Raw genomic sequence first — 72,089 nt, 5'->3', positions numbered from 1 at the left:
AGATGGGCAAAGAGGCATCTCTCTCGATTCCCAGGATGATTCCGACATCATCGCTCCTGTAATACAGACTTCCGAGTCAAAGTCTAAGGAAATACATGACGCGACTTCCGAATAAGCAGGTTTGGATCGGCCTGGAGTAGGAGCATCCTTTCCCATGCAGCAACCAATCTCTCGGCCCACATGGCCCTTTTTTGCTTTGGCCGCCAGAGAGAGCGCCACCGACTTCCACGCCTTCCGACAAAAACTAAAGACTCACCTGTTTCGATTAACTGGCCTGGCACACTCATAGTTTTTACCTCCTGGCAGATATATTTTAATTGGAATTTCTGGGGAACCATTTTAAATTTAATTCTTTGGGGTGTTTTTAGGGGTCTTTTTAAAGATTATATTTTATATACTTTACTTGAATGTACAGTTCTTTTAACCTCCTCCATCTAAGCATTTAATTATTTATGTATTTAAATATCTAAGTATTGATTTATCTATGTATTCTTTTTATGTATTGACTGTACACCGCCCCGAGTCCCTTTTGGGAGAGGGGGCGGTCTATAAGTATGAATAAAAGTAAAGTAAAGTAAAGAGCAAAACCTTTATTTATTTATTTATTTCTTGGATTTCTAAACCGCCCCCTCTCCCAAAAAGGGACTCGGGGCGGTGTACAGTCAAATAAAATGCATAAAATACAATAATATAAAACAATTAAATAGTAAACATTTGGATGGAGGAGATAAGACTGTAGAAGAAATAAATATACTATAGAAACCCTAAAAAACATCCCCAATTAAAATACCCAAACCCAATTAAAATATATCCCCGGGAGACAAAACTAAGAGAGTGCCAGGCCAGCTGATTGAAACAGGTGAGTCTTTAATTTTTGACGGAAGGAACGGAGGTCGGTGGTAGTTCGAATATCGGGGGGGAGGTCATTCCAGAGGGTTGGGCCCATCACAGAGAAGGACCTACTCCTAGGTGTCTCCTGCTGGCATTGCCTAGCGGACGGCACCAGGAGGAGTCCCTCCCTGTGTGAGCGGATTGGTCGTAGGGATGTGTGTGGTAGGATGCGATCCTGCAGATAACTAGGTCCTATGCCATGGAGCGCTTTAAAGATGGTAATCAGTACCTTGAAACGCACCCGAAAGGCCACAGGTAGCCAGTGCAGCTCGCGCAGGAGAGGTGTTACGTGGGAGTATCGTGTACTCCCCATAATAACCCGCGCGGCTGCGTTCTGAACTAGCTGCAGTCTCCGGACGCATCCCAAGGGAAGCCCCATGTAGAGGGCATTGCAGTAGTCCAGGCGAGACGTCACCAGCGCATGAGTGACCGTGCGCAGGGCACTCCGGTCCAATTGGCGCACCAGGCGAACCTGGTGGAATGCCCCCCTTGCCACGGCTGCCACATGGTCCTCCATTGACAGCCGTGCATCAAGGAGGACGCCCAAATTGCGCGCCCGTTCCACAGGGGACAGTTGTTCGCCCCCTATGGCCAGCGATGGGGTCAGCTGGCTGAACCGAGGTGCCGGAAGCCACAGCCACTCAGTCTTGGAGGGGTTGAGTTTGAGTCTGTTGTCCCCCATCCAGACCCCGACGGCTTCCAAACACCGGGACATCACTTCGACAGCCTCGTTGGGGTGGTTTGGGGTTGAAATGTACAGCTGAGTGTCATCAGCGTACAGGTGGTACTCAACCCCAAAACCACGGATGATCTCACCCAGCGGCTTCACATATGCGTTGAACAGGAGAGGCGAGAGGACCGACCCCTGTGGCACCCCACAAGTGAGTGGCCTCAGGGACGACCTCTGCCCCCCTGTCAACACACATTGCTTCCGGTCGGAGAGGTAGGAGCCGAACCACCGCAAAACGGTGCCTCCGACTCCCATCCCCTCCAACCGGCGCAATAGGATACCATGGTCGATGGTATCAAAAGCCGCCAAGAGGTCTAATAGGACCAGGATAGAGGAACAACCCCTATCTCTGGCCCTCCAGAGATCATCGACCAACGAGACCAAGGCTGTCTCTGTGCTGTGCCCGGGTCGGAAGCCGGACTGGCGTGGGTCTAGATAGTCGGATTCGTCCAGGTGTCGTGGGAACTGCTGCGCCACCACATTCTCAACAACCTTCGCCAAAAAGGGGAGGTTGGAGACTGGACGGTAATTAGCTAGCTCCATTGGGTCGAGCGAAGGTCTCTTGAGCAAGGGTCTCACCACCGCCTCTTTCAAGGCGGTTGGTAAGTATCCCTCACCCAATGAGGCGTTCACCAGGCCCAGAAGCCAGCCTCGTGTCACCTCCCAGGCTGCCAGTACCAGCCAGGAGGGACACGGGTCCATTGAACATGTGGTGGGCTGCAGCCGTCCACGCAACCTGTCCAAATCCTCGGGGGCAACAGAGTCAAACTCCTCCCAGAATGGTCTCTCAAGACTCGCTGTTGACGGCTCGTCTGGTCCACTGACGGAGGTCCATCCGCTCCGGATCTGATCGATTTTGTCCTGAAGATATTCCCCAAACTCCTCTGCTCTTCCCTGTAAGGGTGTCTCCCGCGTCCCCTGCGATAAAAGGGAGCGGGTCACCCGAAACAGGGCGGCAGGGCGGTTATCCGCGGACGCAATAAGGGCGGCACAATGCCTACGCTTGGCCGCTCTTATTGCCACAAGGTAAGTCCGCAAATAGGCTCTTACCTGTGTTCGGTCAGATTCGGAACGTGAGGACCTCCACCTGCTCTCTAGACGTCTCTTGTGGCGCTTCATCACCCTTAGCTCCTCAGTAAACCAAGGAGCCCGGGTGGGTCGATGCCGCAGGAGAGGTCGCAAAGGCGCAACCCGGTCCAAGGCCCCAGTCGTCGCCCTATTCCAGGCAGTCACTAGGTCCTCGGAGCGGGAGCGGGACAGGGCTACAGGTATTGGCCCAAGCTCCGTCTGGAATCTGTCCGATTCCATCAGGTGCCTAGGGCGGTACCAGCTTGTGGAGTCTGGTTCCGCCTCCTCGCGGTGGGGGATAGCGCCAGGGAAGTCCAGCCAGAGGGATGAGTGATCTGACCATGACAGCTGCGTGATGACTAAATCCCCTATTCCCAGATCACTCGTCCACTGTTCAGATACAAAAATGAGGTCCAGTGTGTGGCCCCCTTCGTGAGTGGGGCCCTGAACTAATTGGGTCAGGTCCATGGCCGTCATGGAAGCCATGAACTCCCGAGCCACCTCGGAAGCTGCTCCCATTGACGGCAAGTTGAAGTCCCCCATGACCAAAAGTCTGGGAGTCTCAACTGCCGTCGTTGAGATTAGCTCGAGGAGCTCGGGCAGGGCTGCTGATGCATAGCGAGGAGCCAAGTATACAATCAGCAAGCCCCACTGCCTCCCTGGGCCCCAGTTCACACCAAGGGACTCACACCCGGGTATCTGAGGGACAGTGAATTCCCTCGGCTCTAAACATTCCCGAATAACCACCGCCACCCCACCACCCTTACCCAGGGCCCGGGGCTGATGGAATGCCCGGAAGCCTGGTGGGCACATTTCCACGAGGGGTAAACCACCCTCGTGGCCCAACCAGGTCTCCGTTATCCCTGCAAGGTCTAGCTCCCCCTCTGAGATCAACTCATTAATGAGGGGGGCCTTGTTGGTAACAGACCTTGCATTGCAAAGCATCAGCCGCAGGCCCTGGCTCTGTAGTTCCTGTCCACCTAGACTGCAGGGGTTGGTACAAGCGACCGGGCGTAACCAACAGCCACGGTCTCCCAACCAACCTTGGGATCTTATCCTGTCCTCGCATCCCCCCCTCCCCACGACCGTTGTAATAGGACAACCCTCTGCTTGAGTGACCTTTGTTTTCCCCCCCTCCACCGCACCCCCGTCCTTCCTGGACTCACCTGTTTGTCGGGCACTGGCTCTCCTCCCGGTCTGATTAGCCCTCCCCCCCACCCTGGAACCCCCTAAAAAAGATAAAAAACATTTTACTAAAAATCCCCTTAACTTCCGGTTCCTGCACCTCTCGGGGTCCACGAACCCGTCCTCGAGGCGGGCCCTTGAAAGAGCCAAGGGCCAAACCTGCGAGAGAGGGGCCTCCCGCAGGCGGAGCAAGTCTAACCTCGAATAGGTTATTGTCAAAATTCCAGTGGGGGTTAAGGTGCTGTAGATGGTAAAAATAAGTCAGTATGGGGGGGGGGGAAGGCATTAGTCCCATAAGTCAGTGTGTGGGGGGGTAAGAGGCATTGTCCGGATCATTCTTCAGTAGAGAGTGGGGGGGGGAGAGCAGATGTCCAGATGATAGGGTTAGACGGATATGGCGAAGATGGTAAAAAATGGTAGAGAAAATGGGTGATAGCCCCAGCTGGTAATTGGGGCTATTCCGGGGAAGCCAATTTTTGGCTGGGCCACAAGGAATATTGACTTTGTGGAACCCCTTCTCCAAGGTTGTTATTTTCCCCATAACAGCTTCATGGAGACAATCAAGGGCCCTGCTGATTAGCGCTCAGGCAAAGCCGCTGCGGCTATCACAGGAACCGGGAGCAGTCTGCCACCTGGCTCAGCTCTGCCCTGCGCCTTCCCTTCCCTCTGCGCTTGCTAGGAAAAAATGCCTCTAGTTTCAAGGGCCAAAAAGTGGGCCCTCTGAGGTGCCTGCTTGCTGGATCGGGGCAGCACTGTTGCTTTCCAGTAAGCAGAGAAGATAGATGCAGCAATTTTGATGTCGGGACTGTGTGGAAGAGACCTTTCTCCCTGTTCATTGTGATTCCTATGGAAGAATTGTGGAAATTTCAAGTGTGGAATTGATGAAAGAAGGGAACTCTTGTTAAAAAAAAAACACCTCATTTTTTTTCCTTTGAGCAATTAATCTGTTTCCCAAGACCCTGACCAAACACTGGAATGCATCAGAGGTTCCCTGAATCTATTTATTACTATTTATCTATTAATGTCCCTCTTTGATCAGCTCATTAAGAAAGCAGGCAGTTGCTGGAGAGAAGGGTAATAGGAAGCTTCTAGCCAACCATCACTAAGGGACAAAAGGAACGGTTAGTTCAAAAAATTATTTGGTCCATTTTGGTTGAGTTTATTTTTAAAACAAAAACACCAACAGAATTTAAAATCATTACTTTGGCTTTAGAAGGAGCTAATGAGAATCTGTGCTCTAGTCTAGAACTTCTTTGAAGCATGGGCATCATGCTGGCTCAGGAATTTTGGGAGTTGAAGTCCACAGGTCATAAAGTTGCCCATCTCTGCTCTGGATGCTGCCATCTCAGTGATTCTCCTCCTCTTGCTGTGGCTTTTGTACTGAGGCAGCAGCAGCAGCAGCCTGGCCAGCCTGCCTGATTCGCCTTGAAAAACCACACAAGACAGAGTCCAAGAGGAGTTGAAATGAAACGGATTTAGGAGACTATATTTATCCCATGAAACAGAATTATATAAATTGGAATTGTACTTCATAATTTACTTTGGCCACTTTTTCCCAGTCCTATTTATCTATTGCAAGTTCAAGGCCATAGGTCATTTAAAAGATTTATGGCACAACCCTATGTATTTTTCTTCCAAAGTAGTAACTAAATTTTCACTGGGGCTTATTCCCTGGCAGTTATGCATGGCATAGCATTTGCAGAGCAGTGGTGAATAAACTTCTGGAATTCCCTTTGACTAGAACCCATCCATCAAACAGAGCCTGGTAATACAATGGTTCAAATGCGTAAATATATATATTATGAATGTAAGGCAGGAATAGGGCATTTCTCTTGGACCAAAGGCTAACTCTGAGCAAGCATATTGAAGAGATTATAACATCTTACTGCAGGGGTCCTACCTCCAGTGTCCCACCAACACACACAAACTCTAGCTCGTGTGTAAACCAGCTCCTGATTTTTTCCTTGTCACAATCTATGCCCAATGACATTAAAATAGCTTCCATTAATAATAACGGGAGCTAATTTAAAGGTTTTTTGCAGAAAGGAAGATAGTGACACATCTCTGGATAAATACTATAGCCTTAATTAGATAACTTTACGTGAAAATCATATAAGGGAGGAGCTGGTTATAATAACTCATGCCCTTATCATTCTTTAGACTGGTGCAAACTGCTCACCTAAGATCATGGCATCCGGCCCTCTCAATTCCTGGGAAATAGTTGGGGAAGAAATGGAGGTATTTTTTAGATTAGGTAGACTTTATTTTCCTGAGCTCCAAGATCACTGCAGATGGGGGCTACAGCCAAGAAATTAAAAGAGGCTTGCTCCCGTGGAGGAAAGCTAGAGCAAATCAAGACAGCATACTAAAAAGCAGAGACATCATCCTGCAAAGAAAAGTATATATAGTCAAGGCTATGGTTTTCCTAGTTGCAATGTATGACTGTGAAAGTTGGACCAGAAGAAAGGGTGAATGCCAAAGAATTGAGACCTTTGAACTATAGTGCTGGAGAAGACTCCTGCAAGTCCCTTGGACTGCAAGGCGATCAAACCAATCAGTCCTAGAGGAGATCAACCCTGACTGCTCTTTAGGATTCTGAAGATGAAACTCAAATACTTTGGCCACCCAATGAGAAGGAAGGACTCACTGGAGAAGAGCCTAATGCTGGGAACAATTGAGGGCAAAAGAAGAAGGGGACGACAGAGATTGAGGTGGCTGGATGGAGTCACCGAAGTAGTAGGAGGAACGTTGTCTATGGGGTCGCAATGGGTCGGACATGACTTCGCAACTAACAACAACAATCTGTTCTACTTGTGCCCTTGAAGACCTGTTGAAAACTAGTCTAAAACATAGTGGCTTACTTGTTGCCTGGTGCTAGTGGTTATGATCAGGACTGACTGTGCAATTGGAAAGGCTGATTGGGATTTATAAGGTCATACTTATAATTTGGCATCAAAGAATCTGGAGGTTTGTGTTTCCAAATCAGAGTTATTCCAATGGAAAGGCGTGTGTGTGTGTGTGAGAGAGAGAGGGGGGGGAGGGAGGGAGGGAGGGAAGGAGGGAAGGAGGGAGAATAACATCAAAATAATAGAACAAATTATTAAAGATCCACTCATTTTTACTTGCCTATTTGCATGTGATGAAGCCAAAAAGGGCAGGCCTTGATCAGTGAATTATGTCCACCATTTTAATATTATCTCCTTGATTGGCCTTGGTCTAACCAGGAAAAAATGATGGTAGACAATGGTGTCTAAATTCTAGAGGATGAAGTGGCCAAGACCCACGGCATCAACCCAATGAAAAAGCCTCCCTCTAAAAGCTAAACTGGCATTCTTCGTTATTATTAAAAACAACTTTTGTGAATGTGGATGTTTTCTGATATTATTTTTATTTTTATATTAATTTTATTCCTAAAGATATTCTATTGTAACTTTATGTTGTTATAATCTGCCATGAGTCTTAGTGATTCAGTGGCATAAACATTCCATTCATTAATAGTAAGCATGATGCTATATTTTTTTTCATTTTTAAAAAATATTTTTTATTCTTAAAATTTGTAATAAGTTTTACAATTATTACCCCCCTTACCCTTCCCTCTTCCCTCAACCCTACCCCTCTTCCCTCCCTCCCCCCGACCTCCCAGAGCAAAATACAGGGTATAAACATTTAACAACCATACGCTAACATAAGCTAACTAATTTTAACATGTTACTATTCTTGTGCTTTAACTCCCCTTTTATTAAACTAGCTTTGAATAAATTGTAGCATTCCTTATGCCTTCCTCATAAGCTAACTGAATTTTTTTAGTCTGGTATTTGTTTTGAATATAGTCAATCCATCTTCTCCAGTCCAGCTTGTACTTCTCATCTGAGTGGTCCTTCAGATACGCTGAAAGCATGATGTACATAAACTAAATAGTTGACTTTTTGAAAATGTGTTTTGAAAATACAATTTTCAAAAAATAATCACAAAATTAACTTACCCAGCTCAGTTAAGAATCTGTTCACATAATATGCCTATCCAGATCAGATAAAGATCTAGCCAGCTTCAAATTTGCCTTTCAAAACAGGAGTACTACAGTAGGTGGTGTATTTAAATTAATCTCCTTATCCTGTGGGGTGGCTTGTGTATACAAAGGAGGCAAGCTAACACATCTCCCTCCAATTAGCAGTCGCTCCAATCCTGTTGGGTCACCAGGCATGTTTAAAGGAATGTTTTCCTAAAAGTGCCAAGGGAGAATAGCTGCCGTTTGCAAACAAAACTGAAATGCCAGGCAAGATGATGGCTCCAGTAGTGGGATTCAAGATTTTTTACTACCAGTTCTATGGGCGTAGCTTGGTGGGCGTGGCAGCGGAAGGTTACTGCAAAATCCCCATTCCTTCCCTATCAGCTGGGACTCAGGAGGCAGAGAATAGATGGGGGTGGGGCCAGTCAGAGGTGGTATTTACCGGTTCTCTGACCTACTCAAAATTTCCGCTAGTGGTTCTCCAGAACTGGTCAGAACCTGCTGAATACCACCTCTGGATTGCTCCCCATTTAACTAGGTAAGCCTATATATATATATATATATATATGTATGTATGTATGTATGTATGTGTATATATATATATATATATATATATATATATATATATATATATATATATATATATATATATATATATATATATATATATATATATATATATATATATATATATATGTTGTATTTGTACTGATAAATAAATAAAATAAATACAACACAAATATAAAAGGCAACATTAAAAATAAAAAATATGGTTTTCTGCCTGCATGGTCTTCTGTGATGAAGCCGAGGGACAGAAAGAGGGAGTGTGACCTTCCTCCCATATTTAGGCATACCAGGGGTTGTAACACAAATATATATATATATATATTTAATTTTTTTCCTAGCAAGCTAACAAGTAACTTTCTTTCTGTATAGTAGCTTTGGATCCAGCTTGCATTGTTACCATTCTGTAGTCAGTAGCATGTAAACTCTGACCATGAAGACAATAAACCTGATCTCTTCTATTTTTCCATTCCATCTCAGTACAAACTGTGTTTTGTAAACTAAGATATATATATATATATATATATATATATATATATATATATATATATATATATATATATATATATATATATATATATATATATATATATATATATATATATATATATATATATATATATATATATATATATATATATATATTATTAGATTATACACATGCAGCCAGTTCAGTCAAAATGATTTTAAAAACAGCTGTTATGAGGATGCCTCAGGCAAAGGAGGAGCAACCATCTTGTTTACGGCTGCTACCAGGAACAGCCAAATGTAGACAATCACTAGTGGTTATCCGGATGTTGGCACTCTGGACCTGGGAGTCCTTATCTTAGTTCCTGTTAATCCATGGTGACCTTATGAAGAGAGGTTTATCCATCCTGCTACACCCGTTTTCTGCTCTTGTTTCTACTGTGTGTGGGGGGGGGGTGTTGGGGGTGGGGGGGGGGAGTACAGGGTGTAAAGGAAAATAGACAAAGAGAGAAACCCAGTTTGGGGTGAAGGGGGTGGGGTGCTGCTTTAGGTGTTTGATTTTGTGCTGATAGAGTGTTATTCTTCTCTTCAGTTGAACAGAGGATGTTTATTTACCTAGGCTGTTTTGGATTAAAACTGACCCTCTCTAACCTAACAGCTGACTGGGTTTAACTGTTCACATGACACCATAACCTTGCCGGCCAGTGAGCCAATTAGGTGTGTCATGAGAACACAACTGCTGGGTTTCTACTCTTAAGTTAATGGAGACTTTGTGGGCTTACATTTTATCAGCCCTTCTCCAAAATGCATATGTGTATTCTTCGTTTAACTGCAAAGCTTACCTGAGGCTACATATTGTATTAAAAAAACCCACAACACCTGTCAAGATTTGTGGAAACCAACAATAGTGAGCTATGTGACATGCCCAGCCACGGGCAAGCTTCTATGTTTGCTTTGTGATGGCATATAGAACCCACATATTATTTATTTATTAAATTTATTGGCCACCCATCTTACCGCAGGGTAATTCTGGGTGGTTTACAATATTCATATACTACCAAGATGAAAATAGAGGTTATATAGCTGTTTCAGAATTCCTCAATTATTCTGGGAGCAGTAAGACCGTCGGATTTGGCATTCAATTCTTTTTGGCTCCCAACAGCACCTCCGGGGCAGATGGGCAACAGTAAGTGCATATTATTCTTAACAAGCAGCCACCTCTTGCTCAAGAAATTGGGTGGATCAACTTTGAGTCACTGAATTGTGAAACTGTTCACATCCTGTGGTTCTGGAATTGAATGGTTGAACCCAGCCTGGGAAATCATGTTATTTGTTGACATGCCAGCTCTCTTCTATCTTGACATTGCTAAATGACTAGGCTGTGCCTCCCCTTCCATTACAGAGCAGTTCTGTGGGGTGTGAGTGGATGGTCTGATCTCTCTGCTGAGTGTGTGCTGAGGACTACAACTCTGGTGACAGCCTGCATTTGATGGGATCTGGATGTTGGAATGACACAAGCCAGCTGGCTTGGCTTCCTAGGCCACAACATGTCTCCTGGTGACCCTCCCCTCCCTGTCCTGACCTGGAGGCTTTAACAGCTGGTCTGGAGTAAAAGAACTTAAAAGACACTGATTCCCAAACCTTTGTCACTCCAAAAGCATGAGGAAGCTGGAAGAATTGCCAAATGAGTAAGCATGCAATATATTTCTCTGGAAATATATTGCAGAAAAAACATTGCATGAGGTAGGATCTGAATGCTATATAGGTACAGGACATACCTTTCAGAAAGGATAATTATATGATTACACCCCAGCATCGTTAATGGAGAACACTCACCCTCCTGTTTTTTCCTCTTTAGAATATATCCACCTAAGTGGTAGCATCTAGTAACTTGGCTGATCTCAGAAAGCTAAGCCCTTAGGCTTAAGGAAATGGTTGGGACGCTATCAATAAACAGTATGTAGATTGGTGATAAGTAAAACACAAATGGCCCTGAGAGAAGGCAATAGCAAACTATTCCATACAGTTGTCAAGTAAACTTTAGGTCTGTGTCCCTGAACTCACCAAAAAATCAATCTCAATTTTTTTTTGTGGGGAGAGGATTGAAATAATATGTTCCCATAGATAGCTACAATACAACATTCTGTAAGGCCTAGTGTTGATTATTGGCCTAGAGCCGTGATGGCGAACCTATGGCATGCGTGCCACAGATGGCACCCAGAGCCCCCTCTGCAGCTGTTGCTCAAGCTCATCTCCCCGTCTATCGCCAGCCAGCTGGTTTTTGGGTCTCTACCATGCATGCGCAGGGGCGGAGCGTATATGGGACACACGCACACCTGTGGGGAGCTGCGGGAGTGCAGAGATGTGCGCCTCCCCCATGGCCCATTTTTAGTCCAAGGAGGCTGCAGGGAGGCCTGCTAGGCCCAAAACGGCGAGGGGAGGGGTTGCACACGTATGCGCAGGGGGCAGGGGGCATATCGCACATGCATTGCACTGACTTAGTGATGCCTGGTGTTAGTAGGCTGCCTTGCCTTGTGGTCACTCCTTTGGAAGTTGCTTTAATGCTTTTATTTAGGCACTGGAAGGAATAAAGGCAAGAGTGTCTTTAGGACCTTTGGATTAGCTTGCTTAAATCAAGGAGAAGTAAGTGGTTATCGATGCCTTGAACAGGATCGGGTTTCCTTAATTGAGATAGCAGGTTATATGTATTGGGTTCCTTCTTCTGTTAGGAGCAAATGAGCATGGTATGACTGCTGAGAGGAAAGTAAAGCCTAGCAGATCTTGGGAGAAGGGCCATGGGCATGGGAGGTTCCCTAGTAGAGGTGGTGGCAGACAGAGGGAAGGCAGGATGCAACTCACCTACTTCTACCTCTTGACTGTTTATGTCTGTGTTCTCATCTATTCTTTCCCAAGCCTCCCTGCAATCCCTTACAAACTGATGCAAATACAACAATGCACAGCAAAGCATTTAACCCTTAAATATATATAAGGTGACCTTTCTAATTGCAGGTAATCGTCATCGTTTACGTAATCCTCACAATGCAGGTCATCGTTTGACATGAATTTCTAATTCTCTCCCTCTCACCTGAGCCTGGAGAGAACCATTCAATCATAATGTAGTTCATTGGTTTTGAATTAAGGTGTTTCGTGCACACATATAAGACAGTGTAGTTGATAAAATAGTTTACGTTATAATATGTTGTACAAACCCAGCCATTTCTGATCTATTCAATAAATGTTGATTGTTGAACAAATGCTGGCTTAGCCTGAGAGGTGAAACAGTCTCTTCTTGCTGAAAATTACTCCCTTGGAAAAAAGATATTGGGGTTCTGTATTTTTGTCCCCTGGGAGCTGCAAGGAATAATTTTTAGAGGGGGAAAACAGCTTAAAATGAAAACCTTAAGAAGATTTTTTTAAATGACATCATTGTATAAAAAGAAACAAGAAGAAACCCATTAATTAAAGGAAAAGAGATGCAATTTATAATTCTTCTCAAGGTTTAAGTTCTTCAATGAATATAGAAAGCCCAACAGGCATTCACTGATTTTGGAGTCCTAGGTTCCCCATCGTGATTAAATACAATTCAATAGTGCAAACAGCATATGGGCTGGCTGCATGATCAAAGTCCTGAAATGCATTGCAAGCTGATTGCCATAGTAACTAATGCATGTTGGTTTAGGAAATGCATGAAAATTAGTGTTCTTTAGTTCAATCAATTATTTAAATAGGTTTCATTTCATGGTGATTAGTGATGTAAGATTGCTTTGATTTAGACGAATCCATTCTGTTTCATCTGCAGATTGAACTGCTTCATTCTTCATTAAGAGGATGTCTCTGTGGTGGAGCTCCTGAGCGTGTAAAAGTGCATTGGTTAAGACTTCCAGTTTCTTTGGTTTTCATATACAACAAAACCTAGCAAGTTGTGGTTTATTCAACAAACCATAGCTAAACATGATGTACAAACCTAGTAATAGCCGGATTCACTCATTATGTTAAAATATGTGATCTGTTTGTATATTTGTGGTTTAAGATCATTGCATTTTAGAAAATTCCTTTGACAAGGACACTATAAAATAAAAAATAAAAAAAAACAGTGTTTAGCATACTATATTGTTGGGAATTAACAGAACAAATGCCTTCATTCATGAGAGATATGGGCAGCTACGTAGTGCTTCGAACAGTTCGGCTTTATGAATCCTTCACAGCAGATGAGGCGTCCACTTATGAAAGCTTCGTATACCAATGCACTTGGGAAAGGGTCATTCTATGATACTGACCACCGGTCAACTCGGAGATGGATAGATATAAGGCAAAAGCATTCAGTAAATGTATGTTAGAATTCTTAATCAATGATTGCCATTTAAGATTGGGCAAGTATGAAGCAGCTTTCAATATAAATAAGGGCTATCACAACTTGAAGAAGAACTAGTCACCCACCTAGAAAATGTTAATAGGACCCTGATCAAAGAAAAACAGGTGAGAAAAAGAAAAGAGTTGGAGGATAATATCCACAAATTAAAGCCATGCTCTGAAACCTGTGTGAACTCGCGCCACAATTTATTGAACAAACAATGAAGCCATCAGGAATTACAAATACTTGAACATTGTGAGAGATTTAGCATGCGAGATGCCACCCCAAGAGAATTTATAGTAGCTTTAGAATCCATACTCAAGCGAGTAGAGATTGAAGAGCGAGAAAAACATGATGTTAGTTAGTTAGACAAAAAGACAAGTTCAAAAACTCAGAAGACTATCTCTATATACTGTCTGTCAGTCATCTATCTATCTATCTATCTATCTATCTATCTATCTATCATCTATCTATCTATCTATCTATCTATCATCTATCTATCTATCTATCTATCTATCTATCTATCTATCATCTATCTATCTATCATCTAGCTTTATCTATGGTTATCAGTTAAAACAAGTAAATTAAAGGATACTAATATTTACTTTGAGAAATAATACAGCTGTTTTATCTTCTAGCACTGAGGTTTTATTAATTTCATAAGTTGAGCTCAATGTTTCTCAACTTGGCAAATTTAAGATGCCTGGACTTGAATTCCCAAAATTACCCAGCCAACTGATTGAGAAACACTAGTCTAGCTGAGAAAAGGAAATAAGATTGGGAAATAAAATTATTGCTGGGGGCAGGGAGGATAATGAAAAAAAAAATCTTGGTAAATGCCTGGGGGAAAAGGTGAGAAGGGAAAAAGTTTTATCAGTTTTATTTTGTGGGGCACATTGCTTGAACTAAAATTATTTCTAATAGTATACCCTGCAGGTTCTTGGTTCTTTTATATGTAGAATATGGTAGTGTGTCAGATCCTAGTGTAAAGATCTAAGCAGAAGGAAATGTCTCTTTACACTGTGCTAGCCTGCAAAACATGGCCGATGTCTGTACAGTACACTGTGTATGTGATATTTGGTTATCCTGCAATTGTTATAAGAAGTTCTTCATGTGAACTATTTGCTTTTCAAAATTGGCTTTCACCCTTCCTTAATGGTTTCTTTAGAGTCTTAGATTGCAATTGAAGATTTTCCTCTAAGGAGCAGTTGTGTTCGATTCTTAAAATATTGTCTAAATAGCCAACTATAATTAATCCTTGTTGCCCTTAAATATCCTTGTTTCCCTAAACATTCTTAGATTTCATCCCTTAATCTGGTTCTCATCCTATTATTTATATGTATGTATATATTTATGTATATGTGTTTATATACATATAAATAAATATATAAATACATATAAATAATAGGATGAGAACCAGATTAATGGACGTGTGTGTGTGTAGACTCTACAACCATATAATATCTTCACATTTCAAATTTATTTTTTCCAATAGGAAAACTTTCATCAATATTATTTCATAATCCTGCCAAAGGCATTCTTAGGGATTGGTGGCAGATTTATACACTTCTTTGAAGTTGCAAATATATAAATCATCTATTTCAAAAGTGAAGTATGTAAAGCCCATAGCTGTTCTTTAGATTTTGCTATAATAGTTGTTTTCAAAAAAAATATTGAATAAATTATAGTGATTTTAAAAATGAATTGAAGACTGTTTATTTTTTCAGTTTTTTGCCACTGTTAGATGAAAAAAAATGTTGTTTGAGAATATTCATTTTCTATCGCAAAATCAAACTATTACAGCATTTTACAATCCATAAAAATGTTTCTTTGTGACAGCCACAATATTTCATTCAGGGAATAGTCAGAGTCCTCACTTATGGAGATTTATTATGTGAAATTGTATATATAGTAGAATGTCTATATCACAAATTTATGTGGCTAGGATTATTAGGCCCCTTAAAGTTTAGACCAAGGGAAAATTAGTTTTTTTAAAAATAATAGGAGTGTCTTTAGTAAAGCATTTTATAGAAACAAAACCTAACAAAATTTCAGGACTACACTTTTGGGCTATTCAACAAAGTATTAATGAAAATTTTAGGGAGAAATGAAGTCAATGTTGTTAATAATTAGCTCAATGTACACATCAGGACACCCAATATTTATTATTATTGGATCCTTAAAAGCTTTACTCCATCCACCTCCCTTTTTCCTCAAATCTTTTATCAAAAATATTTTTCTTTTACAACATTAACAAAATACATTCATTTTCTTCCTGACTTTATTATTTTGTTCAGCTAGATATTTCCAGTCAACTTCTCTTTAAGAAAAGAATAACATTTTTGTAGACTGAAGAGAAAAAAACCCTCCTTTGTTAATGCCAAAAGATAAAACAGCTGCATTCTCTCCACATATAGTTTTCTAGTGTCCTTTAGCTGAAATATTTTAGCTAGTAAGAAGATATAAAAACCTTTCCTTTTGTGGCTTCATTGTTTTTCCTGTATGTATGTGTGTATGTGTGTATGTGTGTATGTGTGTATGTGTGTATGTGTGTATGTGTGTATGTGTATGTGTGTGTATATATATATATATATATATATATATATATATATATATATATATATATAAAAAAAATCTGAATCCAGCTTTGTTAATAATAACAAAAAATAGTAAAATCGTAGATATTTTCAAAAACCTACAGTATATGGTATAATGTTTTTATGAGGGAATGTAAAGTATAAAAATAAGGAGGATAAGCACCTTTTAATTTTGTATTTAATCAGTGAAATCTTCAAAAATGAAATCTTTCATTCTATAAATTGCTTGGTCTTGGTATCTCTCAAAAGATATGACATTGCTTAGCAATTCATCAATTTGATTTTAGCATTAAATACATGTTTGGGTTTAATTTATCACTTTAAAAATATTTCTTCAAGTTTTGCAATTCCACACAATCTGATGCGATAAATATTGCTTTTTTAAATCTTACACAATCATTTTTAAATTGTACAAGATGCTTGTACAATATGCCTTTTGCTTTGTAGTGTCCTTGAAATGCATCTGAGTTTCATGCAATCAGTACTTTTCTTATACATGCTTTGCTCATTCTCTCTCCTGCCCCAACTCCCCTTTTGGCTTTCAATGCCTCCTTGCTTGGTTTTTTTTAAATGTTTTACCATATTGTGTGAATCCAGCCACTGTAGTTTATTCATTAAAATGTAATCAGGCAAATTATGAATGAATATGAAGTAGGAATCCCATCAGTACCTTATAAACTCTTGAAATATGAGTAATACAATAAAATAGAATCCCAAAGTTTCTTAGCAGGGTTACATGCTTGTTCTACTGTAGATGTTTGCTTATGACATAGCTTGAAATTAAATGATGTTAAAATATGGAGGATCTCCAGCCCCTATGAATAGACCTGATGCAACTGTGCTCTGTCCCAATGAAAATAAGAAATCCATTTTAAGTGGCTGTCATGAGGTAGCTTAGGATCCCTGAAAGAATGTTATTTACAATTCTTTACCACAGTGTGCATTTTAAGAAGGGACTGGTGATTTCTAATTTTCTCATCAAGTATGAACATTTATAAGATGATGTATTATTTATGGTTCTGAGTCTCTTTAAATGGATATTCACCAGATTCAAAATAAGTACAATATGGTAGAAAACAGATGTAATGTTCAAAACAAATTCGATAGATTAAAAAAAATATATCACAGGATGATATTTAATGGAGACAGATAAAAAATACTTCACTTAAAAACAGCCTATTCCAACTTTGTAATTTTATATTCCCACCATTAGGCTATCCTTCCTTGTAGTTTCTTCAACCCGGTTTTCTGGACTTTTACAATGTACACCGAACACATTGAAAGAACTAGACTTAACCCAATCATTTGTCAGAAATGCAGCCACCAGTATGCAGTTCAATGTGTCGTGCAAACACAGCTTGGGTCAGCTTTTTTATGTATATAATTTTATTGAAAATTTTAAACACAATAATGTTTAAAATACAAATTAAAATCATTCTATCCTTGTGCTTACAATAATTTGTTGCAATTGTCACATATAAAAATGATGTTTGTGACATTTTTCCTACTGCTTATCCATCAATATCAAGAGGGAGAGACAACAAGGGGAAATTAGATGTAGAAGCCTACAAACGTATAATACTGTTTTTATTTTTAAAATTAGGATTCCTACTGAACCTCTGGTAGAAGATCTGGTATATGTGTTTGTGTGTATGAGTACTGGTATGTATATACATAAAGATAGATATATTCTCACAAATGTATACGAACATTAGAATCAGGACGATCCAACAATGCTGGTGTTTTATTACAGTTGACATTGTTCAGGATGCAACATGAGCTGATTCAGTCAATTGTTTTGGTTGCAGGTATTTTGCTTCCATCTACTTGTTATTTTTAAAAGAGACTGGGAACTGTGTGGGGGAGATAAAATATTCTCTGCAATGACAAGAAAGAAAGACTGTGAGTAATGGAGGTCATTCAATTGCATTCAAGGTTGAAGGACAGAGTAACTTAGAATAATATAGAATGACTCTAGATAAATGTTAACACAGAGGAGAAGAGAACAAATGATGAAAGGAGTATTTCATTATAGAATTTAGTATGAAGGAGGAAACATAAGAAACCTTGGAAAATGAGTTTGTGCTCATATATTTGTTCTATGTTCATTATAATCAAATGTCTCTATTTGGCCATCTATAAAGCCAGCCATCTCAACACAGTTTTGGTATGATTCCACCAAATCTGTTGGGCTACAATTCCTAATATCTCCAGCTAGCATAGCTAACATACTATGTACATCACTGTAGCCATGGACTATGGAAAGGCCATTTAGAAGGGACTGAGAGAAGTGGTTAAAGGCTTCTTCAGGGTGATGGTGACTCCACTACAGCCCCTCCAGCTAAGAAAACAAGAATGTCAAACCGCAGTGTTTTGACTGAGGGGTAAGTCCTGGGAATTGGACTGGGGGTTACCTGCCCAAAAGAGGTCAGCAAGCTTTCACTCATGTTTCAGAATTTAATTATTTAATATCCCACCTCTCTCCTCCCTATTGAGCACTGAAGTGGGATTAACTAATGCTCTATTGCTGAAGCAAAGGGACAGGAGGGGCGTCGGAAGCAGAACTGAAGCAATCAACAGCCTGTTGTCCCAGGTGCTGCCTGAGTTCAAATTTCTACACTGGGAAAATAAAGCATTATTTCCTTAAATTAATGGTCCTGTTCCTCCTTCTTCCTCCCCCTGTTTGGGAATTGCGTCCCTTCCTCCCTTGCAAGATAGATTCCTTGGGATTCAGTTTAATCCCCCCCCCCGGCAGACACAGGGACTCTTTAGGGTTGACTGCCTCAGAAGCTGGTGCAAGCCACCTCCTTCAATGGTGCAAGGCAAAAGGCAGAGCTCTGGGATAGGAAAAGGGAATGGCTTTAGGCCCATGCTTAGGCTAGGTACATGGCAGAGAGAATGATGTGAAATGCAGAGTTCTCAGAACAATAGACCTGTTCGGTGACCAAAAACCTCTATGGAACTGTGTATCTAAACTAGGGGTGTCAAACTTGTGTTGTCATGGCAGCGTCACATGACTTATCAGGACGTTTCCCCTCTTCACTAAACCAGGTGTGGGTATGACCAGCACGTGATGCATCCAGCCCACGAGCCGCGAGTTTGACAGCCCTGATAGAAACAGGCATCCACTACTATACCATTCTTTGTCCCCAAATTGCACTTTTACCTCAGATAAATTGACAGAAAGGAGCCAGAGGAAGCTTGCTCAGTGAATGAGAAGTTGGCCTCCACACAGGTTTTACCTGCTTTTACTTGTAATAGTTGTCTAGTTTCCTACCTTAAAAGCCGGCTGGGTGACTTTGAGACAGTCACTCTCTCTCAGCCCAACTCACCTGATGTGTGGGGAAAATAGGAGAGGAAGAAGTATGATGTATGTTTGCTGCCTCAAGTCATTTATTAAGTAATAAAAGCAGGATAAAAGTTGAAAGAATGAATGCGTGAGTAGTGAGTGAATGAATGAATGATGAATGAATGAATGAATGAATGAGGCTGGGTCCTTAATGCTATTCCCTGTATTCTTTTTTCTGAAAAAGAATTATTCAGTGTAGATCAGGGGTGTCCAAACTTGGGAACTTTAAGACTTGTGGACTTCAACTTCCAGAATTCCCCAGCCAGCCATGCTGGCTGGGGAATTCTGGGAGTTGAAGTCCACAAGTCTTAAAGTTCCCAAGTTTGGACACCCCTAGTATAGATGGTAAAAGGCTTGGTATGATTCAGCTAGGATTTGATGAGAATAACTCAGGCTGCATCCTGAGTCCCATCTTTGTCTATAATTCAGATCAGGAAAAGACCCTTCCTTTCTGCTCAGCGGCTCCTTCCATGTGTTGGGACTGAAGACACTAAACTGAGAAATGCTGCCAGTGACGAATCGTGGTTGTGCACTATCTGAAATGTGTGGCATTGGCACAATAAGATTTCCTGCCTACTTTTTTTTAAAAAAACTTTTCTTCTTTAAAGGAAGAGCCCAGACAGAACTGGAAAAGGAAGAAAAGGGGCACAAAGAGGGAGAAGAGACAGAAAATAAGATGATCACAAGTGATACTGATAGGTAGATAAATTACCTTTATTCTAAACCAGGGTAAAACTGTGTTCTTGTTCTCGAAGGGTGGATGAGTCCTGGTTTAGTTATCCCTTTTTTCCATAATTAGAACACATGCCCTGTCTACTGGGCATTTGGCTGTTGCCCTCTTACATACCACCATGTAATTTATACAAGCATATATGTGTGTAGATTTTAAATTGTTGCTTGTGCAAGGAAGAATGGATGTAAAAATTGTAATCTAGTCAGCTTTTCCCCCTGCCCATGTATTATAAATTATAAATTATTTTGCAGGCTCTGCTGAAGGGCAGTATAAATGCAATCGAAACAGAATATATTATTGATTTTTTTTTTGCCTGTGCCAACATGCAGGACTCAGAATTGTTTATGATATTTCTGTAATTTCCTTCCTTCAAAATAGGGAAGAAGATATGAGATGACCCAAAGTTTTTGTCTAAACCTCCTGTACAGCCCCTTCACAAATGCTACTTTTCATAATACAATGTGGCTTTCCATTTGTGGACTGGACATGTTTATTTCTCTAATGACTTATGGAGACAAACAGAGACAAATAACCAGACAAAGTGAATACAAATGCATTTTTCTTATACAATGATCAAAATACATTATTTGTTTTTCCCATAGGAAAAATATCATTCTATGAGTTTGCAAGCTTCGGAGTGATTTTCCTTGGCAATATTTTGGAACGAGATCTTGGCCAAGCAAGCTTCTGCCAAGGAGATTGATCCTCTGTTTCTGATGACAAAGGAACAACCTTGACTGAGCACGACAATAGAAATTAACCCTTGAATCCCAAGATTTTCCTCTTTTCTACATTTAGTGAAACTTTCATAAGACCTTTGGAACTGTCAAATTAAGTTTGTCATATACAGCGAGCAGGTTTTCTATGGGTCTAAAATGGCTTCCTGGCCATTTCTCCAAGACAGGGTACTTTAAAAAGAATGGCAGTTGCTTTCAAGCGGAACAGATATGAGAAGGAGCAACTGAAGGAAAGAGAGAAAGACTTACATTTCGTACATGGGGTCCATGGATACTGCCCAGTAGGGCAGGAGGAAAGGGCATCTTCATAACCCCAAAGGGTGGGAAGGGCTAGCAGCTGGGAGAGTGTGTGTGTGTGGGAACCCCAACTCAGGAAACTAGATGGATTTACTGGGCTACTCTCTAAATCCCCCCTCACAAAAGATGCCTGTTCGGTGGGAACAGGATTCAGCTGCATTTGTTTGGCCAGTAGAGCTGGGTGGATTAGGGACAATTGGTTCAGCCCTGACAGAAAATATCAGGAATGTTAAACAATAAAACGGCCTCCAGTTGTTGTAGGCTTGGAGGAGGGCTCCCCCCACCTCAGGCTCCACATGTGCCTCTAGTTAAGAGTTTTCTCTCTCCGAAAGCAAGGCTGCATTCATTCCTTTTAGTTTACCCGATTATTTTGTAGATTATGGGGCTGCCACACTAACCATTGGATGGTCAGCCTCCAATAAATCAGTATATTCTTTTGCAAAGGATGGAACAAAGGCTGTTGCTGCATACCAAAGTTCCTCTTGATGAAAAACTTGATGAAAAAGGAGATTTCCTACTAATTTGTAGGAAAGGTTTGATGAGAACAAATCAAATTTTCTCCCTGACACAGAAGACATATATTTTCTGAAACTGACTGAAAAATAAGTTTGCTTTCACGTTAAAGCATGGACTCAAAGTATAAGTAATCAATATATTGGGGGCCACTTTCCAAAATATAATTTTAAAATGTTAATTTTTAGGGTTTTTTTCCTAATTCAAAGAAGAAATACCTGTACTTTATGTCGTACATAGCTCTTCTACACAGTCATGAATTTTAAAAATGCTCACAGATGAAAAATATCAATATATTCTGTTTAATATCTGTTAGTTTTTAAGAGTCGGTACAAAATTGTGAAAGCGATGCCAAAGTTACAAGATGCATATTATCAGCCAAAATATTACAGCCCCTAGGATAGTGCTAATAATGCTATTACTTCAAAATATAACAGTGTGCTTTGCATTCAGAAGTTCTGCAAACATGAATTATTCAAAAAAATATGAAGAGTTATTTGGACTTCCTATTTTGTGTATGTCATTTGCAGCAATAGCCTCAAAAATCCTGGTTCCAGTCTTGGGAAAAAGAAGCCGCAGAGATCTCGCTTTCTGCTTTGTAATCATCAACTTTCTTGGTTACTTGTAGTGAGGCTTTAGCTTTGTTTCCACAACTCCAATCATTAACCCAGTCAGACCTCCTTACTGGGGTCTGCAGGAGGACAGAATCTTATTAGCTAGATCAAAGATTGCCGTTTGTGGAAGGCAGAGCCTCCACTCACTCCCTTTGGGAAGTGCCTGCTAACCAGGGGTGAAATTCAGCAGGTTCTCACAGGCTCTGGAGAACCGGTAGCGGAAATTTGGAGTATTTCGGAGAACTGGCAAATACCACCTCTGGCTGGCCCCACAGTGGGGTGGGAATGGAGATTTTGCAGTATCCTTCCCCTGCCACACCCACCAAGCCACGCCCACAGAACTGCTAGTAAAAAAAATTGCATTTCACCACTGCTGCTAACCCTTGAGTCCTTCCCTCCAGCCCCCCCCCCCCCCCCTTTGACTGATTGATCGATTAGGCATCATGAAGTCATTTTCAATTGCTAGCAATCACATACCGGTAGATGGATTTTCTGCAGGGTGATTTATCCCTAATCTGTTCCTCGCCCCAAAAAATCTCCCAATAGAGCACTCATTGCCACTATAACTCAATCCATCCACCTTGCATCCCTAACCCCTTCCTATTAGCCAGGATTGCAGAAGTGTGACCTAGCTGCTTTGGTCTGACTCCCGAGAACCAGCTGCTACTTTTGTTCGGCTTTCCCCAAAAAGTTCGGCTGAGTCCTTGGCATGAGCCTCCATCCGCACTCAAGGCAGCCTGAGCACTTGGGATGTCTCTTCTGCTTCTTGCAGGAAGATCCTTTGTGATAGAAGGCCTGGAGCAACTATGCTTTCATTAGGTTTACAAAAGAATTTTCAAATGCTTCCTAGTTAAGTGTGGGGCAGGGTGGGGTAGGGTGAATAAGCAATGTTGTTGGTTTTCTGTGCTCATAGATGGGGTTGGGGAGAGAGATGAGGCCCCAGGAGGGTTTATTTCCTTTAAAGAGGCATGGAGATGTACACTTCAGCCAAGTACTGTGGTCTCCTTGCAAACAAGAAGGGGGAGGAAAAGATGAGAAGCAGGAAGCAGTTGTTGGAAATGCTTCTTGCCTAATATAGATAACATCCCTGCAGGCCAGCAGCAGAGGGTACCGTATAGACACTGCCATCAGTCACTGTTTGGGAAGGTCTTCTCTGCTGCCATTGAGACCTGAGTTGGGAAGTTTCATTTTCTTTTTGAACTGCTCCTTCTTCTAATCAATTCCTTTTCTTGGAAGAATCGCTAGGCAAAATAGAGCAATGTACTTGCTGTTGGTGTTCCCACGATACAACTTACCAGGAAATAATTGGAAGCTTGTGCAAGATTGGGTTTCTTGGGCTAGATCTAAACCGCTCAGGAGTTGCAGATTGTGTCGGTTGACTCCTTTGGAGGTTTTCACAGCACACTAATCCCACTTCCCTTAACCCAAATAAGCCTATCATGGAAATGGACAATATTGGTGTCTATTTAAGGCACCCATAACCACAGGAGTGCAATGTTGAATTGAAGTTACAATAAAGTGGCTCACTGAGTTTAGGGTCATGCAGTTTGTCAACCAAAATATAGTTGCAGCTTAGCTGTATGAGCCCATTCAACTTTGGTTTATTCAATAAACCAGTGGTTTTCAACTTTTTCTTCACCACGCCCCCCCCCCCCTTTAAATATCATTTCTGGCCACGGACTCCGAATGCTTAACTAAAATCACAGCATTTTTTGAAGCCTTCACGGACTCCCCCTGATGATATCACAGAGGCCACAGGTTGAAAGCCACCACTGCAATGAACCATTACTGAAACACACTGTGGGAGTGTAGAAGCTGTCATGACAGTGAGAAAACATATCTTAAAAAATGGATTATCTCACTAAGCAACTGTAGCCTTAAACCCCGTGGCTCTAAAAGTGGCACCTGTATTGAAATGATGAAAATGAATGCTACCTAAAACATATTGTTTGCTTGTAGAATTCGCTTCCATAAGATGTAATGATGGCAATCGCTATGGATTACCTTAAAAGAAGGTGATACAAAATAATAGAAGATGAAGTTGTCAACAGCTGCTGGTCATGATAACTATATTTTACCTTCAATAGCAAAGATAACCTGTCTCTTAGCAGCGGATGCTGAGGAATGGTGTTTGGTGAGCTACTATTCTTCTGTCATTCTTGCAGGCTTCCTAGAGAATTGATTCGACCACAGTGGTAGAGAAAGTTAGACCTGATAAACCTTTGGTGGCCTGTTTTATGCTTTTTAATGAAAATGGAGAGTATGCCGCTGTGAGCAGCTGTTTGCCTACTAGTGAAAACTCACAAATGAATAGATGAGATCCTCTTCAAAATTTGGCAGCACTATGTATTCAAGAAAATTTTAGTTGCCTTTATAAACAGTCAATTTCTTCTTGATTCCTAGCTAGCTGTTCAACTTGGAGTGATGAACTTTGAGCATATTGGTAAAATAATACAAAACTGTAATACAGCTTTAAAAGCATCAATATAGTAATTGAATGAAATTATTGAACTTAACAATTCATGTTATATTTCCTCAGTTGAGATGGATACCTAATAGTACCCTAGAACTTATTCACAGCCAAGACAAATCAAGAAGATATATTAGCCTCCCAAATTGTGAGTAACAGATAATACACTCTTGGACTGGGAGATAATTGTGCCCTCACTAGTAAATTATTTGTGGACTGTAACAAGTTAGGTCTGTTTGGAGTCAGTGGTTTCATGGGAAGAAATTCCAGCTGTGTTGAGGCTGAGTTTTTCTAGCCGTCTTTCATACCAGCTAGTCATTAATCATTTGTAGTTTCAGCCTGGTGTCTTCTGGCATTATTTCTCCTCCTTGCTTCTCGGGAGAATTTAGGAGTAGGAGAATTGCAAGCGGTTCTATTTCAAGAAGGAACTGAATCACTTGGCAAACTTTTCCAGTCTTAGACTTATATAGCTCTACCGAAGCCTGTAATTTTCTAAAAACAAAAATAGTACAGATAGAGGGGGAAATTTGTAGAGGAGAGAGCGGAGAAATCTATAGTTCAGGGTTGAAATGAAGGGTCCTTGGTGCTCTCTGAGCTTGGTTATTTTCTTGCACAGGTTTCATTACCCAAACTAGGTAACCTAAGCAGTCACCATCTTCAGAGCACTGATAATGTTACCTAGTGTGGGTAATGAAACCTCTGCAAAGAAAACAACCAAGCTCAGAGAGCACACAATAGTGTTGGCTAAGGGCATTAGTGGAATAGGCAGAAACCACATCAACTGATTTTTTTAGACTACGTTCTGTAGAACATGAAGTGTTTTGAACAAGGGTTCTGGCCTTGAACAAGGTTTCTGAAGGCCCCCATTCTACAACGAAGACAAAATAGCAAAATTGGCTGAATGTTACACCAACATCATTAGCCGAAAGGGGTAGGGTAATTTGGTACCTTTGCTCTTAGTACCTGGCTTCCAGAAATTGGACATCTTTTCTGCAGAGATACTGTATCTTCCATGCATACAGCTATAGCCTTCGAAACGGTGTCCTTTCTCACACTGAATTTACCAAACTCTTAGAAAGTAAGCAATATGCTGATAATTCTGTAATTAGCTCTTCAGTCCATCCCCTGTCCCATGCCCCTTCTGTGAGTACTGCTTTTATTTATAGAAATTACTTTTCACACTTCATTAATATCCCAAAAGAACTAAGCGTTGCCTTGGTGCAGAAACAAAGGCAAAGGTACTTTGAACAAGGAAGCTAATTCGATGCCCAGCTTAGAGCAGCTGGGGCTCCCTCTCCTCTGCTCTAGATGTGGCCCAGGGTCAAGAATTCAAGGAAGGAACATCTGCTCCATTTCTGTGAGCACCAATCCTGCTGAGATCAGGAAGAGCTCTTTCCTATCTCAGAGAACTCTAACAACTAAAGTAACATATCCTCTCTCAGGGGACCGTTTTCTTAACGAAAGAACAAACTGATGGAATTTTTACCTAATGCCAGGTGATATTGGCACACGGCTTCAATATTTGGATTAGGACTGAATCAGATCTCTTTGGTAATGGTTGGGTGATGCTTCAAACACCCTTTGGTTTTTACAGTTAAGAAATTCAGGGGTGGTGAGGGATAAAAGAAAATCTGATTTAATAAGAATAAAAAGTGAGCCTCTGTTTAGTATACTGAGAGAAAACAAATATTCAAAATGCCAAGACATTTTGAGCGTTGTGTCATTGGGCTTTCTCTTCCTTCTCCATGGATAATTTTTTCTTAAGTTTATCTATTTTTTGAATGCTAAAGTTTTATGTCCTGTTTTATCATGCCGAAGGGCCACACTGGTCTCTCTGTTCCATTTCACTCTTTGCAAGCGCGACAAGGCAAAGGATCTCTGTTGCCAAAGTCAATACTTCACATCTGTGCACACGGGGCAGGTTTCATGGCGCTGGCAGGAGCTTTGATAGTATTTCTATTCCTGGGCCGGTGACAAACTGCCTTCTATTCCGGGTCCTGCAAACACACAGGTTCCATTTCAGTCTCAGATGGCTGCCTTGGGCCTGGGTGGGCCGGGCGGCTCCACCATATTCAGTGGAGCTCTTTCGTCAATGCAGTTCTTGAAAGGCCTGGCTGTGAGGGCTAAGAGGGTGAATAGAGAAGTGTAAACACACAAGTCCAATTGCTCAATTTAGGTGGCCTACAAGTTTTCTCACATACAATCTCTTCCTTGTCTTTCTCCACCTGGCTCAGAGCTTGTGTTCAATATTAATGAACTCCTCCTTGCCTCTGTAATTGACTGTGGCGCTGTTTTCAAGGAGTTTTGGCAAGGCAGAGAGAAAGGGAATGTGCAGGGTGGGGGTAGGGGAGACAGGGAAAAGAAAGCAATAACACAAACCAACAGGGTGAGAGGAACAAGCTTCTGAAACCACATCCTTCCCTGAAATAGAGATCATTCATTCACCTGGACCCACGCAAGGCTGGACAAGGCACCATTACGGCACAGAGGCCAAAGGCACCGGGTGGGGGGTGTTACTGGTATTTTGTGGCACCAGGGAAGGAGGTGTGGGACTAGGTGAATAGCCCTGGGACTAGGATGGGATTTTCTGCAAAGATGAAGTGCTGAGTGAGATGCATACCAAGCTGCCTCCCTCCCCACTGCCTCTTTCCTCTTCATGCATTAGTTTATTTATACAGAAATGAGACAGAAAGCCCCAACTCCCTTCCTACAATTCTGAGTGCCTGAGCTTGGAGCAAGCTGTTTGGTATGGATCGAGAAAGCCCCTACTGGCAAACAGGGTCTCCAATTCTGTTCAATGGGCTCATTCACTAGCTGTGATGAATTCATTGGTTCTGGCATATTAGCAGGCAGCTGGTCTTTTTCAGGGGGCCACTAAGACTTCTGGAGCATGGTAGGATTCACACCTGCTGGTGGCCTATTTGCTTATAAGAGGCAGTAGGGGAAGGACTTTGGGGTCCAGAGGAGACACTCTTTAATCCACAAGGACCCATATTATGGATCCATTCCTAAGTCAGAACGGCCCTACAGATACAGAAGCTCCAAGCTGTTCCTTCCTGCCTTTTTGTCTATATACTAGTCTGTCCACAAGGTTAGTATTTTTCTGGGAATCTGAAATCAGGCAGAGTTTTATTCTGGTAGCTATTTACAAAGCTTTATTGTTACTGATAGTAGTAGCATCACCTTCCGTATTGTTGGCAAAACTCTAGAATCCAGAAATCTGCTCTACACTTTGTTTTTCCAACACAGCGATTCAATAGGAATTACTAAGTTGTATTGCACGTCCACTCTGCAGAACTTGATGCATGCATGTATCAATGCATGCATGCAGTCGCTTCTTGCAGCATCAATGCAGTAAAAGGCTTACACCCAATCAGAATCTTTATTGTGGAGTTTGGGATACGCAGATTCTGGAAAGGATTCTGTCAAGATAACCATCAAACAAATGAACAAAGCACACGAAGTATATATATATCTGTTTTTAAGAACATTTAATGTGCTTGGAAGATGTAAGCTCTTTACAGCTGGATGCATGGGTCTACGACTAAGTGGAAAGAAAACTAACGTGAAATGCTTGTGTAGGAGCCTATTAGCTTTGCTCATCTACGGTGAGATTTTCCAATTGGAAATTTGTACCATGTGACTGACTGACCTAGCGTATTGCTATATCTTGCTTTGAGTATTGAAACCTGTTGGCAAACACTCAACCTGGATGCCACCCAGCCACACAGGTTCAAAATTCCTGGTGGGTGGTATGAACGTGTGGGTTGTATGAATCAGCTTTGTTGTGCTCACATCTTTGATGATTTTGTGCCATTCTATTTAAGGTCCCATCCCTTCCAATAATAATAATGTCTTCCAATGCCAATGATTCCCAGGCTTTTAGCCAAGGAAACCCATCAATATATTGTGGTCCTGATTTAGCATTCAGCTGCCAATTTTAAGTATTGGCCCAAAACCAAAGCTCTTGTGTCATCTGAAACACCCACTGCTTGCTGGCAGGTTGACAACCTACCATAACCTATGAATCCCAGCTGGCCTTTGGAATGGCTTTGTGGTTTTAAAGGATTGGCATTGATCAAGCACAGGATGCTAGACTCGCTTCTCTACATACGTTTTCAGGCTCTTGTCCCAAGAGAGCAGGGAAGGAAGCTCATCTTTCAGAAGTCAGTTATATTATAGATTAGTTACAATGCTTTGGTGGAAAAAACTATGCAAGACCTGTTGACATCTGAAGAAAAGGCCTCCAAGGAACAGTCGAAGCTAGTATGATTCCCTAATGAATGGCATGAGAAGTCACAGGAACAGCAATGCTTGACATTTGGGTCTTCCTCTGTTCCAATCCTATACTGACCTCAATGATTCAGAAAAGTGTCAAATCTCTGCAGCACAACAAGGCAAATGTGTGATATTACTCTATTGTGGTCTCATTTTAACTCCTTATAACCGCCTGGAACCCCTTAAAGGAGACTGAATACCCTTCAGCATTAGCTGTTCCAATTCTAATCTTGCTGCTCCAAACCATTATATTTGTAGTTTTTTTTTTCTCTTGGCTGCTCTTGAGGAACCTCAAATTGAGCAAGCTAGTCGCTCACTGCAGATCTGTATGGACAGAATGATCTTGTAAATTATCAGTTTTACTAAATGCTATGATTTTTCAGTCCTATGCAAAGATTGCCTGATCATAGGGGAAGTGAGACACCTTTTTTAGGTACTAGCTGTCTTGGTCATATGGAGTTGAGTAAGGCTATTCTAGTATTCTGGACCACTGCTTATTGATGGGTGCGAAGAATTCATGCTGCTGCAAATGGACAAGCAAAGCAAATATTTGGATAATTCAGGAAACTGAATTCTGGTTCTGCCTTAAGCAAAAAGCCAGCTGGCTGATTTTTGGCCAATCATTTTCTCTCAGCCAAAAGAGGTGGTAATGGTAAACCATTTCCGAAAGTTTTGCTAATAAAACTACAGGGACTGCTCCAGGAAGTTGCCAGGAGTCCACACTGACTGAAAAACAAAACAAAAAGCCACTACAAAACCCCGAGATGATGACGATGATAGAAACTGGGATGTTTCTGTGAGAACGTATTATCCACAGAGTAAATTAAAGGCCTGCGACTGGACCGCTATAGGTACAATCAGCCATCAGAAAAAAATCCCCCTATATTTTCCCCAGAATAAACTAAGCAATTCAATTTAATTTGTATGAAATGTTGCAACTGGAATGAGAGAAGCACAGTCAATTATAAAAGTACTTCATTTATTCTGATCATAATACTGAGAATTTTTCTGATTTTAAGACTGGGCAAAAGTAAATGAGAGGATCGTTGTACAGGGTAAATGACTGGAGGGCAGGAGAATGTCATAGAAATCTGGCTGGATATTTCTTACAAAATCCTGTCTCCTGTAGGGGGAAAAAACATTCCTCTACTACGGAATAAGCATTTTTCTAATTAAATGTAAACATTCGCAGACGTCTGCATATAATGATATTGCAACCATGTATGAAGGACAGTGTTTGTTATGCAGACTTCTACACTGCCCTCTGATCCATTGATAAAAGTTGGCTCTGCAGTGTTGTGCTCTTGGAAAATGGAATAGAATAAGCTAAAACATCCGCAATATCAAGTCTCCATGAATGGGCTGAAAGAATCCTTGGATTAATGTGACTCTGGAAGCTGCTAATAAGAGAAGCCTGGGTTATATTATCTTAAAAGTGCAAGTGGTCTATACTGATGAACGTGCAGAACTGAGTTTTAAGCGGATAACAGAGGGAACCAAAAGGATTAGCAACAACTCATGTCTATTGCACCTGTTGCAACATCTCTTCTGTCCTTGGAAAACTCTTGCACACTAAGATAATTTAAAAAACCTTCTCGCCAGCTGCCCACCACACTGGCTGCAGCATACAACCACTTGCCCCATGTCGTTGCTATATATTACTTTGCAGAAAAAGGAAATGCAGAAGCACAAACAATTTCTTGGGTGGGGGTGGGTGGAAGAGGCCGCCTTTCTTATCCCTTCACCCAGCTGGATTGGAATTGGCTACAGCTGGGAAGAGAGGAAGCACCACTGGGGAAAATGGCCCACTGAAACCCTATCCCCAGTGGGATGGCAGGGGCTACAATTCCTTCACAAGATCTCTTGTGAAACTTTAAACCCAGTAGATGGCTGAGAGCTGGGGGAGGGGGCTGGGGAGGAAGAAGAGAGACAGCTGCAGTTACCTCCTGGGGCTGATCCTGTGTGTTTTCTGCCATAGTTCAGTGGTGGAAGGGGGAGGGGGCAATTAGAATATTTAACGGGAGAAAGGGGACACAACCAGAAGGAATGCACACTTTAATGTTTCCCCAGAATATCTTTGTTCTATTTCTTGGTATGTTAGAGCCTCTGGAATTGTAAGCAGGGAAAGGGACTCCTTTTGACATTTGAGGGGCTTCGACCAATCACTAGGAAGAAAATAGGGTGGCTGCTCGGCGGGTGGGGGGTGGAATAGTCCCACTGGGCTTTGCGATATCCTGAGATAGATTCCCAGGCTCTGAAAGAGTGGCCAGTTGCTAGATCAATTTCAGGGAGATGTTGGTAGTGGAGTTCATGGTGGCTTAAATGGAACAGCAGCTAATGCAGAACAGATGTTGTGCATGAGCAAACCTCGGAAGAATGGACACTCCACCATTAGCCTTCCCATACGATGTTGGAATACACAGGTGCACATGCTATGCGTGCAAGCAAGCCACACAGGTGCATGTGAGTGTGTTTAGTCCTTTCTAGGCTCAAAATCTGTTTCTTTATTAAAACACAAAAAACAGCTGCATTTCTAAGGGCTGATCTCCTCAATTTTTATCCCTAAACTGAATTTTGCCTAGCAGAGTGTGTCCAGTAAAACAAAGCGTGTAAAACTCTTCCATGGCACAGAGATGGCTCTCACTATGGTACCTACGCATTCATCGTCTCGCAACCTGGTACACTCCGGATGGCAACTCTCAGCACAATTGCATTGCCCATGGATACGGGATACTGCAGGGAGCTTCACATCTGGAGAGTGCCAAGTTGGGAAAAGTTAACAGTATTGCCGAATGGGTTTTTTCATGTTTTTCAATAAATGATGGGGAACTTTGGGGAAAATTGCAAAATTTAGGAATACTGTGCTTAGGGATGTCCTGATAAAACATCTGGCTTGGATGGGAAATGTGAAACAAGGACCCTGCCGAACATGACATCAGGCCAGAGAAAAAAAGGGTCTTATGGCCTTTAAGAATCACAAAATTGCTGGAGCAAAAGATTTGATGAACGATGCTCTACTTCCTCAGTTAAATAGCTGAAGATAACAATTCTTTCATTGGATGAGATGGGTTATGTTCACAAAAGCTCATGTTATAATAAATATATTGGAATTTGAAGTGCCACCAGATCCTATGTTGCTTTAGCTGCATTAGAGTCTCAGTGTCCTGACTTGAAAAATCAAATCAACTTCTCTCCTACAGATCATTGGGGAGGCAGATTATGACTAGCTGTTAAAAAGGGAGTTTAGACACACAATTCCTTCCTTTCTAAAGCCCCACAGATATTCACTTACACAAGAACCAAATTAACTTGCAGCATTTGAACTTCACAGATTTAGGCATACCAACTGAGGCCAGACTAGTCTTAACAATCATTCCAACCAGAGATGCAGGGGAAAAAAACCCTCCAGGCAGAGGTTCTACTCCAAAAAATAATTTATGGGTGTGGGTCATTCATGTGCATTAGAAGTGATATGTACATAAATATTTATCTCTAGGGTTATGTACAAAGGACATCAGGAGCCAGAAGGAAAGGTCCGTGTCCCAGGTAGGACATCCTTGGGATTGTGTGTCCAGATAAGGATGGGACATCTTGAGAAAGCTGGCTGGCTGACTCCTGCCAAAATCATGAAGTCTCTTTAAAGTATAATTAAATTGGGAATGGTATCAGAAAAATAAGCAGGATACCCTGTGATGCTCCTAAGAGCTCCTGCCGTTAGAGAGTGTCCTTCTTTTCAGGACTAAGTTACTATGGTCTTACTTGTCTTCAGTCAGCTGGCTGCACTGAAGGCTCAGCTAGAACAACAGCTTTGAGGGGACCTGAGATTACAAGGTATTGAAGCATCAGTATTAGTGCCCGGAGCATCGGTAGACAGATGTAAGGAAGACATCTGGTCCTTGTTGGTGAACTTTGGGCAGCAGATGTCCAGCAGATTCCAGAAGCTTGATGCGACTTTTAGTTCTTGCTAATATAGCTCCAGGCAGTTTCTTCCACCAGGGACATTCTGAGAACTTCAGTTCTCAAATTAGGTAATCCTTTAGGAATGGAGGGGGGGGGGACCCCAAAATGCCACCTTCCCTAGTGTCCACGGCCTGTCTCTCTCTTCATGTCCTTACATTATGATAAGGAAAAAGGCAAGGGGTGATTGGCAAAGGATCATGGGTGAAGACTGAATCATCGGAGGAACAGGTGCTGGTTGTGTCTTCACAGGATGGGGAATACTGTTCAAAAGGCATTGACAGGTCCAGATACTGAAAAGGGGGAAAAATACATAATCAGCATTCATAGGGATAAAGGCAAAATCCTTACTTTTTGTTACCAACAACCAGCTGTTTAGATATCTTTAGTGGAACCGTCCCCTGGGAGTTCAAACCTACCTCATCCGAGACAGCAACCAGGACTTTATCCAATCCCTCCACTAACTGCTTAAAGGTGGGTCGTTGGGAAGGTACAGCATGCCAGCACTCTCTCATCATCATGTACCTATTTGGGAAAAAAAAGAGAAGCTTCAGGCATCTATTTTCCACTGGACTGTAGCCTATGGATATGGATGCTATGCCTTTGGAAGACAAGGAGGCTGGGGAATGTGGCTTTAGGAGGCACAGTGCTACTCACAGTTCATGGGTGCAGTTGGAGGGCTTGTCCATTCGGTGACCTTCTTTCAGGAGCTTGAAAAGTTCTTCCACTGGGATGCCAGGATAGGGGGAGCCACCCAATGTAAAAATTTCCCACATGAGAATACCAAAGGACCACCTTAAAGGGAGGAAGAGGCAGGGAGAAGGTAAGAAGGCTATAAAGATCTTCAGAATGTATATTCCAAATATATATATAAAGATTTATCTTTATAGCCTAAGAAGGCTATAAAGATCTATATACATATACATATATATATATATATATGTATGTTTTCATAGGTTTTCACGGGTGTAGGTATGCTGGTCTTGTTGTATTCAGGTCTTTTCCCGTGTAAGATTGAGATTGTCTTGGCAACGTTTCGGCGAGATCCCACTCGCCATCTTCAAGCTGGTGTTTTCGGCTTCTCTCCCACCAAGATTTATAGAGTGACGGCCGCTCTGACCATGCTTTACTCGCACAAGCACGAAGCCCAAAACACCAGCTTGAAGATGGCGAGTGGGACCTCGCCAAAATGTTGCCAAGACAATCTCAATCTTACACAGGAAAATACCTGAATACAACAAGACCAGCATATATATATGAATGAAATGTGAATGAAAATTATTACAGATGTTTACCAAAATTATTTGTGACCACAAATGGCAGAGTACGGTAAATATTAAGTATCCAGTATGCAAAAACCAGGGTGAAAATAAACATTTATTTCAGGAAGGAACTAACTACTGAATAAATCAATTACAGAGAGTTTGATATAAACATTGCTCTGGCTTTGCAATGAAAACTCTGATTCATGCACTAGGAACATTAAGGAAGTGATATATAATAGATTCCAGTTATTCTCCATATTTCTAAAATACTTGGGGACGAGTTGCAATATGCTGTATTAGAAACACAGCTAATGTGCAAAAAGTCCCCGCCTCAACCATTTCCATGGACAGCTGGGAGGTATCCTTGTCTGGGACTCTAAAGTAGGTTATAGCCAGTCAGTGTAGATATTGTGGATTTAGATAGACCAACAGGTCGTCCGTCCGTCCGTCCCCAAAAAAATAAGGCAGATTTCCTCTGTTTTTTTAAATAGGTGAAAAAGATATAGCTGAAACATTTTGCAATATCTATCTATAGGTGTGAAAACTTTAGATTTGATCCACACAAGTTGATGGGAACACCAGCATAAAATCTATGTTCAACACCCTAAACAGCTATGCCTCTTTTCCTGGGACTGTATGGCAGAAGCTGCAATATCCTAGATGCCTTTTTTAGATGTCGCAGGCAGGTTTAGATTCCAAAACACTTTTGGAAGCAGATTCAAAATACTACGGAGCATTACTCAAGTTATTTTACCAGGCACGTTTCTATGGGGTGATTAGATAGTAAGAACCATCTCATCTTGCACAGTCATACTTACACATCACTTTGGTGTGTATACACTCTGTCAAACAGAGCTTCTGGTGCCATCCATTTTACAGGTAAGCGACCCTGCAGGTAAACATGAGAAGCTGTCAGTTCATTGATGCTTTTTTTTGGGGAGGTGACAAACAGCCTCTGACAAGTTCTCTCCTTCTCCTTCCAATGAATAGTATCGGTACCACAACCCTATCAAATCTTTATTTTCTAAATCACTCTCTATACTTCAAAAGTACAGATGGTCCTTATTTAGCAACAATTGGAACCAGCAACTCCATTGTTAAGTCAAGTGGTTCCCTAAAGGCTTATGAACTTAGTTCAGCTTTCCTTTGCTTTATAGATAGTGAAAGTGATGTATATGAGAGCTGGTTGTAAAGTTACTTTATCATCATTGTAGCTGTGAATGGTTGCTAAAGGAGGGAGTCATTAAATGATAGATACCGTATGACTTTGTTACCCTACCATTGGTCCTGTTCCTCTTAAAAATACTGTCAGTTGCCTAGACAGCCAGATCTTATGGGTGGTCCTGGCAATAGATAGTCACATTAACAGCCATAATAGTCAGAATAGACCCCACCCATTGTCTTCTACAAGGCCATCATAAAGGCATCACAATACAGTTTTTTGCATCAACAGAGTGCTGGAAAGGTTCCATTGCATCACTACCCTTGACTCCATCGGCTAGGCAGGAGCCAATGGGCATGGCACAGTCAATGTCTGAGAGTATTCCGTGCTGTTGGGCCTTGATGGTGAATTGTGTAATGGAAAAGCTTACTTATTCAGCAACACTCTGTTTCTTTCCTTGCAGGGCTACTAGGCAGAATTGGGTGATTTGCTGGTTTTAATGTTCTAATGACAAATGATTGGATGGGATTGGTTTAATCGTATGCAAAAGTGGCTTGTTTCAAAACAAATAAATCTAGAATAAATCCCTTGGGTTTAGATGACTAGATCAACTGATCCCTTCTTGCTATTCTGGCTGCCTTGGGGACAATATTCTTAATTTACCCATGTTTTCCCCCCATGATGCTTTGCATTTCCAAAGCACCTAAGCAACATTAGACCCTCTCGCAACCTTGTGGCCATCAAATGATCTTTTCACTCACATTGCTGGTTTTCTTATAGTAGTCTATGTCATGAACTCCACGGGCCAAACCAAAATCAGCAATTTTCATCACATTCTCTTCAGTAACAAGAACATTGCGAGCAGCCAGGTCCCGATGAATGCACTGGAAGAAAAACAAGAGTTGCATCAAACTCCAAGGACTCTGCTATACCCTTGATGTCACCATAGATTAGATTATTATTCCTTCTAACATAAATAGAAGCAGGGACTTTTTTACATCTTTCTAATTTTCTTTTTGTTAGGCCCGATATATACAACACTCTGTTGTTGGATCTCAGGCAATTCAATAACAAACTTAATATGGAATGGAATGAAGATGCCAGAGCATCAATCTATATCACTCAATCAATATATATTTTTTCTGGACCAAAGGACATATTTGGTCTGAATCTTATTCTAAGAAGTGGTCTCATTCCCTAAAGTGGCTGGACATGAGAATTTAATTGATCTTAAATTAATCAGAACTAAATAACACTACTCCTTATGATTTTAAATTTCTCCTGTCACAATAAAAACGTAATTTAGTCACCATTTTGAGAAAAGTATTGTGGTCCCAATCGAAAGCTTTGAACTCAAATTATGTATTTCTGAATCAGAGCTGACTAATACACCCAAGAGGGTTTTGTGGGGCACCATCATGACAGACAGCGGTGGACACTGTTTGGCCCAGATCCCTCTTACCCGCTTGGACTCCAGATACTCCATGCCACGGGCCACCTGGTAAACACAAGAAACCAAGTCTTTGAAGGAAAGCTGCTCCTCTGGCATCTTGGTAATGTCAAATGTATAATCAGGTGTCGGAGGTCGGCGAGCTCGCAGATACTCTCGCAAATTCCCCTTGGCAGCAAACTCCACAATCACATAGAGAGGACCTATAGTCAGATATTATGAATCACACTTGGCCTCAGAAAATGCCTCCAAAATGTCCTAACCTCTGGTCCCAATTCCACAAGTGCCCATATTTAAGTTCAGCATCCTGACAGATCCTACAATTGCAATACCCAATTTATCTCTCCCCCCCCACCAGATAAGTTCTGCTTCCATTGCATTCTGACTCATCATTTCTCAATATTTTGCCTCCCAAACATCCTCTCCTTTCCCCCAATGCCCACTGTATTTCCTGCTACCTGGCCAGAAATGAAGTCACTCACCATCTTGGGTACAGACACCCAATAGGTTTATGATATTCTTGTGTTGGTCCATTCGTTTCATCATCTCCATTTCTGAGATGAGGTCAGCCAGATCTTTATCTGTAGCATTATCTAATAAGGCAAAGAAATAAGCTTATAACGATTCCTGAAATGATATGAAGACCTGTTTTTTTAAGAATACCACCAATAATGAGAAAATTCAGAAGGATGAGGTTTTAGGCCCTATAAAATACATTTACCTTTCAGCATTTTGACAGCCACAGTGAGAGGCCGTTCAGGCCGTTCAGGATCAATCCCATAGGCTTCTGCTCTCACCACCTGCCCGAAACAGCCCTCACCTAAGGGCTTGCCTAGCACCAGCCTAGGAACAAAAAGGACAGCTTCAGAATTGGGAAGATGTGCCAGAATTAACAATGTGCTGCAGGGCTGCAACCTTGATTTTAAACAACACGCACCCCTAAATAGATTCTAAGCGTTGTGTCTTAGGCTGCTCTATGCATTACTAAAGTCACAATGGATCCTCTTAGCAGTGGAATATTATTCTTCCAGATGTCAAGACGAGTGTGGATATTGATTAGCTTTCAATAACATTTACAGGTAGTCCTCGACTTACAACAGTTCATTTAGTGACCGCTCAAAGTTACTGTCACTGAAAAAGTGACTTATGACCATTTTTCATACTTATGACCATTGCAGCATCCCCATGGTCATGTGGTCAAAATTCAGACTGTTGGCAACGGACTCATATCTATGACAGTTGCAGCCTCCTGGAGTCAGGTGGTCCACCTTTTGTGACCTTCTGACAAACCAAGTCAATGGGGAAGCCAGGTCCACTTAACAACCAGGTTACTAATTTAACAACTGCAGTGATTCATTTAACTGTGGCAAGAAAGGTCGTACAATGGGGAAAACTCACTTAACAACTGTTACGTTTAGCAACATAACTTTTGGGTTCAGTTGTGGTCGTAAGTCGAGGACTACCTATAGCAATTCCTTTTCAATACCTTTCAATTAACAGATAGTCCTATATGCCAGAAAGGAGTGACTGAAGGGCATTTTTGACATGGCCAAATATGGCATATTTGACTGGCCTGGGGTAACTCTGATACTTGGGATTTTTTTGTCTGCTGCACACTTCTTTGTGGAGCACCATTTCACAACATCCAGCTGTAAACCTACACATCTGGGAGGCCTCAGCTTGTGGAAGTTTGTTGTAAAATGAAGATGGAAGCTTCGCAGATGTGTAACAAGGTACATGTGTCATATTCCTTCTTTATTTTTTCTGAATGGGGTTGCCATTTTTGGAACTATCATCTTACCAGTATTTACTAAGTTCCATCTCAGAAAACATTAGTCTGTGGATGTAAAAAACTTGGTAACAGCAGAAAGTGTGGGAACCAGCTCCTTGTAGTATAATAAATAGAGACCTCAATAAGGAATTATAAGCATTTTCCCCCTATTTTTCATCTTTTAACAGCTTCAGTTTGTTAAGATAGTGTAAAAGTAGCTGTGCTTTTTCAGTATCAAATGCAATAAAAAAAAACCACTTCCTTATATGCCTACCTGTCCCGTGAGAATTCCCACTTGGAGTCCAACGGCAGTTCCACTTCCATAACGCCAGCTAGCATGGGAGTACAGCTTGAGGAGAGGCGAGTAACACGCATTAGCGATGTTGTGGACTTCCCTGAGGAGCTTGATTCCAAGGAGAACTGTGAGGTAAACCGAGGGCACACGTTAGATTTCTCCCCGAATGTCGTTCTGTTCCAGAGCAGCAAGAGACGGGATCTAACTCTGCTAGTTTCAAGTGACAAAATGCCACAGGTCTCTAATACACCATACAAGGTCCATCTAGTAATAATCTGTCTTTCCAGAACTGGTCTGACTCGTCTACATATGGGAAATGTAGCAGATCTGCCTTAGTAGATATCGAGAGTTCTTTTGGAGCCCTTAATGATGTAGGGAACTTGTACTTTGCAATCATTAGTGCACCACAGATTCCTATTGTTTACAATCAACATTTGTTCCATGCTACACAGGTAGGCCTCGACTTATAACATTCCATTTAGTGACTGTTCAAAGTTACAACAGCACTGAATACTGTGACTTATGACTGTAGTTATGACCTTTGCAGCATCCCCCATGCTCATGGGATCAAAATTTGGAGACTTGGCAGCTGACTCATATTTACAACGGTCGCAGTGTCATGTGATCACATTTTGCAACCTAACCCTAACTGATCAACTGCAGTGATTCACTTAGCAACGGTGGCAAGAAAAGTCATAAAATTGGGGTGAAACTCATGAACAAATGTCTCACTTAACAACAGAAATTTTGGGCTCAATTTTGGTTGTACGTCAAGAGCTACCTGCAAATAGCTTTACTCATGATTGGAGAACTTTGAAATTAATTCAGTCCTGTTATTTCAGTAGGTCAATGTTTTGGCTACATACCTGTCGGATAAGAGGAAATTTGGAGAGTTTGTGCACAGCGATGGGTTCTAGGGGCTGCTTGCGTGGCTGACTTTGCATGCGGCATAAGGAAACAATGACAATAGCCATAGCAACAGCTAAAGACCCTGAAGTGTAGATAATTATATCAGTGTATTTGATTTCAGGAGCATATGCTTCTTGGACAACTTCTTCATCTGCAAGTAGCAAATACATCTTCCGTTAATTAATTCTATAATTAAACTGACTGTCAATACCTGAAGATATTTATGGAGATGTTAAAGCAGAGGAAGAAATATTGAATTGTTTCGTGCGTGGTTGGTCTTCTTTAAAGGCAGCTATCTGGAAGCCACTTATAATTCTCTTTTTTCTGTTAAGAATGTGATCTTACATATAATAAATTATTTACAAATCTACATTTAAAAAAACAACAACTCCAAAATGTGCACATATTCACATATAACATTTATTATTGCTACCAATCATTTCTCGGCAAATGTATTTTAAAAGGCCCCTGATATATGTTAACATTCAGATGTTATTCATTTCAGTTTGAGGAATGAAACTGGCAAAAAAAACCAACAACCCATAACTATCTATACTTTTTTTCACATTACTTAAAAAAACATTATTTATTCATAGAATAGCATCATGTTTTATCCCATTTCCTTTGTTGTCATATTATTTTTCAATCAGAGGGGTGCCTGGCAATGCATTATAGCCTGTGAATGAGTGATATGGCTCCTGCCTCCTTCTAGAGCTGAAATGAGTTCAAAAGTTGCTTCAAAGACACACTGATTGTAATTTGGCCTGTCTTTTGATGTTCTCATGCTGCTGTATCGAGTCAGATGAATTTTGTGGTGGTTTGCGTTGAACATGGTGAATATTAGTGGGTTGTTGTTTCGTGCCACTATAATTTGTTAGAGGGTTGGTTTGCACTGGGTGGTGATGTCCTTTGCCTCTGGGGCTGCCACTTTCATGATTTCCTGGGATTCCTGAGACAAAGGTTTGCTTGGAAGGCTGGAGCATGGGACCGCTATTGGATATGTTAAGCTGCAAATGTCCATTACTTTTTCTCTTTATTTCTTTCCTTTTTTTCTTCCTTTCCTCCTTCCCTCTCTTTTTATTTATTTCTAATTTGCTTTCTGCCCATCTCGCTGTGAGCAATGTTCTTGGTGTGGTCAACCATCTGGCTCCTATTATGGTTCCCAAGGTTTTAGGCTTACAAAACCTCCCTCTTGTCTATCAGCAGCATCCAGCTTTTTATAACTTTCTATATGTTGTGCTATTTTGACAAGGATGGGGGAAGGAATTTGGATCTGCTCCAGAGGACTCTGCATTGATAATCTGCATATTTCCATAGGTCAGAGGAAGGAGCTGTCATGCCAAGAGATCCTTCCTTAAAGCAGAGGTGGGGAACGATGGTCCCTTTATGACTTGTGGACTTCAACTCTTGGTTGCCTCAGGAATTCTGGGAATTGAAGTCCACAAGTCATAAAGGGGCAATCGTTCCCCACCCCTGCTTAAAGTGATAGCAACTGCCTTGGGTAGTTGGTAAAACTAAATCAATTAGAAGTCTGGCTACTTTAATGTGTTACCACTAGAACAGAGATGGCGAACCTTTTTTGGCTCGCGTGCCATAAGTGGGGGGAGTGAAGGGGGGTTGTGTGCGGGAGGGCCGCACCCATAGTGCAATGCGCGCCACCCCCAGTGCGCATGCGCGCACTACAGGCGCTTCCCCCCCCCATTTTTACATGCTTTCTTCGCACTCCTCAGGCTCCATAGGCTTTATAGAAACCTGGGGAGGGCGAAAACAGCCTCCTCTGTCCCCCCGGACGCCCTCCGGAGGCTTCAGGGACCTTCAGGAGGCTTCCCTGAAGCCTTCGGAGCAGTCAAAATGACTGTCCGAGCAAACCGGAAGTGACTTCCTGTTTGCTCAGAGGGTCATTTTGAGCGCTCTGAAGGCTTCAGGGACCGTCCGGAGGCCTCCCTGAAGCCTTCGGAATGCTTAAAACGACCCTCTGAGCAAACAGGAAGTCACTTCCGGTTTGCTCGGAGGGTCGTTTTAAGCGTTCCGAAGGCTTCAGGGAGGCCTCTGGACGGTCCGTGAAGCCTTCGGAGTGCTCAAAACGACCCTCCGAGCAAACCGGAAGTCCGTTCCCGAACTTCCGGTTTGTCCGTAGGGCTGGTTTTTTATGCTCCGGAGGCTTCATGGAAGCTCATGAAGCCTCTGGAGGGCCTCCGGGGGGGCGTGGGGAGGGTCTTTTCGCCTTCCCCAGGCTCCTATAAAGCCTCTGAAGCCTGGGGAGGGTGAAAAATGGCTTTAAAAAAGGGTGAACTCAGGTGGCCAGCGCGCTCATGCGCACTGGCCAGCTAATAGGGCAGCGCCTCGCGTGCCCTGACAAATGGCTCCGCATGCCACCTGTGGCACACGTGCCATAGGTTCGCCATCACTGCACTAGAATTTCTCTCAATCTTTTAATGATATCAGCTTATTCTGACAGGGCACAAAAAGAGTTAACCAGATTTCTTTTTTCAGAAGGTTATCTGTGCATTGTCTTGTTGTAAGCAGAGCAAACTGTTTGCCTGAGCAGTAATATATTGAGGTTAGAACTGGTAAAGTGGCCTTGGGGTTATCTAAAGTTGAGTGTGCGTGTGTCTGTGTGTATTTTGTACTCTGTTCCTATCAAGAGTTTAGTTTTAACGAAGTAGCCACAAACAGCTTTCTTACAAGCCCTGAAATGTGCCACTCCTGCTCTTTCTCACCTGGAAGCACGGTAAGCCAGGCGGATTGGTAGGACAAGCCGATAGAATTTCCAGCCAGACAGGTGTATTCACCAGCATCCTCCATGGTGACATTCTGTAAGTAGAGGACTTCCACTTCTGAGCTGTTAATATCTGCTGTCTACCAGGGTAAATGCCAAAGAAGGGCAAAAGATAAACATTAGTTGTGGGCAACACAAGAGAGGTGTCCAAGCATCTCTTTGGTTGAGGAATCATTTGCTTGCTTCTACTATTAATATGTAATAATGATCTAATACTACTTCAATTCTTTCCAGTTGGTCAGGCAGCGAAGACCCTGCCAATCAAAGAATTCCAACTGGCAGGATCCAGGAAGACAGACTTTTGCCATTGCCCTTGCCCTCTGGAGCTGAGGTGGTCCCCATTCCTCAGCCCTTCTGGAAAAGACATGAAAACATAGCTCTGCAGCCTTGGGTGGGTTGCACAGAGGAGCACAGAGCTGTCAGCTGGGTTAGCTCTCTGAAACCCCTCCCTCCACCTTTTAATTAATTTTTACTATTAAATTTTAATAAACCTTCCTCTTTTAAATATCGTATACTTTTTTAATGTTTTAGTATTTTATCTGCACACCACTCAAGAGTCCCTCCATGAGTGAGAATAGGCAGTTTTAAACTTTGATAAACAAAACTTATCATATGTATGCGAAGGTCCACATTTCTGAGGAAGGTATGCTATACATGCATTATACTTGTTGCTAACTTTTATTGCTTATAATTGATTTTTTTAAAATTAAAAACCCTACGAGATTCAGGTTTCTAGCTGGAAAAGTGTTAAACTAACGATGGGGTTTTTGGGGGGCCATTAAAGGGTTTTGCTTCAGTGGTGGGTTTCCAATTCTTTCACTACTGGTTCGATCGCGCTCCTGTGCATGCTTGCGCACATGCGCCACACTTCTGCACATGCGCAGAAGAATCTAGGTGGGTGGGTGGAGCCTCTCGCTGTCGCTACTACCGCTTCAACCAACCTGGGCCAAACCGGTCCGGGAGCAACCCACCACTGGTGAGTTTCCATTTTTCAATACCAACAGTTGATACAAATGAAAATATCACTATGTTTGGACCCCGTCTTTCTTTTGGGGGACAACAAAGCTATCTTTTTTAAAAGGAAGTCACTGTATTGCAGTGGCTGTATGTTTACCAGGTGCTGCCTTCATTTGAGCATGCCTTAATTTGCAAGGTTATAGCTCAGCAACCATTTACAAATTAAAACCACTGAAAGCAAAAACACCATGTCCACCCTTGAACTGAAAGGGATGTTTAGAAAGCGACATGGGTGTTAACAGAATTCTTCAGCATGGATAGACAATAAGATCCTTTCCTTCAACCCCTCATTTTCTTTCTCATCTACCTCTTGAGGAAAGCCAATTGCTGATGGCAGGGTCTCTATAGCCCTGCCGTGTTATAAATATAAATATCACTGGGCAACATGATTTATTCTGTTCCACTCCCTTTTTTAAAAAAAAAAGTAGATCTGCTTACCTTAAGGATCTGAACATAGGGGACTCCATCTGGACCAAAACTGCTGCCATTCACTTTGATGTGTTTCAGCCACTGTATGTGGGGCTGTGCGTCACTGTATACTTTGCAAAATAACTCTACATCACTGCCCACCACTGCTGTCGTATTGGCAGGCAACCCTGCTTGCAAGATAGGTCTGTGTGGAGACCTCTCTGTCAAGAAACAAATAGGGAAAAATGTTCAATTGTCCAGCACAGCTAAAGGGCACCATATCTCTCAAGACAGGTTACTTCTGGAGTCTCCAGTACCAATAGCACTTAGACTTATATACCGCTTCACAGTGCTTTACAGCCCTCACTAAGCAGTTTACAGTCAACATATGGCCCCCAACAATCTGGGTCCTCATTTTCCCGACCTCGGAAGGATGGAAGGCTGAGTCAACCTTGAGCCGGTGAGACTCGAACTGCTGGCAGCCTATGATCAGCAGAAGTCGCCTGCAGTACTGCATTCTAAACACTAAGCCACCATGTACATCAATCACTCAACATGATTCAGAGCAGGCCAACAGTACAAAGCAAAATCAGCTAAAATACGCCATCTAATAGTAAGCAGTTTGCAATTTTCTTAACACAGCACTATTAATGGCCTTGCCGCAAAACTTTGGGGACTCATAATTTCTTCCCCACCCATAGATCAGCAGAACTTGTTATCCTTCTGATATTACATAATACCACAGGAAGACCTCCCAGCCAGGGCTGGCTCCAGAGACTCTGGGCCGATTAAGAGTAACCCCAGAGGAGACTGATAATAAAGAATGTGGAGATAAGAAAGCAAGTGCTTAATGCCCTGTCTAGTGATTCAGGCAGGGTTAATTAATTTCATCTGACTTTGTGGCCCAAGAGATCTTTGCCTTCCTTTGAAGCTAGCAGAGGATTCGGGGCTCCCCCCACCAATCTGGGGAGTCTGAGGTCAGGGCGGTGCCTCTGCCTTCCTAAGGAAAATGGCAGGCTGCCAATACCTGGAGTTTTTGCCCCTCCCGCCCCCAACTCACAAGCATTCATCAGCACAGGGACTAGGAACTTCTGAAAATGGAAATGGTCCATTTCATTTTTCAACTGTGTTCCATTTTATATCTTTGAATTGGTCTCCTTAATAGAGTCTGACTGTGTTCTTATGGCCGACAGGTTCCCCCTTGCTTTGTGTTTGCTTTCCATTAAAGGGTCCCGTTCAAGTTTTGGCAAAGGAAGGCCTTCTCACCCAGCACATCCAGAGTGTAGCTGTAGCGAATGCAGCCAAATTTATTCTCCACCAAGCAAGTATAGTTGCCTCGATCGGAAGGTACCACACTCTCCATGACCAAACTCCAGTGTTGATGCCTGAGCTGGGAATAGAAAAAGTGATGCAAGCTACTGGTTATTACTGGAGCATCCTTTGCTTTGCAGAGCTGTCAATTTTTCCTGAGCGTAAGTCTAATAGAATCTCGTATCTCAGACATGGATACTTCATCTTGGGGCAATGTTAGGAAATACAGGTAGCCCTCAAGTTACGACCACAAATTGAGCCCCAAATTTCTGTTGCTAAGTGAAACATTTGTTAAGTGAATTTTGCTCCTTTTACGACCTTTCTTGCTCCAGTAGTTAAGTGAATCACTGCAGATGTTAAAATTAGTCACACTGTTGTTAAGTGAATCTTGCTTCCGCACTGACTTTGCTTGTCAGATGGTCGCAAAAGAGGATCACATGACATACACACACACCCCAGGACACAGAAACCATCATAAATATCAGTTGTCAAGCATCTGCTTTTGATCATGTGACCACATGGATGTTGCAACAGTTGTTAAGTGTGAAAAAGGGTCGTAAGTCACTTTTTTCAATGCTATTGTAACTTTGAACTGTCACTAAATGAACTGTTGTAAATTGAGGACTACCTGTATTGTTCTGGGTGATTTAGGACAGGGAGAGTTAAAAAGAGACCAGGGCTACAGCTAGTATTTAAGGCTTTGGTAATTCTGCACATCATGAATAGTTTGCCTTCCACTTCCTCTATATTACATGTTTCTATAGTTCTCTCTACCCAAAGCCCTAATTCACAAAACCTGGTGGGCTAACCAAGAGAATGGAAAGAGAAGGTAGGGGAGGAAAGAACAATCCAACCCATTTAGGTCTTACCCGAATTCCTCCAATACGATGCTCCCCACGGAATTCCCGCCCATTCTTCAGCCAGCAGATTGAAGGGGTGGGATTTCCTGAAGCTGGACAGCGGAACTTAACCGTATTTCCTGCTGGGACCGCATGCAGCTTTTTCTCCATTCGATGAGGATGTGTCCAATAAGGTGCTAAAAAAATATATGACATGATCCATTCAGGTTTTAGTGAAGGCTTCACAAGTGTTCTTTTCTTGGGAACAAAGGTGGATTTTGTGCTATAACTGAGGCGGGGGGGGGGGGGGGGGGATGAACCTTGAACTGGCTTCCAAGAAAAGAAAAGAAACAATACAAGAGTTTAAGGAACAGAAAATGTTACACAGGCACTCAACGGTGTGCCAAAATGAACGACAGCACTGCATTCATTCTGCCTGGAATACACAACATTCTGAAAGACACTAATTGCAGGCCAAGTTATGTGCCATCCTTGGTAGCAGAGTGGTGGTAATAATTGTCCAACACTTTGGGGTTCCTTGAGATATTTGCAATGGAAGGAAGATATCTGGCCATAGTTTTCCTTGTCTTTGCTCCTAAAAGACTACAGTCCACAAGATTGAATAAGTATAGATTAATGACCCCAATACTAACCTCGATGGGCGTGTACAGGCTCCTCATTAGATTCAATAGGAGCATTCTCCACATCGCTGTCTTCATCATCATCTCCTGAACCCAATGAATCTAAAAGCAAAATGAGCACAGATGACGCTTTGTACTAAAGAACCCCCAAGTAATTATGGGACAGAGGATAGATGGCACACATTAAGAGATTTGGGTTTTTTACTGTTATACTCTTCGAGGAGAAGAGGCAAAATGTTAGGTGGATACAGGGATGGGCATTTACAAAGAGCAAATGAAGAGAGTTGGCACTGCAGTGCTAGATTTGTACTCCAGGGTTTACGCTGTAGATGTTGTTTTGCAAAGGAAGCTCCACTTTTATAGCCATCCTTGTGTTTTGGAAGATGTCTTCCAAAGGCCTGGAGTTAGTTTGTTTGTGGAGGCCCTGTGGCATTTTCTTTAGTTATGGTTGTTTTCTAATCTGAGCGGTTATTACTTTGTTAGCGTGTTTTTAATTTTGTAGTTCAATATTATAAACTGCCCAGATTGGGCAACCATAACAAATTTAATAAATTAATATGCAAAATCTGAGATATTATGATTGTTAAATGGTATAATGTGTGACAGTGCACAATCCCAATCCCTAAGCATCTCTAAGCAAGAGTAGGAAAGGCTCTGGTTTAAAATTGCACCATGCCTGCTGATGATATCCTGAGCTCAGTGGATCGTGTGATCTGATTCAGCATACCTCAAGCTGCTCCCTGTGTTTCTTTTGAAAACAGTAAATCTCTTTGGATATTTTGAAACCAGTTGGACCACTGCAATCCTTCCTAGTCTTATGCTCTTACCTACAACAGAGATAGTAAAGTTACGCAGACTTTCTCCAGTATTCCATGCATGGCATGAGTATAATCCTGAATCTTCATAGGTGGCTTCAGGGATCTCCAGCAAATTTTGCTGAATGTGGATGCGTTCACTGGGGGAAAGTTGCTTGTTTTCCTTATACCACGTGATAGCAAGACTGTGATTGGTGCTGCAGTAGAGCTTCAGCTGGCTTCCAGGATCCAAGACCAGATGCTCCTCTTCTGTCTCAAGCATGTGACTATCAAATATCTCTGTCCAATATAAAGAAGGGACGATCAATGCAAATGACAAGTTTTCCCTGCTCTCCTGTTATCTTACAAATACTTTGAGCGATGGAATGAGCCATTTAACAAACTCTACAAAGCAAAGCTATTTTTATCCCAGCATCCAAATCTTGCATCCCTAGTGTATTAAGGCACAAAAGTTGTGTAGCAGGATTTTCCATTATATATGCCAGACTTCTTCAGGCAGGTACCCTTCAGACGTGTTTAACCTGAGTATTGTTCTCATAACCATCTTCAAATAGTGCGACCAAAAAGCTCAAGGTGGAAATTTGAATTGCTACAGTCTCAACACACTAGGAAAGCTGCAGGCTGGAGAAACTCTGCTTAGCTACTCACTTTTTGTTATATCACCAATTCCAACTTTAGGAGTGATGGAAGATCTTAAGTATAGCTGCACTTAAAATGTCTGTGTCCAGATTTAACTTGGTACAGAAAAAAAAGTTTCATAACTGAACTGGGATTTACTCAAGTGCCCTCAGAACATTCTGAACCATGAACTAACAAAATGAGCTGGGTTCACACAGCAGCCTATGTTAAAATGCAGTTAGCTAGTTGTAAAGCTCAGAGTTCCGTGAGGACCTCCCTGAGTGAAACTGATCAACAGAGTAAGATTCTGCTTTGGAACGGAGAAGGAGCAGTTTGATCAAGGAGGATAGTCCAATCTGAAAAGCTGCCCAACTTATCACTCCTATCGTCATAGCAAAATTGTTTCACAATTTAGCCTCTGACACCACTGCCTTCAGATTCCTGTCTTCTGTGCTGAGGAATAATCCAATGCATGTTTGAAAACTAAGCACAGTACAAAGATTTCAAAAGTAGCAAGTGGTGTCAATCTACTATTTTCAATTCATGTAAACCTTTCATCTTCTGAAATCCACAGAGCTCAGAGCAAAAGCGCAAAATACATTATGCAACTAGAGAGACCTGTTCATACCTTAAATTTATTTTTCTTCTTTTTAAAAAAAAAATGGGTATTAAAGATGTGCTTGGTTTCTTAGGGTGTAACAGCTTAAACGTAGTACATATTTGTAACTATTGTTTTAATAAAAGCATTAATCTGGCAATGTTGTTTACATGCTAAATTTCATACATATTTTGCATTCTTACATTCTGTTTTCCTCAGAATCTTCTATTCAAATAGGTTCCCACCCAAGTGCTTAAACATTTTTGAGAATCTTGCTTTTTTTTAACTTTAATTTAGAACATTTCTAACAGATCTGGAAGATCAAATTTGGGATGTGGGGACCAGACAAATATGCAAGATATTCAGGAATCTTCGCAGTCGCTCTAACTTTAGAGGCACACACTCAATTTCTGGCTTGCTCTACAGCAAACCACAGGGTACAGCTAGCCAAAATGTTAAATTACACTGGAAAATTTGTCTCTTCTCTTTTGACTATGAATTACGCGCACAAGCCTGTGATTGTGCACAGATTTCTGCAAATCTGTCATTTGGAAGGAGAAAACAGTATCAGGTAAACACGTATAAAAGCTGAAGGCTTACTGGGGGTTATACTGTTGTTTTTTATGCTTACAGGCTAAACAGGACTTTAAAGTAATAGAGTTGTGGAAAAATGTTGCCCAATTCCACTCTTTCCACTTTGGGATTCTCCAAATCCTGTCCATAATCCCTTTTGTTCTGCATTCCCTCCCTTGCCCCGGCAATGATGTCATCAAAGCCCCTTTCCTGCCAGTCCTGGGCTGGAGAAAGGATCCCCAGGAACACTGAAGCATGACTTTCGAGCTCACATCCCCCCCCCCACTAAATTCTCTCTGTGGGAGCTCTCAATTGAGTGATCAGTCCCTGTGCCCAAGGTGACTGTTTTGACAGATTCCAAAATGAACATGTCAGGATGCCTGGGACCACTGCCCCTTCCCCCATTGTCCTGGCCCCACAGCTCCTTTCCCGCGCTCTCCTTGCCCCGGCTCACAATAGGGGCCAGCCCCTTTTTCAGCAAAGGACTCTGGCTCTCTTCTTAGCTCTTCCTCTGCTTCTACACCCCAGGATGGGGTGGGGGTGAGGAGAAGAAATGAGACAGAAAGCCTTCCCCATTACTCCTAGTTGGGCACATGCATGCCTGTGAGTCCCAAGGAGGCAACTTTGTCCCCAGCTGCACCCGTCCTCTCCTGGCCCCTCCCTTCCCCTTTAGCTCCCTCCCACACAGCTTTCCCTCAGCCCAGAGGCTTCCCTCCTTTCTTCCATTGCGTGAGCGGGAGTGAGAGGTTTCACACTCAGTTGACCACAGCTTCCCGCCTCCCTGTTTGTCTAACCTGGATTTGAACTATAATTGCTTTGGTGACCCATCCTCTCCTAACATTAGCTCCAATTGTAGGCGCACGGTCAGCAACCCATTCTACCAACTCACTCCTGAAGCAAGCTGGCTCTCCCACAGTGAAACCTGGTTAATGCCAACCCACTTAGCTGATAATGTTGCTCCCCTCTTTTTCTGAGAGGACTGTGCTCCAGGGGTGACCCACCACAAAGCAATATGTCCCAGCCTGCTCCACCAGTAGTAGCAGCAGCTGAAGCCTACTGCTTTCCATTCTACACAGCCCACTGGTTCCCTTCCCTCCTAGTACCTTAGGCTGCCAAGGGGAAGGAATTCCTGCAAATGGTGTGAATTGCAGGAATGTCCAGTTCATTCTCCCTCCCATCTGAACTTCAGGATGAGCCCTGAGACTTTTCCCGCCTGAGGCAGATTGGTCACTGGGGCCTTCTGTTCCTTTGCAAAGGGTAAAGTGATCTATATTATATCAATGCCCCGAGATCAAAAGCCTTACAAACTGGGAAGTAAGAATTACAACTGAATTCAATAATCACATCGTTGAATGTGATTTGCTTCACATTCATTAGATAAGATAGTCCATGTTAAAGTCTAAGACATTTTCATTAAGCTAAGATGAATGTTAATTAATTGCCAATTACATAGCATGCCTGTATAAATCAATTGCTGGCCTTCACCCACAATGTAGAAATCTGGTTTTGTGCAGAAGGGAATATTCCCTTGCAGCTGTTCTTTATTTTTAAAAAAACCATTAAATGCAATTGCCGAGGTAATTAAATTATTTGCTATAAATATTCCTTCCGACTGAGGAAACCATTCTGATTGGAAAGGAAGAAAACATTTCCAATCCTTTAGAAGAACATGATAAAGTCAACTTGATAAGGGGCCTCGGTGACCAATTCACAGCAAGCAGTGACTGTCCAGAGAGGGATTTCAAATGTTGAAAAACAATGTACAAATTGTGTAACTTGGACTTTTCACAAATCTAGAAAAGATTCTATTCTCAAGTTGCTCTTCTTTATCACCTTGTTTTCCAATTCCTGACCATTTCAGATTGGCAAGATCTTTCCAATTCAAAATCCTTCTACTGAGCAAGAAAATAATTAGTTTCAAATATGAAATCTGATAACGCTGACAACTCTTAACAATGTCGCTTATGGGACCGGTGAAGATGTCCTGTCGTCTTGCCACCCAAGCCATGGACTTTGACAAGCGGAATTAGTGCTAAGCAAATACCTTCTAGAGTAAAGTTCACAATTACTGTGAGACGACTTATTCAGAAACACCAAGTTTGTCACTAGGTTCTAACAAACATTATTTCTATTCTTCTTCACAAGCAGCATTGATTACAAAACTAAGTAATTTCATTAAACCGGATTTTAAAGGCAGAAGCTGCAAACTTTACCCCTTATTCTCTTGATCTTTTTTTCCTCAGGGGGCTTATGGTGCCAATCTCAGAAGAGATAGCAAAGCAGAAACTCTATATATCAACCATCACATTGCTTCCTCAGTCCATTAATGCAGGTTGCTGGATAGCAGCAAAGCGCAATGGCTAGCAGGATGTGACAGTCGGCTCAGAGGCACCCAGGCAGCTGGTTGGCACAAAAAACAATTATCCCATCTGTTTCATGGATGGGCCAGTCAGGGAAGAAGCATCTTTTTTCAAGCATGAGTGATAGTGCCAAGCACCTGGCAGGGCAATTTACTCTTATTCCACTAAGGAATCCCAGAAATGCAAACTTAAATGAATTAGATTATTCAGTAAGGTCAGTAAGACAATCTGCAAGGATGCTAGCTGTAGAAGCAACTCAAAAAATGTCAAACTATAGCAATACATAAACATATACATACATACAGTACAGACTGATAGACAGACAGGTATAGGTACAGAAAAAAGTACTACAGCTATAGCGATACAGATACAGACATATATGAGATACATGGGACAAATTTTAAAATGTATCTCCATAAGCTCCAGTCCTGTACCATCGGTCCACAACCAAACTTACAATGTACATTTCAATAAACATTACATTTTGTTAATATGATAGCAGTGCTGTAATGTTGCAATGTTATACTTCTTCAGAGAGATCTACTTCTTTCCAATTGATTCAAGTGTGCTTAGTTCTCTCCTACATTACAGACAATTAAAATATATAGCTCTTTCACAGTCAAGAATTAAGATAATTAAGAGGCAAAGTGAGAACTAGATGAAAAGATAACTATCCCTATTGTAAAATGGGAAAGAAGATTAACAATATCTCCATGACAAAGAAGCAGAAATTTGACACTATCAAGATCTTGCTTGTGAACAAAACTACTTTAGCACAGTATTTAAAGAGGTACAATTGTATGCTGACTGTAGAAAACCCGCCTGTAAATTTTACACTTGCAGTCAGAATTAGGAATTTTCTATGTGCAGAAAGCATCTTTGTGATTCTTAAATTCCAGGGAATGGGAAGACTTTTAGACTTATGGCATTTTATTTTTCCTTTTTTATTTTTTAACTGGAAGTTGAGATCTACCAGCTGGAACAGATGGAAAGTAATCTTAAGAGAGTGAGTGAAGAACATCTTTTTGAAATATACAGTAGGAATGCCATGCCTCAAAGCAATTTGCTTTTGGTACCAGCTTATAGTTTAGTTATGCAGAAATACACTCCATCTTTTTCTTTTGAATTCTCTTTCATGTTAATAGGCTTTTTAGATTAAAAGATAGGAGTCAATGACCTTTGGAAGTCTAATCACTCAAAGTTTATAAACAGATAGCTTTATATTTTACCATTCCTTAAAGGACAAAAGGAGTATACATAGCATTCCCTATGACAATTTTTCTGCACAACAGCCCTGTCAGGTAGGTTGGGCTAAGAGTTAGCAACTGGTCCAAGGTTGCTCAGTGTTTCCATGCCTGGGAATATGTACTCAAATTTTCATCTCCCTGGTCCTATAGTCCAACTCTTTACTTAACTGCTACACCACTTATTTATTTTAAATTCTAAATGATTTATACCAAGCTCTTATTGCACAAAATATTCAGAACTAACCTTGGTTAGGCAAAGAGTTGGACTTGGATCTTAGAGATTCCATTTCTTGCCACTGATTTACTACATGTCTTTGACAAACTGCGTTAGTGATAGCTTTCTGTTTTCCATCACATATTTTTCTTGTCAAAAAGACTGCTCAGGACATGGGAAATCTTCACTAAAGTAGGAGTGATTAAAAGTCAGCAGCAAAAGTCTGCTGCTGCCCACTAGTTTGAAGAACAAATCTGAAATACCTCATCACTTGCCATGATGGCTGAGGCTTGCAAGGCATATTCCTCAAAAGATCAGAGTGTCTTCTTTTGCCACAGAAAGCATCTTAATACCACTTTTCATATTCAGGAACACTATCAATAGCAATAGTTCCCAGTAACTCTCACCTGGATCCCTGGTTCCTCCTGGGGAAGCAGATATCCTAGGACATATTGTTGCGACCACCAGAACCCTAAAAAGATCACACCACAGAGCTCTCATCCTGTTGTCTTTTCTTCTTCTTCACACTGGCTCCCAACTGAACGCTCAGATACTTAATTAAAGAGAAAAATGAAAGTCACTCTTTTGTCCTGTAATACATTATCGATATGTGTAACTATCCAGGTTGGCTTCCAAACATTTAGGAAGTCAGTAGGATTGTACAGGTACAATTATTAAAGCTTTAGACTGTGCAAGTATTACTTCGCATTATCTCAAAAGAAAGACGTGGCAGGGAAGGGAATACATTCATTTGACAATCCAAATATTCAAACATTCTCAACACTAGATACAAACAACATATTTATGAAATGCTACCAAAGAAGTGAAATTGTTTTAGTAACAAATGGTCTTTAGCTTATTACAGTTTTGAAATGCAGCACTCAGAAAGTTCCCAGCAATTGTGTATTCACTGTACGATTATCTATGCTTAACTGAACCTTGGTAAATGCTATTAATCCATTATCTGAGATAATTATCTGACACAATAACCATAAACTAATCAGGCTGGCTTCACCTAGTAAACTAACATGGGGGGAGGGGTGTAGTTTGTTTACAGTTCATCCTATCTTGCATAGACAGCCAACACAAGGTTTAAGGTGTCACTCCAAGCTGTACTTTTTTGAGCTCAAAGTTCAAGAGACATGAGCTTCTATTTGACAAAGGAATCAATCCCCTAAGATCACTGTTGGCAATCATCCTGCAACACACTGAATACATCCACCTATAATTCCCCTCTTTCAAACATCTCCACAATGCCTCGTTTTCATGTGGCTTCCCAGAAGTTGTGCTGAGCAGATCTTGGGAAACTGGCCCATGCCACTGAAAAGAAAACGTGGGCTTCATAAATTACCTCAGGCAATGTTGGGGGGTAAAATGGAAGAAACACGGGCGAAGTTTCATCCTACGGCGAGGATTTAAACTACTTATCCAAAGAAAGCACACGTGCGCATTCGCAAATAACAACCCCCCCCCCCGCTCCTCCGCGCGCGCTCCAACAACGCAGGATTACTGCCATTGAAATGAATGGATTTAAGTGGCATGTAAGAATTCAAGCCCCGTTTCGCTTAAGCACGGTTTTGGGTTGTGTTTGTGAAAAAGTTGCGTCTAGCCGCAGGTGAAGAAGATGCTTAGAGTGGAACGAGCGCGGATCTGCCTTGTCACTTACGCGCGGCGCGGGTGGGCACGGTGCACGTTCGCAGCGCACGGTGTGGACGTGAGGCCAGGGAACAAGTTGCGCTTACCGATGTCCTCCCGAGAACAGCTTAATTTTTAAACCGGGGAGACGGGAAAAATAAAGTTTCTACGCAGCCGGAAGGTTTAGTAACAGATTTACAGGCTCTCCGGGTCAAAGTCGACTACATTAGCCACCCCGGAAGGTCTCCGGGTTCCCGTGGGCAAGACCTCGGAGTTCCTCTCGCCCCGCTGTCCGCTTTCGGAGAGAAGAGCGCCGATCCCCTCCTTCCCATTCCCATCCTCGGTGCCTCAAGGCAAGAAACCAGGCACCTACCTTTCCTCCTCCAGCCGGCTTTAAAAGCTGTCCCCAACTACTCCGTCTTCCCGGGCTCCGTCCCTCGGAGGGTAGGAAGAAAAGGATGCGCCAGGGTCTCGGTCTTTGGCCGCGGCGCTTCGTCCCGCGCAAGCATAAATCCGGCAAGGCGCCGCCGCCGCCGCCAACCTTCAGCGTTCTTCTCTGGATCTTCCCGAAGCGAAAAACGCGGCCGCGTCCAGAGCCGGATTCCACTTCGTGAGCTTTCTGTCGGCTTCTGCAATAGGCGCTGGGACTTTGTAGCGAAAGCTCTCAAGTTACACCCCCGCGAAGCGCACAGCCGGCCCGCTCCGAGCCAACAATGGGCCGCGAAAAGAGCCAGGCCGGAGGGGGAGGATCAGAGGGGCCTGCCCCGCCCCCGCCCCGTCCCCTCCTTCTGCCGCTTCCCTCGCCAGCGCCGGGGCCTTTTTACACTCACATTAGCTAAATTCTCTCCCCCAAAGCTTCGGCGAAGGGGATTAAGCAGAGTTCAATCTCGCCCAGCTTTTTGCTTCCTCTCTGCTTATAATGGTAACTAGAGATACGACTCATTAAACTTCGGCTCAAGGAGAACTTTTCATCCGAAGACAAAAAGTGAGCCGGTGGGGGGAAATTAAAAGCCCGCGGAAGGAGAAAGAGGAGGAACACACTTTAATCCAAATTATGCAGACTTTTAATTTATTTTGAGTACGTCTGACAAAATGAATATTCATGTAAAAAGGCATGATTTTTGCACCTGCCGAAGCCACTGCTGCATGAAGTGCTTCCGATAAAGGTGGTGGGTGGGTTTGAAATTAGCTTGCTTCATTATTCTTTAGGTATATCAGTTTCTATAATCCAATAAGCAAACTTCATTTTAATAATAGGTAATTTGGGAAATAGCGTGATCCACTAATCTCTGCAATCAGACTGAGGCTTCTAAATGTTATTCCAGGAAAAGGCAGAAAAACGACCAACAAAAGTGTGTCTCATTTACTGCATCACACTCAGAAGACTTGTCACAGGAGATGTATCGTAAATATGGACTTATGATACATGTCTAGGTCAGGGGTCACCAACCTTTTGGACCTCTGGGACCATTAAATTCATAATTTTAAATCCTGCGGACCACTAATATCATATTTTTTTAAAAAAAGATAAATAGTATTTAGAGCAATATAAAAATGGAAATAATAATTTTCTGCGGACCACCAAAATTTTCTTATGGACCACCAGTAGTCCACCAGTTGGTGACCGCTGGTCTAGATTGTACAAGATAAGAGCTGCGAGAGAAAAAGATCGTAAGGAAGTGGGTAGAATGTAAGGCGAAGGTGTGAAAGAAGCTTTCAGGGGTGTGTGCGTACACTCAGGTGGGAAAGTCAGCATTTTCAAGATGGTGTTCTAATAAGATCTAATAACAAGACATGCAACTGAGATAAAATCAGAATATATGTTGGTTTTTCATCTCCCTACCCCCACCTTTTAAAAACCTCATGCAAATTCTAATTAAAGTTATTCAAGGAAGATTATCCCTATACTGCATATTTTTCAAGATTTTTTTTATGAACATGCTTTAGACAATTCTGAGTGCTGAGGTTCACACCCTCCCCAACTATCAAAATAGGAGAGAAAATTTAGAGAATCCCAGGAACTTTGGTTTGTTTTTACTGGAAAACCTCTCTGGAAACCTGCCTTCAGCCATCTCCCCACCAACCTCCCTTCCCCCTCATTGTTGTTAATCAGTATGCCAGTTCTGGCAACTGGGAAAAGAGAGTCTAGGAAAGTGGCTAAGAGAATCGGATGTAAGCTTGCTGAAGGAGATAGTGAGATAGTGGGGATGGTCATTCCTCCCTATTCTGCACACTGAAATAAACCAAGAACAATAGCAGAAGTTTTCCCTCAGGCTCTGTCACACCCAACAATCTTCGGAGGAGCCAAACTGTCTGCGCATGTTATCAGGACGTGTGGAAGGTTATCCACATTGGGCTCCTCTCTCTTTCCATACCATCCAGCAACAAGCTTTTTTATTTTAATGCTCCGTGGTTTATTTTCCTCTGCAAGATGGAACGGATAGGTTCAATCTTGGGAAGAAAACATTTAGGCCCTGACAATGGCCAATCTTTTTAAGCTAGCTACAAGAGCTATCTTCTTGGGTTTCTTTCTAATATGCTCTGGGCTACCTTGGTGTATTAGCTATGATCTCATGGCCCTGCATGAACAGATGTGGATGCAATCAAGATGTGGATGGTGAACCAGGAAGGGCACGCCAATTGATCAAGGAAAAATCTACAGAGAGGCTCCCAAAAGGGCTAATTAATGAATGGCAGCCACCTCCCAAGCCAATTTTCCATGCTGAACGGGGGCTATTGAACCCTGCTGATTAAAACCTCCTCCTTCAAATGAAACTGCATCCAAACAAACTCACATTCCAAAGCAAGCACAGCCTCACCCCTCCACCAAGCCTGAGCCTCCACAGTGGAGTATCTTCCTTTCAGATAAAACTCTCCATATCAATAGGCTCCCAGAATGGGGGATTAGCTTTGGCTCTGTTTCCAGGTAACTGTGGTCTTCTCTGTTCATATCCTGTTTTTCTCCTCCTGGAGCTGCAGGATCCTCCTCTTTCTACTAAGACATATCTCATCTTGTTTTTCTCCTTTGTAAACTTTAAATAGTCAGAGCTGGTAAACATTACAATTAGAGTGCTCCAGCCAATAGGAATTCCCAGATCAGATCGGGAAGATGAAAAGCAAAGATGGGACCCAACGTGGTTACGATATTGGACTAAGACCAGCCAATATCTTAAAACTGGAGGTTCTGCTCCAACAACAGCTCACTCGGTGATTTTGGCCCAGTCACACTCTCTCAGCACAACCATCTCATGAAGTGCTAGCTGTGGAGAAGAGGAGGAAGAGGAGGGAATACAGTTTCAACTGAACAAAAGGCAAAAAATAAAAATTAACAAATAAAATGTGTAGGCAAACATCATGGAAGAAGAAGGCAATGGCAAATCATTTCTGTAGCCTTGATGAGAAAACAACAAGTCCCTTAAATTACCAGGAATCAAACTTGCCTCACGGATTAGCTTTCTTGTTTTCTAAAACAGAGTGATAACTTTTAACTGAAAAGAATATGGAAGAAGCATGGAAAAGAGTTTCTTTCTTTCTTTCTGCTTCTTCATATGCTCCTAAATTCTCGGGCAATATATGGATGATGCTAATGTATTAATAGAAGGTGCCTTCGGAGTGTGTATTAGCACGAAACACATAGATTTAATAAATTCTCAGTTTACCAGCAGGCTGCTGCTGTCTTTTGACATAGCATGTTTGGGGTGAAACAGATGTCCTGAAACAGAAAAGGCCACTGTGTTTTTCATCATATATAGGTAGCCCTCAACTTACAACAGTTCATTTAATGACTACTCGAAGTTATAATGGCACTGAAAAAAGTGACGTAAGTCCATTTTTCACACTTACAACCATTGCAGCATCCCCATAGTCATGTCATTTGCTTGACTCACATTTATGACATTTGCAATGCCCCTGGGTCATGTGATCCCATTTGTAGACTTTCTGACCAACAAACTCAATGGGGAAACCAGGTTCGCTTAACAACTGTGTGACCTATTTAACAACTGCAGTGATTCAGTTAACAAACGTGACAAGAAAAGTTGTAAAATGGGGCAAAACTCACTTAACAAATTTTTCACTTAACAACATAGGTTTTGGGCTCAATTGTGGTCATAAGCTGAGGACTACCTGTATGCCTGCATTGGCAACTTTGCATATGAGGCTCTTACTGTAGTATTTGCAACTTCCAGGTTATCACTCTTGCCTTCTTTCACCAGTAAGTAAATAAGAACAGATTAAGGGTGCAGATTAAAGCATGCTAACATTGGACAAGTTTGTAGATAAAGCATTATGTGTTAAATGATAACTTTTTAAGGATGGGGACAAGCTCTGCCCCCTTTGCTTGTATTTCCCTAGTAGTGCATGTATTCCTGCTATTGGCTTTTTCTGCAGATGTTACTTTATTTTAACTGTCCAGGGATCGCCAAGCAAAAGACATCACACCTTTCGTATGAATTGCTCTTTTAAAACAGGGTTTCAGGGGCCACATTTGGATTCCATCCGATGCATCATTTCATTCCTTAAGCACCACTTTGGGGAAGGGGAACTGCTTCTAGCAGATTTCGATGCGCACTCCCCCCAAAAAACCAAAAGTGTCCCATTTTCTGGGAGGGAGAAACCTTCTTGATATGAGTCTTCAACTACAGCAGCTGCCTGATGAACATGGATCCTGGGCCAGGGCAATGGTGTAATTAGGCAGAGAAATAACGGAGGCAGAGAAGCGTATAATGTGCTCATATTCTTCACCAGGACTTGTTTGCTTCAGGAAGTTCCATTGCATCAGGAGAGCAAAACTCTTCCGTTTTGTTGTTTGGGTTGGCATCTGAAACCCAGGACAGCTCCAGTTCCTTTGGTACATTGTCAGCTTGGGCTAGTTGCCTCCAAGGCCACCGGAATTTACAATGTAAATCACCTTGCAGTTCATGGAAATGGTGTTCCTGGAAGCACAAGATAGCTGGACTTCATCAGAAGTGCTACTTGGCCAGTCTGGGCCTGGCACTGGGTAATTGGTCCAGCTCAAGGATGGTTTTCATGATGACATGCAAAACATAGTGGCAACTTTGGGTGCTTCTCCCAAGACTGGCACAGCACTGAAATCTAAAAGCACGGAGAACTGCAATAGAGCGATCAGATCAAATCAAAACAGGGCAGAAAAAAGGCAAAGATGGTGGGTCTGAACTAGGGGTGGGTTCCGGCAGTCACTACTGCTGGTTCGGTCATGGTCGCGCCATGCGCTGTGCACGCATGCACAGTGCAATAAAGATTGTTCTGCGCAAACAATATGGTGGTGCTTATAGTGCCACCCAGAGAACTGGTTTGGGGGTGTGGCAGGCGTGGGTCGCTGCCGGTTCTAGCAACCCAGGCTGCCAAACTACTACCAGTTCGGCCGAACCAGTAGGAACCCACCACTGGTCTGAACATTAATTCAGAGGAGGGATTGAATGGATCAAGGTCAGATAGTGTAGAAGGGGAAGGATGGGCTCCAAAGAGAATTGCAATGGCAATTGCTGTATCGCAGGAAGACCAGGCTTCCCGCTACTTGCTAGGTAATTCGGGTGGAAAATCCTAAGCGCACAAACTGTTTGACATTGGAGCGAGGCAACACATCAGCAAATGCATATTCCTGAGCAAACATTTATATGGAGTGCTATAATTACTTTGAAATTAAGCACCTCTTACTCGCATGCAGATTTCAGGCGTGCTGCTTGCAAGCTTTGCTCCCTCCAGAATAGAAGCACTATTTAGGGAAATGTTCCAGGCAGGGCCCCGGAGTTGGGAGCCTTATCTAGGCAAGCTCTCTGCCGGCAGGCAAGGCTGTGTGATCTTTAAAAGCAGGCTGACCTGCACACAGGAAGCCCTGTCAGATACAGTCAGTGTTTTGTTATTGTTATCAGGCATGTAAAGGTACAGATGTTTAAAGGGACTATCTGAGCTTGATCATCTGCCAGTGCCTCTGGTGGGTCCTCTTCATATAGATAATGGGAGGGCAAAAATGTCAGCAAACACATTTTTGGAACCCGGCTTCATTTGGCTCCTGCAATGCATTGTCCATATCCAGGACAAAACAAAACAAACTTTTCAGTGTAAATAATGTTATAGGATATTGCTCAAATCGCCATTGCAGTTTTTGCTCTATACATTTGCCGGTATTAGCAGTTTCTACCTAAGAATCAGATCTGTGTGCTGTGAGGCTCCTGAATTTCCAGGAAATTATATGCAGAGCTCTGAGAGCTTGCCAGTGAATAGCCCAAATCAGTGAATAGCCTAAATCTCACAGTGAACCATAAACGTAAGTCCTATGCTTTAACCATCACACTATCCTGGTTTTGTTCAGAGCTCCTGTAGGACCCCAGACTGCCTACCCCTTCAGTGCAGTTTATTTTAGAGAAATTGTGAGCAACCCGTGGGCCCCACCCAGGGGTGAAATCCAGCAGGTTCTGACAGGTTCTGGAGAACCGGTAGCGGAAATTTTGAGTAGTTTGGAGAACCAGCAAATGCCACCACTGGCTGGCCCCAGAATGGGGTGGGAATGGAGATTTTGCAGTATCTTTCCCCTGCCATGCCTACCAAGCTATGCCCACCAAGCCACACCACACCCACCAAGCCACGCCTACAGAACCGGTAGTAAAAAAAATTGAATTTCACCACTGGCTCCACCTTCACATTTGTAGCCCAGCACACTGAAGTCATGCCAATCATTGAGTGGCAAACAGTCCCATTCTAGCCATGTGATTTCGATAGGGTGAGTTTGTCCTGTTTTGGGGGTTAGGGGGTGGTTGCAATTTGCCTTTCAGAGGACCTTTGAGAGACCCACTTTTAAATTCCCCCACATTCCCCTTCCGAATTAGTTGGAAAAATTCAGCCATGCTGTATAGCATTATTGCAGCCAAACGTCTGGATGCAGCCCCTAATCCTTTTAGAAGTTGCCCAGCCCTTATGGAATGAAATAATCCAAAAATGAGGAAAATTTGAGGACTGACAAATTATTTATGAGGATGTGATATAGTCAAGAAGCAGGTGAAACCAGTATGCTTCTAAAAATCCATAATGTAAGTTCTGGCATTGATGGGAAAATCTAAAAGAAATAGCTTGAATAATACAATAGAATAAACACTATTTTAGATAAAACGAGCCACCTGATAGACAGGTACTGTAGAGCTGAGAGGTGCAGAGGCATCTTTGTCCACCAGAGTAAAGTGCGACGGTCCCCCCTGCAGGCACACACAACATTTCTTGAAAATGGATCAGCAAAACGGCTTGAATGTCAAGGTGGATTATTAGAAACGTATCAACGGCCTTTAAATCAGGACAGCTTAGGTGAAGGAGCCCAACAAAAGTAAAGGCCCGAGATAGTCATTCTGAATTGGAAGAGTTTTTGCATGCTTAAGGGAGTTCCATTTAGATATGTCTGAGCTACAGCCTGGCTTTGAGATCAAGTTGTGGGGCCAAGCTGCAATCTAAATTTAGCTGTGTTCTAAATTTTACTTCAGAACCAATATAATTCATCCCGATTCTGTCAAGGAAGAGCAGGAGGCATGATTTTGGTAGAGCAGACTGTCCCCTCACTCCCCTGCCCATTTGATCTGGTTCAAGGTCTCCTGTGCTGGGTACAGCTATCGCCTGCCTGCCTGTCCTTAACTGAGTGTCCTTGCCAGCTTGCTTGCAAATTGCTGCTGTAATTAGCTGAGGGTTATCACTGCCAGCAAGATCATAAAATGGCTGCAGCGCTCATTAGAGCCCTTTAAAGGCTGCCATAAAAAAACAGGCAAATGTGGAATCCTGAGGTTAAGAAGCTCTAATTCCCCCACATGCTCAACACGTCTCTGCTGATTTGCTGTCCCTGCACCTAGTGTTAGCACTCCCTGCTTGGATTAATTGCAAAAGAGTATGGCGGACAACCCTTGGAGCCTTTTACCCTTGAAACCATGGGCTTCAACCCTTGATGCCCATGGTTCAGTCTCCTCTGCGCTGGCTTTGCATGTCACAAAACAGTTTTTCTTCCTCTTCCTCGCCCAGCAGATGCTTAAGACTACAACTCCTCCCATCCTCAACCACTTCAGAGAGTGGTTGTACTTGAATGTGGTTGGAGAGGGCGAGGCTAGGGAAGGATCCAATAAGGAAGATCAATGAGACTGGCTCATTCGCTACCTCAGCAAATGGCGGGAGTAGATGTTTCAAGTGTCCTGAGTCTAGAAAAGCTGAACTGAAGCGTACATTTTCTTCCAGAGAGCCTCACTTTGGTCAAGAGATAGTACTGTTGAAGAAATAATGCACATCTTACAGAAGTATAGTCTGAACAAATTAAGCTGTTTACATATCAGCTCCATTAAGTAGATGAGACTTCTATCTCCGAAGGAAGCCTAGAATTATTTTTATTGAGATTGGCTATAATAACAAAAATAAAATAAAATTGCAAATCAGATTGTGCTGGATTTCCTCCCCCTTCTTCTGGTTCCTTCAATTAGGAGGCCTCTTCCTAAGCTGCTTCCAAATGTTATCTCATTCTGGGCCTAAAAATATATCAGCTCCTTTTGCCTGAGTAACAGTTCCTGCATATCTGTGACAAGGTTCATCTTTCTTACGTTCTATATTACCTTTTACCTTGTCAAGTCGGGCTGGTAAACTGTTCTTAGTGTTCGGCAGAAATAGCAGGCCCATCCGTAGTTTAATAGGAGAAGGGGTGGGCTGCTACAGGTTCAGCCAGGTTCAGGAGAACCCATAGCTAACATTATGGCAGGTTCGGAAAATCTCCAAATCCCACCGCTGGCTGGCTCCGCCCACCCATCCCCTCCCAGGAGTCTCCACGCAGCCCTTTTTGGATGCAAGTTAAATGTAGGGACCATGCAGAGGCTCGGGGAGGGGGGGAAACAGGCCTCCCAGAAATTGAAGAATACCCAAAACAGGCCTGTTTCCTGCCTTCAGAGGGCCTCCAGGGTCTGGGGGAAGTAGTTTTTGCCTTCCCAGAGGCTCGAGGAAAGCTTCCGGAGCCTGGGGAGGGCGAAAACGCCTCGTCTCCCGCCATGGTGCAGGAGGCCGACTAGGCCACGCCCACCATGGCCACACCCACCCAGAAACTGGGCAGAGAACCCATTGCTGAAATTTTTGAAGCCCACCCCTGAATAGGAGCAAAGGCACAAATAGCTGGAGGAGAGGGGGAAACCGGTTTGCTGTGCAAAAGCGAGGTTTCACTCCTGAATCCCTTGAAATTCTGTAATGTATAAGATCCAGAAACGTAAAAGCAGAGCACGTGGTTGAGCTTGTCTGGTCTTGGAAACTAAGTTGGGTCAAGTCTTTGGATGGCAGAACAGTAGCAAATTCCAGGCTCAAAAACAATTTTTTTAAAAAAAGTGGTGGAAAGGTGGATCCCTTTTATATATTATCAGGAAAACTGTATGAACAGTTTTGAAGAGAGTAAAGACAATGATATTCAAAGCAATATACAATAACCATTTTAACTTCCAAGCAAAAGGAACCTGGAACAGGTGTCAGTTTCAGAGAAATTAGATAATATTTGGAAGCGGTTTGGATAGCCATTGCCCTGATTTACTAGTGTATAAAAAGAGAGAGAAGGTTCTTAGCTTGCAAGAGTCTATTATTATAGATAAGCTGATTTGATCTATACAAAGGGACTGACACTTTTCTCTGTAGTTATCAATTAGATAAGCTTGGTTCAAGGGCATCTTTATCTTTTTATTCTCAATCTTTTTCAAGGAAAACAACAACGTTCCTGTTGAATAAACAGGAAAGTTCATCCAGGTATAAAACGTTCTACTGATTAGCCCTTAGGAGAGGTGGGGTTTTATTTATTTTTTTAAACCTGAACTTTGGATTAACTAACTTCCTCCCCATTCTTTGCAAATAAATTCATTATCTTGGGTTTCGTTGACTTTTTGGATAGGTGTCAATGAGTTGAATTTTGTGCTATTGAGAAATTTAATTTTTTTGCTCTTTACGTGGCGTTCAAAGAGGATCTGTGAGGATAAGAGAATGCAGCATGGCGAAGATTAACTTAGGTTGGTAAATGTTTGGCGCAGAGATGGGTTTTTGCTGGTTCACCCCAGATCAGGTGAACCAGTAGTGGCAGCGGCAGTAGGCTCCGCCCACCCACCCGGACGCTTCTGCGCATGCGCGGGCATGACCATACCAGTAGTAAAAGAAATTGAAACCCACCACTGGTTTGGTGGAATGTGAGTGCTGAAATAAGGGAGTTGTTTTCCCAATCTGGTTTGTCCAAATATAATTTCATGACTAGAGATAGCGGTATTTCTTGTGCGCTGATGGACTATTTTTCCGTTGCCTGAAAAGAGCACATTGCACTTATATGAAAGATGAAAGAAGAGACAGATCCATGCATGCCGATTCATAATTATTGTAATTTAAGAAAAAAACATAATACAATTTTCCATAGTGGGGAAGATTGCTGTATGATTTTGAATTTGCTCTGTTTGGCACTTTGGTACTAAATCAGCAACTTAGCTGAATAATAAAGTTGTCTTACTGGAAAACAACTCTCTGTACAGTATCAATGTGTAGGTGTGTGGTGATATTGGAATTAATCCTCTTGGGCAGGGAACAGTTGGCTTGAAGCTGGTAACCACTGCCTGGGAAAAGGACCATAGCTTGGTGAAAGATTATATGCTTTATACGAGCTGAAATCTCTATATTTTAGATTGGTGTTCAGTGTTCAGTGACGATAATATTGAAACCAGTGGTTTGATCTGAAATCAGTCTCATTTTTAATGTTCCACTTTGAATTTGGCCTGCCATGAAATCAGCAGCTGTTACATTAAGAATACATGATGTTAAATGCAGACATAAATATTGGAATGCAACACAAAGTTTGTTTTCTCCTAGCTTTTATTCAGCTGTTCCAAACTGGAGATATTTATTCCTGACATTTATTCCTTACATTTATTCCTGAATAAATATAAATTATCTGGGGTTTTCCCCCCAAATGTTGCTGCATTATGTATAATCTTCATCCAATCTCTTCAAGCTTTTCCCAGTTTAACCAATGATCTGGGGTATGAATTAATAATGGTATCCTTTCTGATCCCGAAGGACCAAGACCTTGTAGGCTCTTGGCTCAGTATCAAAATCTCTATTCCCAGCAGCGTCTAAACTGCAAGGAAATATCCTGGAATTGTTATTCCTGTGCTCCCTAGGGAGCTGCTTTGTCTCTGCCCTGAAACTTTGGAAGGGCTTAAGAAGAATCAGAAGCCTAACTAATTCTGAACAGTTCACTTGTTTAATACCCACTACATCCAACTGAAGTTTTTGAGTGCAGTTTTAATAAAGCTGCCCAGTTAGGATATTAAAAACAGATCGGATACTTTAATATTCTTGAAACTTTCAAGAAAGCTTAATAGTTTTGAAACTATTCAAAATAAGTTTATTAGTGCCATAGGGATGGTTCCAAAAAGTATCAAAAATACTCTCATACATGTAAAGACAGGTATAGTCTTATTGGATGCTACAGCATGGTTTCTAGTAAACTCTTGGCTAAAGTTAATCCTATAGGTTTGGCCCCTTTAGTACTTATTTGTTCGTATCAGAGGTGGTATTCAGCAGGTTCTGACCAGTTCTAGAAAACCGGTAGTGGAAACTTTGAGTAGTTCAGAGAACCGGTAAATACCACCTCTGACTGCCCCGCCCCCATCTATTCTCTGCCTCCCGAGTCCCAGCTGATTGGGAGGGAATAGGGATTTTGCAGTAATCTTCCCCTGGAGTGGGGTGGGAATGGAGATTTTGCAGTATCCTTCCCCTGGAGCTGGGTGAGATACTAGCTACAGTTATAATGGTTTCCATCAAGGTCCTCTGTTCTGGTGGGAACAGAGGTTTAATCTCATTGGTTGAAGGGTTTGACAGCTCCCTATAAAAGGGCTGCTGTCAAACTCAACCTTCGCAGGATTGTAGATACTTGTTCTGTTACAATAGAGAGCTGTTGTTGCCTTTAGTCTGAGTGTGCTTTTCCATTACCCGACCTAACACTGGCGACGAAGGTGGGATTGGAAGGCAACTAGACAAACCAAAAAGAGCATAGCAATCCAACAAGTACATCCAGCCCGGAGCTCAGCGCGGCTTCGAGCAACAATTTTTGAGCGGCAAATTCAAAATGCCCCCAGAACACAAAATGGCCATGCACGCCCCACCGGCTCCATACGACCCAGTCACCGAGCACTGGGACTCATATATGCTGAGGTTCAACTGCTTCCTCAAAGCCAATGACCTCATGGGCCTTTCTGAAGGCCGCAAGAAGAACATGTTCCTCGGTTACTGTGGACGGGAAGTGTTCGAAACAGCCAAAGACCTCTCTGAGCCAACACCACTACAATCGGTCATTTGGTTAGTGCTCCAACAGATGCTGAGGACACACTATGCTCCCAAGCCATCTAAGCACGTCCGCCGGCATGAATTTAATATTCGTAATCAGAAGGAAGGCAAATCAATCAACGAGACCTAGACGAACTTATACTAGACCGCATCATATGCGGTGTGCGGGACATTAATTTACAGAGGAGGTTACTTGCCAAATCTACAAATTGCCTTGGACGAAGCCAGGGCATCCAAATCGGCCATTAAGTCTACAGAAACCCTGCAGCTCCAAAGCACTCTACAAGACATGCGAAAGAGCACAAGCGTACATTGCGAGGCTGCAGAGGCCAAGAGCTCAGAAGGCAAAGAAGATGACAGCTGCCAAATGCGCAGTAGCTGTGCCAAGGCAGCGCACAAATCCGAACCGTGTTTCCCACCTTGCGCAAGCTGTGGAGGAGACCATGCCAGATCGTCTTGCCGTTTCCGCGATGCTATCTGCCAGTGCTGCGAGCGAAAGGGGCACATCGCCAAGGTTTGCAGAAGAGAGCACTCCACAATGACCTGGCAGCCCAGAAGCCGACCTAACCATCAGCAGAAGCCCAACCATGTGGCATGGCAGCTGCAACCATGGTGCTCAGAGGGCAACACCAGAGTCACCTACCACACCTCAATCGGCCAAGTCCGCACTAGGTGGCCAAAAAAGCTGAAGGTCACAGTCCTCATCGAGGGCTCTCCATGCGAGATGGAGATCGACACGGGGTCATCACTGACCATCATGTGGCCTACACTCAAGCGGGCTATCCCTAGCCTGAAGAAACAGCATCTATGCGCCCCTGACATCCGCCTTCGTGATTACCAGGGGAACTGAGTCCCCATCGTGGGCCAGGGCACCTTCCAGGTGCAATTCAGAAACTACAGCGGCGAGCTCCCAGTGACGGTGGTCAGCAGCGACCTGCAGAGCCTCCTGGGGCTTGACTGGTTTGAAGCCCTGGGCCTAGAAGTGACCGGTATCAACGCCTTGAAAGACAAGAGCGCCGAAGCAATTTTTAAGGAGTTCGAGGACATCTTTAGCACTGGTCTGGGCAAGTATGTGGGGACTCCAATCTCTTTTAATTTGGACCCCAACATAGCCCCCATAAGGCTAAAACCCAGGAGAGTACCTTTCGCTCTCCGCCCCAAAATTGATCTGGAAATTGACACGCTCGTAGGCCAGGGAATCCTAGAGCTGGTTAATCACTCACGCTGGGAGACCCCTATAGTGACACCTGTCAAATCTGATGGGTCTGTCTGCATCTGCACGGACTACAAATGCACAATCAATAAAGCGTTACAACAAAGCACCCTGTACCCATTGTATAGCATTTATTACATTCTTTAGGCCCCGGCAAAGTATTCGCTAAATTGGACATGGCGCAGGCATACCAACAATTGCCTGTAGATGGTGCTATAGTGGAGGCCCAAATGATTGTGATGCAAAGGGGTGCATTCAAATGTCACCTTCTGCAATTTGGAGTTAGTATCGCCCCTGGACTGTTCCAAAGCGTCATGGAACGGCTTTTGCAGGGGATTCCAGGAGTTGTCCCCTATTTTGACGACATCTTGGTATCGGCTGCAAATGAGGTGCAACTTTTCAAACGTTTGTTAACTGTTTTGACCAGAATTCGAGACAAAGGCCTCCGTCTCAAAAAAGAAAAATGCCAAATTAACGTGCCAAGGGTTGAATTCTTAGGGTACCTAATCAACGGCTCTGGGATTCACCCGACCACTAAACAAATTCAAGCAATCCAGGACGCCCCTACAACTGGTAATCAAACCGAACTGCTGGGGTTCCTCAGGCTCCTTAATTTCTACAGTGTCTTTCTTAAACAGAAAGCCACAGTTGCTGAGCCCTTACATTGTCTCCTGGTGAAGAACATGAAGAGGTCCTGGAGCAGAGGCAAGGCAGCCGCATTTGCTGCAGTAAAAAGACTTCTGTCAGCAGACACTTTCCTGGTGCAGTACAGCCAGACCCTGCCACTGGTGTTGACTTGTGATGCTTCCCCGTTTGCGTCGGAGCTGTCCTCAGCCACCGCATGCCCAATGGAACTGAGGCCATAGCCTATTACTCAAGGACCTTGTCTGCTGCCGAGCGGAAATACAGCCAACTGGACCATGAGGCTTTGGCTGCAGTGGCTGGTGTAAAAAGGTTCCATGAGCACCTCTAAGGCCATGATTTCGAACTAATTATGGACCACAAACTGCTACTGGGCTTGCTGGCTGGGACCGACCTACTCCTGTGTCATTATCGCCGCAGATGGCCAGATGGACTATTTTCCTAGCAGCCTACACCTATCGCCTCATCCACCAACCTGGCTCTTCTTTGGGGCATGCCGATGCCTTGAGTCGCTGCCCGCTGCCAGAACTTCTTGCAGACCCTATCTCTGAGACACCAGTCCTTCTGATTGACTGCTTAGAGACTGGTCCTGTCTCATCTAGTGACGTTGCCTGCCATTCTGCAAAAGACTCCACCATCAAACAAATTTTGAACTGGGTGTGGAGGGGGTGGCCAAAGGGGCCTGTTGGATCGTATTTCAAAATGTTCTATTGTAAGAGAGATGAATTGTCTGTTATTAATGGCTTTTTGCCCTGGGGGGGACCGGGTCGTTGTTCCACCCAAACTGTGAGTTGCAGTATTAGAGGCTTTACACGTAGGGCATCCTGGAATTGTCAGCATGAAGTCTTTGGCCAGGAGTCGAATGTGGTGGCGGAACATGGACAGGGAGATCGAAGAATGGGTGGCTACCTGCACACCGTGCCAGGAGTCCAGACCAGCTCCCTCTGAGGCACCCGCTAAGGAGTGGGAGCGACTTCAAGCACCGTGGTCTAGGTGCCAACTTGAGTTACTCTTTTGAGATTAATCACCCAGGATCAAACTATGGTACATTTTATACATAGATCTTTACAGATAGCAGATCTTTCTCCTCACTCCTTGTCCTCCTCCTCTTCCTCTTCCTCCTCCAAAAAATATCTCCCAAATGAAGCATTTGGAGAAAAATGTCTGAGCTTAACTGTTGGTTGTTATTGCTTTTCTTTAAATATTTCCTGCCTTCTCCACTTCTTTGAGTTTCCAAGTTCACAATTGCTCTGCTAAGTTTTATCTCTGGAATTCTGCAGGCAAAACAAATGGAATGCAGGTTGAGTTGCCAGTAGAGAAAGACTGAAATTCACTCATAATTTAGATCACAGGTTTGCTTTAAGCCACAATATGACTGATTCGGTTTTCATTTATCTTATTGATTGAACCTTATATTTATGGGTTTTAATTAATAATTTAACATAAATTATGGTTTATTCAACAAATCATGGCTGAGCAAACCATAGCTAAGCACAGGGTGTGAACTTAATCTTGCTCTCTCCCTCAGTAAGATTAACCCAGTATGTGTAGTAGCAGTTACAATGCAGGATTTGGAAGTCAAAAGTTCAAATAACTCTTAAAATTTGAAACAGAGCTGAATGAGTGGCCGCAATTAAGTATTTTGAAGGTTATATGTTTCTGGTCCTAAAAATAAACTTTGGATTACTCTGTATCATATATCTTCATACATAAAGGTTTGTCCTCTTTAAGATCCATAAATACTCTTTTCAACTTGGACTATTATTTTTGTGTCCTTAATAGATACTTGTGGGTTAGAACCCACAAAGAAAAAAATGTTCTAGAAGACCGGAAAACTTGTGTTACTAAAAATCCTCCAACAGTGGCCTCTTTGAGATAGCACTGAAATTCAAGACTATTGCTGCTTGCCTCTATAAATGCCACTGCATATCCAAGATACATATATATGACATCAATGGAAGTGTGAGGGGATGAATTGTTTCTGGTGACTCCTTTAACTACCCTTTTCTGCAGACTAGGAAAAAGGCATTATTTTGTTAAAAGTAGCAGGATAGGGCTTGAAGATTTAACAAATGCTCTTAAATGTATTGGGTGTGTCAGCACACATCATTCCTAGCCAACAGTGGATGAAGGGAGCTGAATCTAACTTATCTGGAAGCAATCACTTGGGACAGGCGGTCTCCCTGAAATCTTACCGTGAACATTATCCGATCTATCAACAGGACCGGTAGTAAGAGTAGTAGTCTGGACAGCAAATAAGAATAAATTATGTATTTGCTCTGGAACATATGAAATAGTACAACAGCAGCCCTGCAGCCTTCATGCCAAGGTGAATGAAACTCTGTGCCAAGATGCTACAGCTCTGTTTATGGGACATGCAAAGCCAAGATTTGCTCAATCCTGCCTCTCAGAATGAGCCCTGATTGAGGAGTTTTGCACAGACCTCTAAGAGACAAACAGGCTGACCTCTTTTCTGCGTGTTGCATTGCATGAATCCAACATGCAACACAGCAGAAAAACACATTTAGCCATTCTCTCACACATTCCTTTCTAGAAGAGAATGAGAGAAAGGGAGGGAGGGAGAGGGGGGGGGACACATCTTCCTATTTGTTGAAGGACAGAAAAACATCTGATAGCTGGTCAGGCTATTTGCCCTTAGGGGCCCTTCCTGCAGCTGGCAGCAGCTCTGCAGGGACTGAAGGTTAGTATTTAGCATCGCTTGGTACCTGCTTGCTTTCCTACCTTGAAATGCTGCAGACTCAGTTGTGATTTTCTATATGAAAACAGGTGTCTTGCCACTGGGCTATGGCTTCTTCTTTTCTAGAAGTGTAGCCCCTGAGGAGGCCCCTGGGCTTCTCTTTTCAAAGCCTTTTTGGTCCTTCTACAGAGTTGAAGCATCTATGGGTCAGTAGAAGATGATACGTCAGCATGTTTGCTTTTCCTATTGCAAGTCCCCATGCATCTTCCACAGCCTCTGCTTCTCCCAAACCCCTGCAGTCCCTTCATTTCCCTGCAAATAACGAAGGACCTATGCTAACAGATTTCACATACCTTGAAATTACCCTAGAATAGAAATATAACAAGAATGAGAATAGAATAAGAATAGAATAGAATAAGAATAGGAATGGAATTGAACGGAACATAATAGAATAGACAGAGTTGGAAGGGACCTTGGAGGTCTTCTAATCC

General features: G+C 42.5%; 1 protein-coding gene and 1 long non-coding RNA gene across 2 annotated transcripts; one reads left to right on the top strand and one right to left on the bottom strand.

Annotated features, from left to right (window-relative positions):
• Positions 1 to 32,267: 32,267 nt before the first annotated feature.
• On the bottom strand, positions 32,268 to 55,499 carry FGFR4 (fibroblast growth factor receptor 4). The gene is made up of 18 exons (XM_081939050.1): positions 55,089 to 55,499; positions 53,488 to 53,633; positions 47,483 to 47,749; positions 46,668 to 46,757; positions 46,045 to 46,211; positions 45,131 to 45,254; positions 43,895 to 44,085; positions 42,381 to 42,519; positions 39,618 to 39,811; positions 38,731 to 38,876; positions 37,407 to 37,528; positions 37,168 to 37,278; positions 36,698 to 36,888; positions 35,997 to 36,119; positions 34,892 to 34,962; positions 33,466 to 33,603; positions 33,228 to 33,333; positions 32,268 to 33,101 (listed from the first exon to the last, which is right to left on the bottom strand). Exons 2-18 carry the CDS (start codon positions 53,579 to 53,581, stop codon positions 32,955 to 32,957), a joined length of 2,421 nt encoding a protein of 806 aa, XP_081795176.1. The 5' UTR covers positions 53,582 to 53,633; positions 55,089 to 55,499; the 3' UTR covers positions 32,268 to 32,954.
• On the top strand, positions 42,361 to 43,265 carry LOC309385021. The gene is made up of 3 exons (XR_014174147.1): positions 42,361 to 42,476; positions 42,674 to 42,830; positions 42,971 to 43,265. It is a non-coding gene; the product is annotated as an uncharacterized lncRNA (long non-coding RNA).
• Positions 55,500 to 72,089: the final 16,590 nt, after the last annotated feature.

The sequence above is a fragment of the Natrix helvetica genome, assembly GCF_964273705.1.
Source record: "Natrix helvetica genome assembly, chromosome: 1".
Classification (NCBI taxonomy): Eukaryota; Metazoa; Chordata; class Lepidosauria; order Squamata; family Natricidae; genus Natrix; species Natrix helvetica.
The sequence above is the reverse complement of the archived record's forward strand: the minus strand, read 5'-3'. Positions and strand labels throughout refer to the sequence as shown.

Coding starts and splice junctions, on each gene's coding strand:
- FGFR4 (XM_081939050.1), bottom strand. CDS start 53,581: ATGAGAGCTCTGTGGTGTGATCTTTTTAGGGTTCTGGTGGTCGCAACA. Junction 42,520..43,894: donor CCTATGTTCAGATCCTTAAG/GTAAGCAGATCT, acceptor TTACCCTGGTAG/ACAGCAGATATTAACAGCTC. Junction 39,812..42,380: donor CTGGCTTACCGTGCTTCCAG/GTGAGAAAGAGC, acceptor TGCTACTTGCAG/ATGAAGAAGTTGTCCAAGAA.